General features: G+C 35.6%; 1 protein-coding gene and 1 pseudogene across 2 annotated transcripts; one reads left to right on the top strand and one right to left on the bottom strand.

The window, feature by feature from the left end:
* The first annotated feature begins 50618 nt into the window (after positions 1–50618).
* On the top strand, positions 50619–53455 carry LOC149554479 (pathogenesis-related protein PR-4-like). The gene is made up of 2 exons (XM_089828532.1): positions 50619–51027; positions 52754–53455. The coding sequence occupies exons 1-2, from the start codon at positions 50749–50751 to the stop codon at positions 52967–52969; spliced, it is 495 nt and encodes a 164-aa protein (XP_089684658.1). The 5' UTR covers positions 50619–50748; the 3' UTR covers positions 52970–53455.
* Positions 53456–53683: 228 nt separating this feature from the next.
* LOC149554478 (putative polyamine oxidase 5 pseudogene) lies at positions 53684–55845 on the bottom strand (annotated as a pseudogene). Its single transcript, XR_016364376.1, has one exon. The product of XR_016364376.1 is annotated as a putative polyamine oxidase 5 pseudogene (transcript).
* Positions 55846–72089: the final 16244 nt, after the last annotated feature.

Here is a 72089-nt window from a genome sequence, read left to right as displayed (position 1 = left end):
GGTCCTGATCCCCACCATAATTTGTCGCTCCACATTGAAGTTCTTATATAGTGACATAAGATTAAAAGAGTCCTTATAGATAATGGATCTAGTTTGAACCTATGTACATTGAAGATGATTTATTTCTTGGGACTTCCAGAAGACCTCCTAGATGTCAATAAAAGGATAACAATCAAAGCCTATGATGAGAGGGAAAGAGAATCAAAAGGAGTTATCATGTTACCACTAAAGGTTGGGCCAGCCATCATAAATACTAAATGCCATCTCCTAGACTTGGATTTTCCCTATAACATCTTTCTTGGTCAACCTTGGATACATACACTAAAGGTTGTCCCATCTACCTATCATCAATGCTTGAAATTCCCCCACCAAGGAAGAGAGGTCACAATTCCAGGAGATCCCACAACTTTTTCCTTTTGCAAAATATTGGAAGGTGCACCAATTTTTTTTTGTCCAATTAGTGAGTTTTCCAAAGTTATACCTAAGCCTCTCTCCATAATAGAATCACCTTCCACAACAGTGCTAGAGTTAGCCAATGATGACTCCAATTCTTGCAAAGGAAAAAAAAAGGTGGAAGATACTAAGGTCAATACTATAGGGAAGAAGGTTACTTTTACTGATTTAGGAATTGGAGAGTATAAGTTTGAAAATGACTTGTGTGTTGGACAACTACCACTCTTCCCTTGTTCCTTTGAGAAACCTTCATAATTGTCACCTCCTGCCAACAAAGAGACTATGCATATTAACAAGACAACATTTGAACATTGGGGTTCACTTAGTGATGAGCATATGGAATCTAATATTCTAGATTGGTTATACTATGATGGAAAAGATGAACCTATGGAGTTCCCCAAGGATAAGTATGTTAAGGCCCCTCCCAGCATCAAAAACATGGGATATCATGGTACAGCCCTGGACCTAAAGAAGATGGAATGAGACAACCCCTAGAAGCTAATAGCTATCCTAAAGGATGTGATTTGGGCTCCATTAAACCTAAGGTATCCTTTTCTGAAAACTATTGTACAGTTGAATCTGATTCTGAGACTGATGAGGAGGAATTCTTTGAAATACCCTTCCAATAAATTGAGGATGACCTAGACACCTATGTTTATGCCATTACCATAACTGACCTTTCATCCACTAACCTACCTCTCACCAATCTTGACATGATAGAATGGGACCTTCAAGACACACCTCTAGCTCTCAATATCTTTAAATCTAATGAGGTAGTGATGGCACTCTTTGGCCTTAAGAATCTCCAAGATTATGAACATGAGATCCAATAAAATGAGGAAGCCTACTTTGGTAGCCAAGTCAACTCTCTTAGTCGCAAAACTAAAAAAGAAAATAAAATTGGAAAAATAAAAGAAACATCCTCTAGCGAAAACTCTTGTAGGGAACTTTTGGATGAAGATAAAGATAAAATAAAGAATGCATCTTCTAGTGAAAACCTCTTATAGGCACCAAAAGAGGGAGAGATTGACTTGCCATTCATATCTTTACCACTAGAAAAGTCATCTATTTTGAATGAGGACACAATTCCAGTCAACTTGGGTACATAGGATAATCCATAAATCACCTACATTGTAGCTACCATAAGTCATGAAGAGAAAAAGGCAATGACTGAATTCTTGAGAAAGGATAAGATCAATTTTGCATGAACCTATAGCGATATGCCTAGTTTAAACATAGATTTGATTGTGCATCACTTGACAATAGATCCCAAGATTAAACCAGTGAAGCAAAAGTTGCACAATATGCATCCTAAGGTAGCACTTATAGTCAAAGAAAAATTGCAAAAAATGTTAGAAGCAAAGTTCATCCACCCTATTGACTATCCTGAGTGGGTCTCCAACATTTTTCCTATAGGGAAAGCATCTAGGGGCATTCGTGTTTGTTCAGATTTTTGAGATTTAAATCTTGCATGTCCTAAGGATGATTTTCCACTTCCTAACATAGACATCATAGTGGATTTGGTTGCTAGACATGAGATTTTGTCTTTGATGGATGGTTTCTCCGGTTATAATTAAATCTGAATTGTAGAAGAAGATTAACATAAAATGGCATTTACCACCCCATGGGGAACCTTTTGTTATCAATTCATGCCTTTTGGCTTGAAAAATGCTAGTGCCACTTATCAATGCACAATGACTACCATATTCCATGATCTTCTACATGTCATAATGGAGGACTATTTTGATGACATCCTAGGAAAATCAAATACATGTGAGTCCCACATTGATGTACTCACCACCATTTTTGAGAGATTGAAGAAATATAAAGTACACCTAAATCCTAAGAAATGTGTTTTTGGCATCAAATTTGGCAAGTTGTTAGGCTACATTGTGTCAAGAAGAGGTATTGAGGTAGATCCTACTAAAGTAAAAGCCATCATGCACATGCCTCCACTTACCACATTGAAACAACTTCGCAGTCTTCAAGGCAAGTTATAGTCCATTAGATGATTGGTGGCCCAACTAGAAAATAAGGTTCATCCACTTCAACATTTTCTTTGCAAGGACACTAAGTTTCAGTGGGATTGTCTATGTCAGAAAGCATTTGAAAAAAATAAGGCATACTTGGCTAATCCTCTAGTTCTATTTCCTCCAATTGTAGGATGACCATTCATCCTATACATTTCAGCCACTTCAGTTGCCTTAGGTGCTCTTTTGGCACAACTAGATGACAATGGGAATGAGCAAGCTATATACTACCTCAGTCAAACATTAGTTGGTTATGAGTTGAACTACACTGCTATTGAGAGAGCTTGTTTGGCAGTAGTCTTTTGCACACAGAAACTATGCCATTATATGCTTAATCATACTACACATCTCATTGCCAAGATAGACCCCCTCAAATATTTTCTATCAAAAGCCTCCCTCATTGGTCAAGCTGCAAAATGGGTCTTGATTTTGAGTGAGTTCGACATTGTTTATAAAGAACACAAGGCCATTAAGGGACAAGTAATTGTAGATCAACTTGTTGAAGCTCCTCTTCCAGGAGACCATCCCATAGTAGTAGATTTTCTAGATGACACCATTATGACTGTTACCCCCACTACACCATGGAAACTATTTTTTGATGGATCATTCACACAAGAGGGATCGGGGGTAGGAGTTTTGTTTGTGACACCGCAAGGAGATCTCATTCCTAATTCTTATAAGATATCATTCCCTTGCACAAACAATATAGCTGAGTATGAAGGATTAGTCACAAGGTTGCATCAAGCTATCAAATGGAATATCAAAAGCCTTCTTGTCTTTGGAGACTCACAATTGGTCATTAAACAAGTTACAGATGAATACCACACTAAGGATGATAAGTTGTTACCATACCACAGGATATTTGAGGATCTTAAACAACATTTCACAGAACTTGTTTTTTAGTAGATCCCAAGGGCTAATAACAAAGCAACAGATGCCATGGTTACTATTGCCTCCATGATTGCCATGCTAGAATATTGTCCTAAATGTGAGTTTCTTGTTGAGAATCTTTTCCATCTTGCTTATGAGCAAACTGATTCAGAGTTTGTGTGTGAGATTGTCGATCCTGAGTCTGCATGGTATGCTGAAATCTTTTCCTATTTACATCACAAAACCATTCCCATAACCCTCACCCCAAATTAGAGAAAAACCTTCATCCATCACACAGCCCAATATACCATCCTAGGTGACACACTTTTTCGAAAACATTTTGATGGAACCCTCCTCTGATGTCTCAATTCAGATGAAGCCAGAATAGCATTAGAAGAGGTCCACCAAGGGATTTGTGGTTCCCACTCTAGTGGCCTTAAATTAGCAAAAATGCTTCTTAGGACAGGATATTATTGGCCCACTATGGAAGCAGATGTATATCATTTTGTGAAGAGATGTGTTCCTTGTCAGTAGCATGGTGATTTGATACATGCTCCCACCCAAGACCTCCAACCCACCATCACTCCATGGCCCTTTTCCAGCTGTGGATTCGATCTTGTTGGTCAAGTATACCCAAATTCCTCAAATGGCCACAAGTATATTATTGCCACCACTAAATACTTCACAAAGTGGGTCGAGGCTATTCCATTAACCTACACCACCAGAAACAACTTTTGAAGTTCATCTTGAACTACATTATTTGTCATTTTGGTATACCTCAAGATATTATGACTGATAATGGAACCCCTTTCAAAAATTAGGAAGTTGCCATATTGTGTAAGAAATTCAGAGTTACCCAGCATTTTTCCACCAAATACTACCCCCAAGGCAATGGCCAAGCTGAAGCTACTAATAAAACCATTTTGAAAATCTTAAAGAAAACCATTGATGTAGGTGGTCATGATTGGCACCTCCATCTTGCTCTTGCCCTTTGGGCGTACCATACTTCCATTTGTACCCCTACAGGAGCTACTCCATTTTCCCTTTTTTATGGTTCTGAGGTTGTCTTACCCATCAAAATTGAGCTCCCTTCCCTCAGAATCTCTCTCAAGAATTTGATGTTTGAAGAAGAATATAGAGTTGCTCGCTTGCAAGAGTTGCAACTCCTTGATAAGAGAAACCTCAATGCCTTAAATCACCTCTGTGTGTATCAAAATTGCCTATATCTTTAGTATCATAAGAAATTCAAGCCACGAGAGTTTGAGTTGGCTAACTTAGTTTTGCAGCATAACATGAGGAATCTCTAGAACCATCAAAAGAAAGAAAAGTTTGAGGCTAATTAGCTAGGTCTATTTATCACTACAGCCAAATATGGTACTGGGGCATATCAAATTGCTACTCCAGAGGCAGATCTACTCCTTAAGCCTATAAATATCCAACATCTCAAGCAGTTCTATGCTTGAGCTTGTAGTTCCTATACAGTGTTTATATAGTCTCACAAAAATCCAAAAATATCAAAAAAAACATAAAAATTCATAAAATGTTCTTGAAAAAAGCCTAAAAAGAAGAAAAAGTTCCTGAAAAAAAAGCATTTTCATCAATTATCTATAAGGCTTGTTTCCCTTCACTCCATTCCACTATTCCATTTCCATTGTGCAAAGTCTTATCTAGCTTTTTGCTTTTCATGCATCCAATAAAAGACCTCTTGTATGTGAGGCTTCATTTCACCTCCATCTTTTGAAAGATCTATGGTCTATGAAGCAATTTTCCATCAAGTGTTTGTTCCAATCCCATCACACTGAGTGTTTTCACAACAATGACCACACAAGATTTGAACAAAATCACCATTTGTGACTTAACGATTCAAGGAACTTGTTCTTTTCACAGCATTTTCCAAAACAAACAAACAATTTATGATACTTGACGTCACACAAAACAAACTATCATAGGATGAATCCTTCCTATAGATGACATTACGAAATTCACTTCTAGACTTAAGGTTCTTGGTAGGAACTATGGACTGAATGACTACTTGGTCATGAGGTCTATTTTTGGTTGATTTCATTTTGTGTATTAGTGGAAGCCTTTATGGTGCGCTTTGATCTTCCATAATTTGGTTGTACCTAAATGGCTTTCATTGACTACATGTGTTGTTTGTGGTATGATCTATGTGTCAGTTTCATGTTATGTTAATGCATTTCACACTGGGGGCAACGAGTTAGTACACATTCCACCAAAGATCCCTAGAAATACTTTGGGTGTACCTAGACCTCTCCAATGCGTATATGACATTTGGTCCATCATGACTATGTAAACTACACCTATTGTTCTAAAGTCTCTAATCTATTCAAAAGATTCATGTCATTTATGCTTCTATAACATATAATGCATAAAATCATTTGAAAAATCAAATTAAGGTGTGCTCTCTCATATAAGCACAACTAAATCTCTTGATATCACGTAGTTAGGTTTCATGTAGTATAGGATGTCATTTAGTCATGCTTGAGACAGGGGTTCTATTTATTTCCCCTCTGTCCTATGCTACACTACCTGGTTTCTATGAGTGACAAGTTTTGATAGATCATTATTCATTAGGTTCATTCATTTTAAATTTTCATTTTAGGTTGCATTCATTAGTGTTCATTAGGAATTTTGTTCATTTAGATAGTTTGCATCATTAATTCATTTACATACATCCATGTTAACACACGCATCTAGAGGCATATATATCATAAAACATCTCATAAAATGCATCCATACATATAAAATCAAATAATGCATACATCTCATAATCACCAGCAAACTTGCATCATCCACATGTTAGGCATCATATACATATACATATACATCATAGGAAACATCACATCACATACATCCTGCATCACAAGCATTAGTATCTGCATCATAGATATCATATGTATCACATAATATATATACACATAGGTCCATCGAATCATCTCATGTATATATCAAAAAATAATGTCTGTATAGTCTGTATACAAAATCATGTAGTATCATGTCGTACAAATGCATCATCAATAACTTGCTACATCTGCACATATCTGTCAAAAATTGATCGCTATAAAAAATCAAGTAGCTAGTTGTGAGGGCCCAAACCTCCCTATATCCCCCCCTTGAGGAGGTCTCTATTTTTCTATAGACTACTCTGATTTGGCTCTACCCCCAAGATCCATGAGCTAGCACCCCTTTCAAAATCAAGTTGTCACTGATCGGTAGGCACGACCTCATGATATAGTGATCTATAATAGGTTGCCTCTCATATGGCCCATGTCTCTGCTCAGCTAGCTGAGATGGCCTCTTGCATGACTATGATAGCTGCCCCAAGCTATAGCATCTATCTCACTATGTCCCTCTACCTACGGTATCCATCCAGCTACACCTGATGGGTAGCTCGCTCAACTCATAATGCGGCTACCTCCCTTGAGAGCCTCTCTAGCTTTGCCAGCTCCTCAGCATCTACGTGGACCTCCATACCTACAAACTCCTCAGCATCTAACCATGCCTGTAGGTCCACTAAGGCCTCTTGTGCATTGTCCCCTCTAGCCCTCTGAACCTACAGCTCTACTTGTATGGCCTCCATGGCCTGCTCTAAAATATCCACTTGTGCCTGCTACACCTGTGCCACCCCTATAATCGAGCTACCTCTGTACAGAGGCTATCCTGCTCAGCCCTCACCATGTCTGGGTCCTTTGCTGGCCCTTGTCTCTGTCCACCTATCGGTAACTATACCTGTACTTGTGACCCCTATCTTGGTGCTTGTACTAGTGCCTCTACTAGTACCTGTGTTGTTACTGGCCTTAAACCTCTCCTCGCTCAAGTTTTGCACCCTTGTAGTCTCTTCTATGCCCCCTATGTTGGTAGTGGCATCATGACTACCTGCCCACCATCCCCTACTCCATCCCCCTCCCCTCGTGCTTGCTCTATTGGTAGAGGTTCCCCAGGCACTATAAGCCTCACCCACTAGTGTGCTACCCACCACTATGTGTATGTCGATGTCATTCCTGCATCCTCATGATCCTAGCCATGTACCTAGGACACTAGATGCATTGACAACCATGAGCTCCATGCTAATTGCAATATAGTCCCATGACCCTAGAGTCTTTCATACTCCCGTGATACCACAGGGTACAAAAACCTATCTGGAATAGCATCCTACACTCTCCCAAACTATTGTCATACCCTTGAATGCATATAACACATCACCACATGAACAAAGTGTCTAATGATCCAATATTTGATCTGTGTAAAATGGAGATACATTTGATCCTCCGAGTTATCCTATCTGCCTACTGCCAAGGCTATCCCCTGTTGCTCTACCCCATCATATGGAGTCCAATCGAACATAATAATCTCATCCAAACACAGGTGCCAAAATCCCATAGACTCTGTGGAGGTGTACTAGATGGGAGACCGGTATCTACAAGTGAATGGCTTGTTGGGATGTATGGTCTCCTACCTAGTAATTGACTGTGTGACTCTAATGTGCTCCCATCACCAAACTATCAGTAGCATCAGTCCAAGTCCAATGGTTTTCTATATATATCTCTACTAGGATAGTCTAATCCTAGTAGTAGACCTCCCTGTCATCCTGTAGAAGGGTGCTCAACACCCACGCCCAACCGATAGGCCAACCATGCCCCACATGGTTTGGTAGCATCCTCCATATTAGTGAGGCTAGATATACCACTAGCTTCATTAGTATTTTCTCCAAAGTTCCTCTCCATGATAGCCATGATCATTGGATGGGTAGCCTCTACCACCATCTGCCAAAGCACTCCCTTAGGAATAGATCCGATCCCTCTAGTATGTACTCTGGATATGTACCCCAAATTGAAACATATAAGATATGCCACACATCTAGTAGTGTGACTATAGCCTCTCCTATAGGTAGGTGGAAACTCCCTATGGGTGTGTGCCATCACTCAATGAGCACTGATAGCTGTGTTGAGTGTGCCCTCAGGTTGGGCCACTCGTGCACATGCTCCAGTCCACATAGTCAGACATGCCCCCAGTCTGCATCTGTTGGTCTCTCCTATATTGCCATGGTTGGTGGGTAGTGCTTCCTTGACCTAAATACCACTATGTCCTCCTATATCATAGACATGTAGAGAATCAGTCCTTTTCACCCATGTCATCCCTAGAATGGGGCATCTTCCCTTGTCCTCTGCTAATTTTTCCCAATTAGTAGAGCCGCTAATTAGTGCAGACACCGATATGCAAAGATGCTAATCAGCATAGATGCCGATCCATAGAGATGCTTATCAATGGAAACATTGATCAACATAGATGACATGTCTTTTATCATTTGTGGAGATGACAACTTGTAGATCATCGTCTCTTCTACCCTTATCCCACCTTCACTGTCCGCGTAGACAACAGGTTGAACCCTGTCATCTTCGTGGAACCCCTTTCCCTTTTTTGGCATCTATGCAAAAAATAGGATCGATCCTATTGTCTTCGCATTCACTATGGTCATTTCTTTGTCGTCTACTGATCACTGGTACTCCCAAACGTGCTCACCAAGCTGCAAACAATCAATGGGGTCCATGTTTTCTCTAGATGTTCTACTCTCGAGGTGTGAAAATGACCTTCTTTGAGCCCCTTGGAGGCTTATAGAGGCCCCTTGAGGACCTCGTTTGAACTCGTGTCTTCCTTGAGCCGTGTTCGTCCCTTGTTTGCCCACAAGTTATGCAATGTCTTCATTTATTCCCTTTTTCTTTTGTTTTTCCTACTTCCAAAGACCCTTTTTGCGAAAATTGTCCAAAAAAAAATTTTTGCGCTATTTTCGTAAGGGGTCACCCTCCTCCTTTTTCGTCGCCATAGGACTCCTACCTTGTCTGGAGCAACCTATATTTTTCTTTTCTTTAATATTATGTTGTTCTGACATCACATCAAAGAGGGGAAAAATGTAGATGCTTAAAATCATCTCAAAAGACTATATTAATTTATTTAATATTGCCTGTGGCATTATAATTAATTATTTATTAATTAATTTTAATTGACATATTCTTCTACCTCTTTAATTAAATTTATTTAATTAAGTAGGTTCATTTTTCTAAAGTATTTAAATTTAATGTAAATACTTCTAGCCTTAATGTGTTAAATTTATTTAACACATGATTCTCCATAATCCCCTTTTTAAATAAATATTATTTATTTAAGCCCACACATCTCATTAATTCCTCTAAACCTATGATTAAATTAAATCCTATTTAATTTAATCTTAAGCCTAGCCTTAAACCTAGCCTACACCCATCATTTTCATCTTTTTAAGCCTATTCCTCATTTTAATCTCACTTAAATGTCCTAATCATCTTGCTAAACCCTTCTTAAGCCTAAGTGTGTGCTCACACATGTATTTCCCTCTTGCAAGCTTTGTCCCCCACTCTTCCCTCCAAGTTTGCTCACACATGTGTGAGAAAAATTTGAATGTTGACCAGTTGCATGGCTTGATTATGTGTATCCTTGTGGCACTATGTGGATGCCACATAGATGCCACCTCACCTAGGGTCTCCCTCAAACCTATAAATAGAGCCCTTGTCTCAAGCATTTTCATCTCCCATAATTGCATTGTTATCATGTCATTTTGAGTTTTGAGTTTTCATGCTAGAGCTTTCATAGTGATTTCTAGATTTCATACGAACTCTTGGTAGCTGGTTTTTAGATTGTAGTTGCATTATTAGTCTAGTTTTCTTATGCATTTGCATCCCCATTTCATTTGCATGTTAGTGTAGCTTGCATATTAGTTTAGTTTCTTTTGTTGCATTTCACATCTTCACCTTGAATGCCTTTGAACATGGCTTTCTCCATAGCCATTGTTTGAGGTATTCTCCATTTCATATAGCTTAGGTTTTATAGTTTCATTATCACTCACATTTTCTCTTCCACATTAAAAAGAATCAAACTTTAGTTGTGTTTGGGAGAGCACACCAAACATACCTCCAATCTTAACACACCAAGAAGGCCTCTCATGGGTGCCTTTATTGAGTTGTTTGAGATTGCTTGAGGATTTGATTTGTTGGCTACTATGAGTTGCAAAACTCAAGCAAGCATTAGTTAAGTTTCTTTCATTTTGATGAGTATTTGATACATGTTTGATTTAAAACTAATGTTTTCTTGTTGATTCGTGCTCCCTATAGGTCAATTCTTTTAGCATACACTTATGCTAGATCTAGGAATTATCAGACACTAATTTTTTAATTATAGCAACTAGATTCTTATTACTATGTTCTGCCTATCCGTTCCCTTGTGGAAAACAATCTGAGGAATGGGCTATTGATGTGCCATGTTCATAGCAGAAAAGAGAAATTTCTTTAGATGAAAAATAAGTTGCATTGTCTAAGACTATCTTTTGGAGAACTCCAAACCTGACAAAAATATATTCCATTAAGAAGTCACACACTACCTGAGAATTGGCCTTTTTGGTTGGGATAGCTTCCACCCACTTGGTGAAGTAATCAGTAGCCATTAATATATATATATATGTATGTCCAGCACTTGATGGAGGATTTAATGGTTTAATAAAATCAATACCCCACTGGTGGAAAGGATCATCAATGATTATTGGCCTAAGAGGTTACGCTGCTAATTGAGGGCGACCAGTGAAAAGTTGGAATTTCTCACAATTCTTAACAAATTTATAGGCATCTTTGAACATACTTTGCCAGTAGAAGTAGTTATTGAGAATTTTGAAAGTAGTTACTATAGATGAGAAGTGTCCCCCATAGACATCTGAATGATATACCTTTAACAACTTTTCCTATTGTTTTGCATCTACACACCTTAAAAAGGTTCCATCAATTCCTCTTTTATATAGAATACCATTTGAAATCACATATTTAGCAGCCTTCAATCTAAGTTTTCATCTTTCTTTGTAACTCATATTTGGGGGACATTCGCCATATGTTAAAAGGTGTGCAATATTGGAGAACCAAGGGTCTATAAGGGTAACTAACAAAATAGTAGGTATTTCTCCAGTGTTGTCAATAGGTGCTTCTTTTTTCTCAGCTATCAATTTGCATAAACTATGCCCTCTCACCAAGGAAGTGGGCTTAATGGTTAAGTCAAATTCTTGAATTACCCATACAACTCTTTTATTCATCCCAACTTCTTGCTGAGTTAATATACTTTTAACTGCTATCTTTGGCACATATACAACTGAATAGGAGTGTAGAATGTAATACATGAATTTCTTCAATGCCTTCACCACATCAAATGAATGTTTTTCCATTTTGTTATAGTTTAACTCATGCTTCTTTAATGGGACACTCATGAGGGCAATTGGGACTTCATTATCCTGATCATCCTTTTGGGTCAAAATGTCGGCTAAGGAATGCTCTGAAGCATAGCAATAAATGATAAAATCATTTTCAAAATTTGGGCTCACTAGCATGGGAGCATTTGAAATAGCTATTTTAATGTCTTCAAAAGCCTTCTTTCCTTCTTCTTGCCATCTAAAGGGATGTTTCTCACTCATCATATCTAACATATGTCTCACCTTTTCAGAGAATTCAGGAACAAAACTTCTTAAAAAGTTGATTTGACCAAAAAAAGGATTCAAATTGCTCATGTTGGTGGGTAAAGCCAATTTTTGTATTGCCTTCACTCTTTCTAGATCAATTTTTATGCCATCCCTTGAGACAATATGGCCAATCAGTTTACCTTCTTCCACAAAGAATGTAGATTTTTTATGATTTAGAGATATACAATGTTGTCTGCATCTGTCAAGCACATTTTCTAGGTCCCTTAGATGGTGTTTTCTTCTCTTAGAGTAAATGGTCAAATCATCAAGATATATCATGATTATCATGTCCCTCGAATCTTTAAAGGATGAATTCATTACTCTTTGAAAGGTCGCTCCTACATTAATGGTGCACCATTGATTTGGTTGTATCCTAAATAGCCATCAAGCATTGACATGACCTCAGATCTAGCAACTGTCTACAAATATGATCCATAGTGGGAAGCACATAGTTTTCTTTAAGACTCGCTTGGTTCAGGTTCCTGAAATCTACACAAATCCTTATTTCACCATTTTTATTTCTCACAGGAACAATGTTCACTACCCACATTGAATGATGAATTGGGTATATTATGTGAGCCTTTAACATTTTCTCAACCTCTCTAAAAATAGCTTCGGATACTTTAGGATTATAATTTATGAGCTTTTTCCTGAAAGTGGTTGCCTCTAGTTTCAAAGGTATATGATGGACAAACTCCCCATTTCTGAAGTTCTTTAAGTCTTCATACCCCCAAGAAAAAACATGCTAATACTGAGTAAGAAGCTTAGTCAGCCTATCTTTCTCCCTCTTGAAACAAGTCTTACCAATAGAAATTCATCTGGGATTCTCCTCATTTCCAATATTAATTTTATCATGTTCTTCTGCATTTTTATCATAATCAACATTCCTTTTTAAGGCACTATCATCCTTTCTTCCAAACAAGTGTTCCAGAGAAACCAATCCCTTGGGAATCTGATTACCCTTGAGTTGAATAATTTCCCCAAATTCAGCTGATTCCTCTCCAATCGATTTACCATCATTATCAAATCCTTCAAAGAAGGTTTCAGCAAAATCACCAGCACATTCAATGAACTCTTTCAATTGTGTACCATCATTAAAAACCTACCAATGATTAACATTTTCTAGAACTCTAGGCCTATAAATCATCTCAATCTAGTAGGTATCATTTTTAAATTCTGGATGTGGTAATAATAATGATGCTGAAACAACTAATGAATTGGCTTTAGTGTTTTGGGAGTGAGGTATGAATTCAATAGAAAATGCTTCAAAGGACTCAATTTCATCCCAAACCAAATTTCTATAATGCTTCATCCTATCATTTTTAATGGAAAATTTCTTTCTTACCTATTTCACAATAAGTTCAGCATCATCCCTCACCTTTAACTATTTTACTCCTTTTTCTTTGGATTCTTGTAGTCCTAGAAGAAATGCCTCATATTCCACAGTGTTATTGGTATTATGAAAGTCCAATTTAAAAGAGAAAGGAGAAATGTCCCCTGAAGGTGAAATAAGGAGAATGTGTGTGCCTAAACCTAAATTTGAATAGTTTCCATTGAATTATAGATTCCATAGGGCTTCTTCACAACTTACTATCTCTTCTCCTTTGCATTGTTCTTCAAGCAAGATAATATAGTTTCCAAACTAACATTCCTTATACAATATTTGTGCTTTGGGATTGACTGAAGGCACTACTGTATATTTATTCTTTGGCTTAGGCTCTAGCTTTATTTTCTTCTTCCCTACTATAATATAGGCTTCAAACCAATCCATTTTAATTTCCCCACCCATATCCTTACAGAAAGTTCTGCTGAGCAGCATTCCATAGTTGGTTGCTATATCAGCTACAAGAATGGTAAGCTTCAATCTTTTTTTTAGACAAGCATAAAGGATAGCTTGTACATCTTTCACTTAACCAACCAATGGTACTTGTTTCATGTCCATAGAATAGCAACATCCAAAGGTTTTTGTGAGCTCCAGACCAAGAGCCTTTGCGATAGACTGGGGCATAATATTATCTAATGCTCCAAAATTAATGATGCAATTACTGAGTTTCTGGCCATTTAATAGTAATGATATATAAAATAGATTGGGCTTTTTCTCTTTCATTTCCCTTTGAATGTAGTTAGTAGCCACCTCATGGTAAGAGGCATCTTTTGTGCACCTTTTAGACACAAAAACAAGTTCATTTACAGCCTTTGGGTTCTCAAAGATATCATCAACAAAATGTGCATTAGTGGTAGAGCCTCCCTTTACATATTGAACTAACTTGTCTAACTCCTTAGGATTGAATCTTATATACTCAGCTGGAGAAATAGATATAGAAGAGGATTTTCAAAATTCCATAATATCAAATGTTGATGTACTAGCTGCTGATTCCATTCTAGATAGAATTTTTGGTTCTATAGTTTTTTTTGGATCAGCATGTATATGTTCTTTTCCTTTAGAAGTTGACATATTTGGGCTAGCTACTGGATAAGAATTTTGATTTCTTTGACCTCTAGTCATCACTATGCAAGCGGGATCTTGAAGCATCATAAAAACATTACCCCCTCTTTCTGAATTGGATTTGTATCAAGAAAATAAGTACTTGAATCTCCACCTTCTACATTCTCATTTTCGAGCATTTATTTTGCTGCAAGGGCATTTTTCACTAATTGAACACAATTGAGCCAATTAGGACAATTTTTTTCATCATGGTCTGAAGCCATATGAAAAGAACACATTGCTTCTTTAGGAGCTTGTTCAATTCATAATCTTGTTTGAGGAGTAGTCAATAGGGGAGCTTTACTAAAATTTTGAGGTTGTTTCTACCTATGAATGTCCTGGTAAGGAGTCTAGTAAGGGCCATGTATTTTATTTTGCTGCCTCTTCATCATTGCTACATCATTCATCAATTTCTATGGAATAGAGTCTGTAGGGGTAGAAGATAAAGCAGTTCTAGGTGTTTGTACTTCTCTTTTCCATTTAGTAGCATTGATAAATGCATCTTCTAATTGAATAGCTAACCTCTAAGCAGCAACCAAATCAGCACAGGCATCTTTAATGAGATAAAAACTTATATCTAGGGGAACAACATTAATAAAGAATGATTTCTGGTTTTCTATGCTCAGTCTAGACATTGTGGGAATTCTTTGAATCAACCTATTAAATTTAGCAACAAACTCTCTCATAGGTTCATGCATCTCCTTTTTCATCTGATTAAGTTGAGAAAACAAAGAACATTTGTTTTTGGGAGCCTTGAATCTACCTTCAAATGTATTTTTCATATCATCCCAGCTAGTGATGGAATGATGGGGTAGGTGATTGAACTAATCAGCAGCGTCATCAATTAATGTCCAGACAAACAATCTTACAGCAACTTCTTGGGTAGGAATGCTTATGATAGCACAAGCTAAATGAAAGGCACTCAAATGATCATCTATTGAAACTTTACCATCTCCATTAAACTTAGGTAAAAATTTAGTAGCCCCTTTGGGTAATGTTGCAGGGTTAACACCTAGATTCAAAGGTCCTATGTTTTGCCCCCAAGGTTGATTGGAAGCCATGTTAGGTTGTACAACTTGTAAAGGTTGGATGGTTATATAAGCTAAGACAAGAGTATTTAATGGAAGCAAGGATTGTACTAATGGTGAAAGAGGAGATTTTTTAGGTGGTGAACAAGGTCTACTTCGAGATTTGATCTTCTTCTTTTTAGGGTCATTGAAATCTAGCAAGAACTTTAGATTCTTCAGTGGCTCAAAGTTTTCATCAAGGATTCCCTTTTCTCTTTAACCCTTGTATATCTATGAGTAGCCAGCTCTATTTCTTGGTTCAAAGTTCAAGGCCTTGTAGGTGCTTGAGCAAATCTATTAACAACTGCTTCTTCTTGAACCTGTGGTGCCCCTCTTAGTTACTCAGTTGTTTCTTCTTCTCTTTCTAAAACAATCAATACTTTTTGATATTATTGATTACTTTAGTGTAATGTCCAAGCAGTTGAATTGAAGTATGAGATTATATCTTCTTGGGTGTCCTCAAATATGAGATTATCTTGTAATATAGGGAAAACCTCATGATGAGGGAAAACCATTGTTATTTATAGTTTTTCAAAGATCAGGTTCTCTTCAAAAGGGACTATCCCTAGTAGAGTCGCCAAAAATTTGTTGGTGAATAGATTGTCCTTTCAACTATTTAACTGATTCACACTATGCCCAAGGTACAAAAAATAAAAAATATTCACAACAGTTGACAAAATCTCCTATTATTTGATTTTCTCTTTGTATTTCAAAGGTACAACTTTGTTGAGAAATTTGTAATGAATTAGAAATTATCTTTTCACTTTTACCTGAAAGTGCATAAGGATCTCTCACGTACTCCAAGGTAACAAGGTAAAAATCAATTCAAACAACAAAATAAACATTCATCAAACCATGATTCTATAGTACAGAACATCTATTTCAAAGGAATGAACAACACCATAAATTGAGATCAATCATTCAAGAACCTTAATTGAAATGAACTTATAGTAAGAACAGCAATCAAATATCTTGAACCAATAAACTAGAGTTCACAAAGTAACAGTGATCTAAACACTTCAAACACCAAGTTTCCAAGATGAATTCAAGATGATATATATATATATATATATATATATATATATATATATATATATATATATATATATATATATATATATATATATATATATATATATATATATATATATATATATATATATATATATATATATGTGTGTGTGTGTGTGTGTGTTAAACCTTTTTCATGCACACAATCATTCACAAAAAAACATCCATATACTATCTTTCAATTACTATTTTAAAGTATCTACTTATCAAAGATTCTAACTATCCATTTCTAACTCCTAATAGGTTCAATGCCCCAGCATTTATAGTTCCATTACATAATCTAAAAGGCCTCCATCAAAACCTAGTCATTTCGGTTAAAACAAGAAACAGTTATGAACAAGAAAATGGTTATAAAATAGATTCTCAAAATTTAACTAAAAATGACTATCTTGTTCAAGCCTCACTGCTAGTCTTCTATTCCTCGCCTAGTCTAACGCATCAACTTCTAGCTTCTGAAAGTTTTCATGAACTCCTGGATTGTGTGGGAATGTGCATTTTTTAGACTCAGCAACTTGGCCCTGCACACATCCTTTTGCCATTTGAACTCCTTTATCTTCAAGCTCTGACATGGCATGAGGTTCTTTTTGAGACATAACATCGACTCGATGTTCACCAATGCAGTGAAGTCATCAGTGCTTGGAAATTCATTATTCCTAATCTAATAAATAGCTTCATTGAAGCTCTTAGTTAGTGTCTTAGAATCCATATTCTCGTCATCAAACTGCAGAATTCCTGTAGGATTTACTAGTTTCATATCTTTCAGGAGTTCTTCGTGCATTCTAGTGACTTTGTTCTCAATGCCCTGCACTTCTTTAATTGCCTCCTTATAAATAGAGTCCTTCCAACTCATGTTTTTTTTCATGATGAACAACATGCATGGATCTACATTTTTCATTGGATTCTCATTTAGAAACTTAAGCACCTGAAACCTCTCAAATTCAATTACTTGGAAAACAACTGCCTGACACCAGCTTTGCTCTACTTTCCAACTGGGAATCAAAGTTTGAATCTCTCCCAGTAGTGATTCCCCTTCAGCATATACATTTATGAATTCCAAAATAAACTTATTACCTTCTTTAATGATGATTTCCACCCAATCTTTCATAGCATCTGCTAGCAACTTTCCTCTTTGCATTTGCTTCACCAACTATTGACTTCCTACAAAATTTGGGTCAAAAGCTTGAGGGGCTTGAATAACTAGCAATGCACCTAGATTCATCAAGGAATTCATATACATAGCCATAGTCATTTCCATGCCCTTAATTTCCTTTTTCTCTCTACTATCCTTCTTAGATTGAGTTAGCATGTGGTCGACAGAGAATTTGAAAAAGGGATTACCATTTCTTCTAGTAATGGTCCCTAATTCAACTGAGGTAACTTTGAAAGCTTCATCATCAATATCCCTAGACTCTATTTTCTTCTTGTATGTGGCTATTTCAGTAGTTATCTTCCTAGTCACTGGGTCCTTTGTTAGGTGGGTATCCATTTTCAACTTCTTGACCTTTGAACCCTATGTAGCATATTTAGTCGCAATGTCCTTCACAAGTGATGTAACTGGTTGCAGGTTTCTTTTTTTGTTCATTGTGTTGGATAACCAACCAAGGATAGCAAGACTTACAAAAATTGCCTAAGTATCCCTAATGGGAGTCATAAACCTTGGTTGATCCATCTTAGGAGGCTCGATGAACTATACATCACCATTAGTGCCATTTGAGAAATTGAGACCATTAGTTGAATCATGCCCCTAAGTTGACATCCTCTATGTTTGAACTTTGTGTAGCTTAAGGGTCTTGAATTTAGATTGAGATCTAGTTCTAGGAGCCGTATTTTTTGTATGGATGGGTGTCTTCTTTTGTTTACCTTGAACCAACTCACTACTTTTTCTATTTCTTTAGCCAATCATTTGTGTAAGTAAATATAAATCTAGTTCTTAGATTTATATCTTCTTCCTCATCATGATTCTAGTCTACTACGAGTGACTCTGATTCATTGGACTCTTCCCAGCTTGGTTCAACCATATTTGAGCCATCTTCAGTGACCCCCTTTTTTTTGAACTTCAACTTCAGAGAACTAATTTTCTATAATGTCAACCTTGAATGGTCTCTTCTCAACACCTCCTTCTCATCTTTACAACCTTGCCATACATTTTCTAACTGTAGAGTTTCTGACGGTAACCTTCAAGACCAAGAATCTGAACTGCATATCCCTTACTATCAAAGTTTCTTCTGCTATAATAAGAACCAAAATTAAATCCAAGCAAGTTACTTCCAATAACAGAAGCATTAATTATACTATTACAAAATAGAGAACCCAACTTAATCGGGAAGGTTGTCTCGCAATCCTCCTATGGTAAATTATCCTTAATGATAGAGAATAGTTGCTTGCAAATCTCAACCAAAATAAAGCAATCCAAAGCATATCCCAGAAGTTTTATAGGTTCCTCTTCAAATCTACCTATTCTCAAGCAAGTGAACTTGGGAAACTATATGAAACAACTTCCATACTATTGAATCAACCTTCGAGCTTTGGAAGACAAACCTAGGAATTGGTGCTTTCTTCAAGGATGTATGCACATTTTCAATTAACACATCATGAACCTTCCTAAAGCTCTCCAGTGCTTTATCTTTTTGCAGCAGAGGGAAATATTGGTACACCATTATTTCTTCATTCCAGACTCCATGAGGAAGAGGGGTAAGGTCACAAACATAGTCAATGCCATAAGTTAAGTAGGAAGCCATATAGAAATTTTTCCTAGACTCTTTGGCATGCTCAAGTTGCATCCTTAGTGAACTAGCAATAATCTCTACCTAGTTCATCCATTGTTCTCCCTTCAAAATGATTTCTAAATATTTGTACATCCATTCTTCAAAGAGGAAAACATCAGCAGAACCTTTGACTCTATGCAATAGCACCGCAAGGTCGTGAATGTGAGGTTTAAGGTGATCTTTAGCGATAACTTTGGGTAACCTAGAACCTCCACCATACATGGTCTTGGTCCATTTTCTAGCTAGGGTATTGCTAAATTGGTTTGGAGTTTCTCCATATTCAGCTAGGGCTTGAACGAGGGAGAATCCAGCAAAAGTGCTCTCTAGTAGACGCAATATGGAAATGATAGTTTCTCTTGAAATTGAAAGTATTGTTTCACCATCTTTGCTTTGCTTACAATACTTTTTCTCCTAACATCATAATGGTCAATACACATTTGGAGCAATTTAGGACTCAGAAGGGATGGAGAAAAAGTTGTGGTTTCAATTAGTCCACTAGTTAGAACTTCCATGCACCCATTTGTTTCCTCAGCATACTCAAGGCAATTTGCTTGCAAATTCTCCAATTTAACACCCTCTAAGTTTGTATCACTTATGACATATCTTTTACATTCTAGACTTGAAACATTGCCAAAGAAATGTAAAACAGACTTCATCCTTAATCAAAATAGCAAGGCTTCAAACTGATTGTCTTGGAAAACACAGAGATTGTAGAACAAAAACAAGAATTTCTACGTTTCTCACCTGCAATTTGCCGAAAAACAACAATTTTCCCTTTCTTCCTTAATTGTTTCTTCTCCAAACTTTCAACTCTTAACACAATAAACAAAAAAAGAAAGCCGAGCCCATTTTAAGAAGGAAAATCACTTACATGTAGAAGTACAGGCTCATTATAAGGCATTAATGACAAATCATTCCTTGCTAAAGTTCGCACGTTCAAAAGCCTTGTGTTATAACCATTTCATTTAATAATTCCCCTTTTCGACTATATCAATAATGATTAGCTTTATTGCAACATCCAATCCCTTTTTTGGCCAAAGATTTTCCACTTTTCCTCATAATGATGATTTTTGCATTAGGAATAAAAATGTCCTTTAAAGCATCACTCTCTAACATAGCCATCAATGCCTTGCAAAATGATGGCACATCGTACACCATAATCTAATTTCACCAAGACAACTCTATCGTTGAATGACTTTGAACTACTTCGAACTAAGGTTCAAAGTGGTTCAAAGTGATTCAGAAGAACACCCTACTGGATTAGCGCACATTTCTTACAAGAAAAATCATTAGTGTAAAACCTTTGGTTGAACAACTTTGAACTACTTTGAATCGAAGTTCAAAATGGTTCAAAGTGGTTGAAAAGAAGGGACTGCAATAGGGAGTATTTAGGTTATGTACAACACTTTGAATGATGATGAATACATGGAGTGATGAAGGAAAGACTTCAAGAATCTAAGGAAAAAGTTTTAAAATATGGTGACTCATGGGGTAACTAACATATCTAAAATAATTAAATTTTAAATTTTATTGAAAAATCAAAAGATTAATTGAGAGAAACGCATATTGTAGATAAAGTTATGCATGCATGTGAAAACAAATATATTAAATATAGAAAACTAAGTATATCATGGTTGCATGATTTGAGAGATCAAAGGCATGTGAATATACTAATTGAATGTTTATTTATTTTTATAAAATTATAATTTAATTTTTGGATTTATTTATTATTATAAAAATTATTAATTATTAATTTCAAAAATTTTAAACAAATTAATTAAAAATATATATTATTTTTATTATTTTAAAAATAAAATAAATAAATACTATTTATTTTCTTATAAGTGGATTTTTTTATATTAATTCTTTTTAAAAACTCTTATTGGGTTATACCTCGTTATATATTTATTAATGAAAGAGGAGTTTGATGCGACTCAAAATTGCATTCCCATTTTGAGTATCATTCTAAGCCTTTGAGTCATTTTGAGCCCCTATAAGTGCATTTAATGCATATGTACCCGACTATCATTTTGAGGCCTAAGAGGTGTTTTATGTTTCTAACACCTTGCATTCAATATATTCATGTGTCCCATAATGATAAATTTGCATTCCAAGTCATTTTGTGAAGTTTCATTTTGAGCAATGTTCAAATTTTCATTTTTGCTCAAGTTTCAAATAGCGACAGGAAGCCTAGTTTACATTTGAATATCTTGCACCTAGTTATGTCTCTTGACTCACCACTTTGGGAGTGTTTAGTATGCATATCAGATAACCTATGTTTATGGTTTTTAGTCGTTTTGATATGTTTTGACTAGGTCTTGAATCCCTCAAATCTAGTTGTTTATTGTTGTCATGTTGATGTAAATTGTTCAAAATTTTGGGAGGCCTTGTTTGACCAATTATAACTTTGACTTGGTTGACTAAAATGAGAAAATTCCTTTTGCATTGCTTTGTAGGGGTCATACAGATGATATGGTTTAGATTTGAGCCTATATTGAATCCATTTGATCAGTTTTCAAATGCAAATTGTAAAATTTTATTGGTGTCTTAAAGTACAGATTGATTGGTAGCCCTACTTGGGATGTCATAACTCTAAATCTATAATAGATGAGACCAAATGGATTGTACCACTATGTTCCACTCTAAAAGTTTTTTAGTTTTCTAGTTTGCAAGTCTTGATGAATCCATTTGCACATTTTCCCTAGTCCTTTGTATTTAAAAAAATCAATTCCCTGCCAGTGTTCCTAGTTCTACGAATCCAAGTACCCCACTTTGACTAGTTTCCAAATTCACCCTATTATTTGTTGTGAGCCCAAATCACAAATTCACATTCTCCTTGTGATAGTGAACTAGTGCCCTAGTTTTCATGTGCTCAAATGTCGATTTGACCTATTTTCAAAGCCAAAACCAAATATTTTTTATTGTTTTTTGACATTTTTGCTTTTAGGTAGTTTTACAAAGGCAACTTTGATCGTCAATATCTTTTGACCCAAGTGTCATCATGACATAAGATCTAATAGGGTAAGAGAACATGGAACAAAGGATCAGCGTGTCTGATTTCAGAGCTCACTTTGGTGTTTTGGTCAGTTTTTAAAGCCAGTCAAAGGACCCCTTGGCACAGAATTGGCATTTTGTAGGAAATATTTGTAGTGAGTTTTAAAGTTTTAATTAGTGGTCCAATTTGATTCTAATCAGTGCCAGATGTTCTATAGGCCAGTTTGATATGTTAGGTGTTTCAGTTTGAATTCTTCTTTAGCTAGACCCACTTTGGAGCCTGACTAAATTCCATCAGATTGATAAGGCATTATGGGTTTTCAAAGGTGATTAATAGAAACCAATGTATAATATCATTTGGGTATGATGAGAATAAGGTGATGTTATAATTTTGAGTATTATATGTATCTTTTCTTAAGGACAAGTTGTGTATTGAACTATACATACAATGGAAAACAAAATGAAATTAAGATGTTAGCCTGATTTTAACATGTATTAGAAAAGTATTACCCATTGAAAAGAAACATGAAATAAGGTAATTTTTGGGGTGTTTTAGATCAACCAAGTGTGAAAGGAGAGCGTCAGAGAATGATCAAATACTTTTTAGGTGTAATTTTGTCTCCTTTGTGCTAAAAAACTAGAATGAGAGCATTTTTATTGCTTGAAGTATGCATGTTCAACATGGGTAAGGAGAGCTTGAAGCCGCATGATTTGTTTACATTACTTCTCAATTGAGTAAAACCGAAGTTCAGCTCTAACCGAGTTTAATGATTGCTTACGAATGAAGGGATGCTTAAACCGAATGAGCAAGACTCCTTTGTGGAACACTCTTTGTTCACTTGATTCTTAGAGTCCAATAGATCACAAGGAGGGATTTATTGTCCCATTCTTTCCTAATCCACTCTGCGAACCACACATAGATGGGAGATTTTTAAAAGTAAGTTTCTAAATAGTTGCATACTCTAGTGTTTTTGCTACTTTGAATCGAATATGAAGTTGTAAAAGTAACCTCTTTGTCTAAATGAGGTTTGTGTGCTAAGGAATGGAATGTAGAGGCCTTTATGGAACTTACCTACTAAGGGAAAACACCACCACTGAATGGGGTTGCCTCAAGTCAGGCCAAGCAATGATTAGTTGTAGCTTGCTGGCAAAAGATTGGGCATTTTGAAGTCCCGTAGGGAGCACAAGCCATTCTTTTAATGATTAAGTAATGATGAGCTCCATGGCAGAAAGAAAGGGAAGAGAGTAGTCTACAAAAGAATCACAAGAGTTTTTTTGAGCAGTTGGCATGGTGGAGGGATAATCACAGAAAAAACATGCCATTTTCACAAAAATATATCAGCAATCTTCATTAGGAAATGGGTGAGAGGAAGGGTCAAAGGGTGTGTGTATGCAATTGGATTGTAGGGGCCTTACCTTGCCTTTGTTCCCACTTTTTCCCTTGCCTAACGAAATCACAAAATGAACTGAACAAGCTATTCCCAATCTAAAGAAAAGAATAGAAATTTAAATCTAGGGGAGATTTTATTCAGTGCACATGGCAAAGCAAATTGAGGAAGTCAGTTTTCTAGAAATATTGTGAGGTGTTCAACAAGAAATCCATAATTTTTACTATATAAGAGAAAACACTTTGTTGTTTGAAGATCAAATAGTATTGGAGAAGGCATGTCATGGATTTGAAGTTGTTTAAGGAATTTACAATAGAGTTGGAAAAATCATCGTTGAAGCTATCAACGGTTGTGGAACTCACGTGGAGAGCAAGATCTTGTTCCTCACAAAATAAATTGAAAAGGAGTGCAAAGGATATCATCATGACTTCACAAGAGCACCCTTGGAGAGGAGAAACCCATAAGAAAAGGGAGAACAGTGGAAACCTTTAATCCCACATTCACAATGAGGAGGGTTCTTTTGGCATTTTTATATGGGAAACCTCAAAGCATAAGTGTCATAAAAGAGATTTATCTTTTGAAGGAAAAGCTCATGATCGTGGGACCCAGATTGGTAGCTAGCTATTGACGTTAGCCAAATTTTGACTGGAGTAGCATTAATGAGTTGGTGAGGAAGTGGACCCCAAGGTGACACATGGTATTAAATCTCACAGTCATAGCATTAACCATGTAGTTAGTGGAGACGGTTTCAAAGATGTGAAAAGGCCAAATTTAATCATGTTGCAGTTTTTCAACAAAAGATGCTAGGTCAGTTGAGAATGCCCCGACCATGCAAAATGGAGATTTTGCAACTTAATAGGAGTTAACTATAGTTAGCAAAGAAGAGTTTTGATGGTACAAAAAGGTATGGTTCACTAGGTAGCAAGGGTTAGTGTGAGGTTAGGGGTTAAGCCTCTGATGGTGTGAATTTGTGACATGTGGTGGTGCTTGCTGACAAGGTAGTGGTGATTGTGTAGAGTTTAGCCAATGAGGAGCTAACATGTGGCACCTACGTGGTGGTCAACTAGGAGGGTTGACCTAGATAGAAAGGGGGGCAAAAAGATAAAATAATAATAAATACTTTTTTATTTTTTCTTTCAAAATTTGAGTGTGCTCCTCCAAACTTGAAAAATTTAAATGATTTCAAGATATTCTATAGTTTTGGCTATATCATTTTTTTTTAAAAAAAATTTTAATGTCTGAAACAATGAGTTGGGGCCTGGAATTCCAAACTCATACCAAAGGGACATTTTTATTAGAAATGCATAGTGTAGTATATCATTGGAACTAGGAGAATATTTTGTAATCAAAAAATGCATAGGTATTTAGTGGTCAAAGCTATAAGCATATTTGTAAAATGAGGATGTTCTCAATAGAATGAGCAATTTTCATGATTGAAGCACCAAATTTGGTTAGAGAGTAGACATGAAGTTTTTTGACTCCAAATTTAGAGGAAAATGTATCTGAGAATTGCATTTTGCCTCTAGAGGTCTTTTGGTGAGTATTTTTCCCTTGCTTTGATATCAGATCGGGCATTTTAATTAGTTACATGTTTCTATCAGTTTCGAGATATTTTACATCAGCAAATGATATCTTTTCAAGTGGACAAATGGAAACATCTAATCTAATCTGGGATTGCTTCATGTCTTTATATTCTCTTCTCTTCTCTTTCTTGAGGGTTGGTTCCCAAGTTCTATGAGCAATCTCTCAACTGGGTTTCCACAATTCTTCAACATTTCTCTCATGTAATGAACAACATTTAATGATAATATAGATAGTTATAGTCTATTCAATAGTTTTATGATTCAATTTCATGCATCCTTTATGTATTGGTTTCAAGGAAAAAAATTAAATGCAGTAACAAGTTTATCTTCAGTCTAATTTCTTGTCTCCTATTCATGTTGTTAGTAATCTTTTGTGATTTGTGCACAAAAAATACAAACTCGATTGCATCCTATTTTGGGTTGTATATGTTGATATGTTTTTCTAGTGATTCAAGGAGTCATGTAAATGCTTAGTTTATCATCATAGGGTTGCAGATTTCATGAAGGGATAAGTTGAGTATGAGATTCAAAAGTGATGTAGATGTCTGATTCATAAGGTGAATGGATAGATCTGGAAAACCTGATACATGAAATGTCTCGATGATTTCCAAGGATGTATGTCGATGATTTGTGGAATTGTCCAATAGATAAGGCATTGATCATCTACAAGATTGATGTGTTGTGTTATTCATGTCTTGGTTATGATGAAATCAAATTAAAATCAAAATCCTTTTCCCTTTCTATTTAGGAGCTAAAAAGAGTTACGTTCACTTAACTTATTAGGTTCATAGGTCATGATTCTAGCTATGTCATGTCTATGTTGTTTGCATAAGCATAGAAGACTCAGGGTTATTAAGTTTTGACACCAGTATCATATGAAGAATCTGCGATTCACCCACCTAGGTTTTACAGAGCTTGGAGAAGGATTATAGCCTTATAGTTGGCCCTCACGTTCGAATAGGGTATGTTGTAGATGGGAATTAGCTGCCCCTAGATATTTTATGTTCTCATCATTTGACTTTTGAAACATGACATTTTGAAACACCAATAGAGTTATAAGTTAATAAATAAATTTGTGTTGCATAGCTATATTTTAAGAAGAGTTATAGTTGAGTTAACTCCATAATCATCTAGTTATGAATATTTAAATATTATGAGAGAAATTGTAAATAGTTTAAAATTATAATTATAATTTCAAGTTTGAGTTACCTCTATTAGAGTAAATTAGATATTTCCTAATTAACTCTAGCTACTTAAGCTAAATTTTAGCCATATAATAATTAATTCTTTTATTAATTATTACTATGCAACATAGGTTAGACCTTTTTAGGGGTTTGGTCTCCTTATAAGAATGATCTCTCATTGTAAAAATTAATTGAGATTAATTCATTTTGATTATAGCAATTTCTCTTTTTCCTCATCAAGAATGTCTCATCTATGGATTTGGCAATTTCATCCTCCATATTTTTTGCTTCTCTCTTTTGCACCTAGACTATTTTGACTTGGGCACATAAATCGAGGCAAAAATTAGACTAAGAAATTGTACCTTCCATGCACTAGTGATTGTGGCAATTCTTGACCCACCCCTACTACACTTTTTGGCAATCACAGTTTGTATTTTGGCCCTCAAATTTGGCACTCAAATTGTTGTTCCACTTCTAGCCCACCAGGATTTCTTCAAGGTTATCATTTTTTGTGGTTGCACTTTATTTTAAAACCTCTGGAGGTCTGACAAAGGCTCACCTTTGTGGAAATTTTTTGGTAACCAGTGATTATCAAATGGCCATGTCTCCTTTGCATTTAATTGGGCCCTATCTCTTTTGTGCTTGATTGGGCCCTACCTTGGATTGAGAATCAGTGATGAGGTAGGATGGGCCTCTCTTTACAACCCCTATTGCTCCATATGAGTCGCCACCTATGTACAAAATCAAACAGTAGGAGGAGTAAGAAGAACAAAGAGGGAAAGGGAGCAGGGCATGATTTCAAATCTTTGACTAATCGATAATTTCATGGCATGATTCATGGATAGTTTTATCTTCCTACCCACATAGGCCTTCAGCTAACATTTTTGAGAGCACTACTCCTCTAGACTTGAGCCCCTCCTACCACCTTTTTTGGAGAGCATGTGGAGTTTCTTTGGCCACATGCTTTGGAGGTCAACATCCCTGCTCATGCAATCTGCTACCTTTAATCTAGCTATTAGCAAAAAAAATTAATGGGTTAGAGGTACCTTTGGAGGCACGTTTCTTAATCTTTGATGGAATATGTTTGTAAATGTGGTGAACCTTCCCCTACCCACTTGCACTCCTCTACTAGACTTGCTTATATTTTGTGCATTATTCTTAGCATTGGGTTGGAGTTCATCTTGCTAGTTTCATGCTTGGGTAGCACACCATTCTTTAGCCACATGTCCACATGTTCTTTATGAGAATTTGGGCCCATGCCAAGCACCATGTTAGAAGACTTTGACATGTAATCCTTGATTGGAGGCATCTTTTGGAGGTGACACGCCAGCAATTTTTTTCTTTTTGGCCACACCTCATGCCTAATTTGACTCCCATGGGTGTTTGCTTATTTGACTAAGATTGCTCTTTTTTGTGGAGTATAGGTGGAGTGGAGTAAAGGTGGTATGTATTTTTGTATTTCACAACTTCCACCTTGGATGGGAGCTAAGAGGAGCAAGTGCATGGGCCCAATCACTATGGTGGTTTCTTGCCAATAATTGTGCTTTTCTCATTGGTGCATGTGCTATGAAATGAAATAGAGGTCTTTGTTTTATGGTTTATGTTGTTGATGACGTCCAGTTTCCTCATCACCAACTCAACTTTGATCTTTTGATTGATTGGGAGCCCGATATGCTTATGGTATTTGTTGTCACAAAAGCTTGCACCCTTGCCCAAAGTCTTACCTAAGGACAGCCTCGTGAAACATGGAAATAACCTCCAAGTTGTGGGACTTGAACTATGAGGTTGAATCTTCGGAGAAGGTCGGCTTTGTCTACTATTAGGATGCACCTAAACTATTCTTGAAGAGAAAGAGGAGAAGGAATACATAAAAGAAACTACATGATCTATTCTAAAGGGGTGTTGCAGTAAAATAGGATGTCCAGATCAGTCTCTTCCCATATATGCACAATTCTATTATTATAATACTCTAAAGATATATGGATTCAAACCTTGCTTTAATCTATAAACTACCCACAGATCAGACAACCATATGAGCCACACAAGGAAGATACTTCACTTTTATCATTCATGGGTGTAGATTACAAATATTTTTAGTACGTTGAAGAGAGGCAAACAAATTTACATAGTACAATAATGGTTGAAAGAGATAAGATAGGAAGTCATATAACTCAAAGGCAAAAGGGAATTTACAGTAGCATGTCAAGGTGGTACTAAAGAAAGAAAGAAAATCCAACCTTGAGAAAGAGTCCAATATTTTCCTTTATAGTGCTAGTATAACTTGGATGACTTGCCTCATAAGACAAAACCCAACCACTACAATCAAATCTCCAGAGAGAAAATCACTGCAAAAAAGGGGAAAGATTTGACTTTTGCGTAAATCTATATACATGAAAGGATCACTTCTTCACCAAACAAATCTCTAAGAGGTTAGGAATGATGGTTATTTAATCTTTGAATGAATGAATGGATCAAAAAACAACAATGGAGTATTTCTTTGCACTTATTGAGCCTAGGGATCAATGAAAGTGGTTGCACGGAATCAGAAAGATAGTTTAAGGAACTGTCCCCACTACCACTAACATCCAACTTGATCACGATCTTTAGTCAACTAAGATTTAACCATTAAGTTCTGCTACATGGACCAAACATTTCTCATCATCATGCCAACTTATCAGCATCTGATCCTTATGCCTTACATTCAATTATCCATGATCGTATCCTTGCCACTACCTTCCCTAAATAACTATTCTTGCTTGTGAAATTGTGATTTGCTAGTCATCGCCGCCTTGCCACCTTAAGTTAGTATTACTATTTGACCTTTGTGACTAAGAAAAACAAAAGGGAATCACTCGATCGCAACTTGAAGCTTAGCCACCTCTCAATCTGTGGAGATCATGCGTTGGTTGTAGATCTGAAGGATCTAATGGTGTAGGATATAATTTAGACATCGAAAATATTTCTTTGTCATGTTGTCGCAACTCAAAGATTAGCATGTCAACATGACCATGCAATTGGGAAAAATCAAAGCAAAATGTGCTTTCGTAGCCTTATCCTTAGTCAGTGCTCAACCGCCCATGATCATGAAAATCATACGGTAGTGACTATAAAATATTAAGGCACAATATGAAATAGAGAAAATGACTTAATGTTACATCATTTGATGAGCATCCTAGGTGATCATTAAAATTTATCTTTATTTGAATTTGATTTTAGCGGGAGGTAATTTTGGATCAATGATACTTTGTTCAGCCCATCCTCAAACTTTGTTCACCAATCATGATCCTTGGATTGCTCCTTTAGTGGGTTACTCAGTTAGGTTTTTTCTCCTATGCTCACGCATCTTCAAGTGGGCACTATCACATGCATTGGTGAAATTGTCTATATTGATGCATGTTTCTATGGAGATATGTATTTTTGGGCCCTTAATTTTTTGGTGGTTTGAATGGGCATCACATACTTTCTCATGCACGTCCTTTGCCAACTCGAGTCACGCACATGTACTTGTAGAGAGCAGTTTGGCAAAGTTGATTGTTGCTCTAGGTGGTTCCAAGCTCTTTGGTGTTTTGTGGAAAGAATAAGTAGTTTTTTTTCCCAACCTTTTCCTTCACCCAACATTTTTACGATGTTTTGAATGGTTATCTTTGATGGCAACATGTTTGTGGGAAGTTGATTGATTTTGGGAAGCCAACACAATTCCCATACACAATCCACACCCAAGTTACCACATTTTGGTTTTCCATTTGATGGACCACACTTTTCTACCCACCCCACTTGCTTGGTACATGTGGTTGGAGGATGTCATCTTATGGGCACAATTTCACTGGTGTTTTTCTATGGCTATTTTTTCCATGCACCATTCCTTACAGAGGTAGATTATTCCTCAACATGGTGTGACTTTTTGGCCACTATTTTTTAATCCAGCACCGGCCCTTTGATTTGGCTCTTGTTTTCGATGGCTAGATTTTTTTTCTAGAAAGGGTCTTTTTCTAGTATTCTTTTGCCTCAATGATCATTTTTCCCATAAAATTTGGTCTCATCACTTGCTAACATCAGTGCCACATCTACATTCTTGTCACCTCTTCAAGATCTGTTTGGACCTAACTTAGGGTTTTTGTTCATATCTTGGGCATATAGACTTGGTTTTCCAAAAATAAGATATTGCTAAAAAACTAGTTCTGAGCTCATCATAGTGGTAGAAGTGTTTTTAGTTTTGATTCTTTTTTTATGGCTTTTTCTATTATCAAAGTCAAGGGTATAGTTTTTCACTTTGAGAGACATATCTTGAGCATCTGATCTCTGATTTAGAAATTTGTTATATTATTGGAAAGCTCTTTCCAAGCTCTTTACAGTGATGCTAGTTGTTTTTCCAAATTTTGATCATGCACATTCTATTTAGTCTTCTGCATTTTTTCACTCTAGTAGATATCTTGGTTGTTTCAGGTTTGAGGATTGATTTCATTGCTTTAGATGATTTGTCATTACTTATACTATCTATTGTATTGGTCTTATGTCTCTTCTAGTCTATTTAGACATCATTTGTATGCATTCTTGCAAACGCATTTAGATAAAGTGTCATATTGCATCTTTATTTTTATTTTAGTTGTTTTCCTTTTTTTTCCTTTTAATTCAAGTAGTGTCATCTGATGATACTCATGCAAATTATTACATTCTTGAGACTCACCATATCTTGTGCCTTATTGTTTATGCACTACTCATGATCAAAGTGTTATTAGGGGTTGATGTTTTTCTTTTTTTTTTCCATCTTCCTTTGTCCAGTGAGTGTCCCTTCTTTGACATTAGCCTCATGTCATGTCTAACATTGATAACCTTAGTACACAAATATGTAATCTTTTGTGCATCTTGATCGTGGTTCCTTGACATGTAGTTCTTTTGGCCCTCTTTTCCAACTGTCTATCACCTCACCCTTGTCTGCATTAGGGGAGGGAGGAGGATTCTTTTATTGTTTCTCGTGCTTCCTTGGTTCTATTGATCAGCTCTTCAAGCTTTGGTGTTTCATGTCAGGTGTATCTTTGAGTTCAATTGTTTTCCTTTGTATGCCTCCTAGTTCGATGCAGATTACAGTCTTCTCTACTTAGTCAAGTTCTATTTTAGTGGAGGTTCTTTAGATCAACATTTACTTTTTATAGAGCTTTGCAACTTCTACATGCTTCAGTGGTGTTCTTCATTATCATCTTTTGTTCTTATCTTTTGGAGCATTCCTTAGTTTGAAGGCTTATTCAGTCCTTCACTAGTTTTTTTTATAGCATTATTTCCATCTCTTTTTGGAGTAGGGTTTTTCACATGTGGTTTTCTTTATTTCCCTTCTTTTTGGAGATTTAGTTGTGCTTGGGTATCTCATCAGGCCTTGTTTGTTGGGACCCAAATCTACTTTCAGCAGTAGTTTCTAAGTTTTTAGCTACTCCCTAAGTTTATTTTAAGGAGGGGTGTTAGAGTAAATTAGATATTTCTTAATTAACTCTAGTTGATTAAGCTAAACTTTAGACATATAATAATTAATTATTTTATTAATTATTACTATACAACCTAGGTTAGACCTTTTTAGGGTTTCAATCTCCTTATAAGAATGATCTCTCATTGTAAAAATTAATTGAGATTAATTTATTTGGTTATAACAATTTTTCTTTTTGCTCATCAACAATGTCTCATCTATGGATCTAGCAATTTCAACCTCCATAGTTTTTGGCTTCTCTCTTTTGTGACAGGTGTTTGCATGTAGGTGATTCTTGAGATTTATGGGTTTGATCTTTCTTCAACTTCAACAACCTCGAGTGTCATTATGAATTAAAGGAAAAGTAAATATTAATATTAGACTTAAATAAAAGTCAAATTAATATTTTAGAAATGAAATTGATATTAGGATTTTATCTAATAATATACATTTATGTTATTAATTAAATTATTTATGATTATTTAAATTAATAACATGAGAAATAAATCTTAATAATATACATTTATGTTATTAATTAAATTATTCATGATTTAAGATTATTTAAATTAATAACATGAGAATATTGCATGATTGATAACCTTTTATCCAACTGTGATATGATTCTAAAATGAAAACTTAAATTTGATGCAAATCAATTTTTATAGAATTTTTTTTTTTTAGAGTGAATAACTACAAATGTTTTAAATACATGTCGAGATGTCATGTTTAATTTTGTGGTAGGTTTGGGGGAACCTAGTAGTTTGACCAGATAGGCACATTTACCAGAGGCTTGGGAAGTGGTTGTTTTTGTTGTGCTTTTATGTGATGTTGTTTAGTCTCGATTATTTCATTCCCTAGCAATGTGCTATATCTAGAGAGACTATCAGGGTAACCTTAGAGTTAACTCATTTTATTACATTTTCCCGCATGCATATTAGGCTTCCTATGTGTCTTTGTTGCCTCTAGGATTGGATGTTACTTTTGTACTTGGTACCTTTGAGATAGATTACTATTAGGATTCATTGACCTAGATTCTTATTTCAACTTTTGGATTGCTATCCATTTGGGACTTGAGATAATCTCCTCAACATAGTGGGAGTGGGCTATTTAGGTTACACGAGGTCGAGTGGTAGTTTTTCTTATACCATTGAGATCAAACAACTATATGTCGTTGTTGGATTTACTTGTGCAGTTGTTCTATTCTTGTGATTATGTTTTATGGTTATATTTTGATTTGTTGTTTGATTATTTGAGATCTTGTGAGATGTTGTATCTTATCATGATTTATATTCTTTTACCATTTCATACCATGTGACTTGTACAGAGGATGATTATGCATTCTGATTATGTCATGTGACATCTTATGTACTTGTATATTATTTCAATTGATTTGTACTTATGGTTATCCTATGATGTGGACTTTCTTATGTTTAATCTTAATAAAACTTATGTATGTGATTCAATGTCATGGAACCCTTAGGAGATGCAACTATTAATGTATTGCTTATGTGTGTATGTGATTTATTGCTTCCGCAATGTTATCTCTTGTTGTTATAATCTTTCAAAAAAATATGTTTAGCAAACTTAGTGACATAATAGGTTAATTTATTTTGGGCTCCCTAGTGGGGTGTTACATATTAACAACAAGATTTAGATATTATTTATTAGATCCTGCCAATCTATCACATTTTTTTTAATGTGATAGGACCAATTAGTTAAAGCAATCATTGTTTAATTATTTTTCCACCATTCAAGCTTGATCTAAAGTTACGAATATATATATATATATATATATATATATATATATATATATATATATATATATATATATATATATATATATATATATATATATATATATATATATAATACAGTAATATTGACTCTTTAAAAAAATTGTAAGGAAAAAATAATTTTTGTTTTAAACAAAGACCAAAAATTACAATATGCTTCCTGAAAGCTCTGGGGCAGAACTTTCTAGAAAACTCTCCCCTCAAAACTTTGCATTCATGTACAAATGTGTGGAATGCCCTGTTGATTAATGTAAAAGGCCATGAGCTAAAGAAGATGGTAGAAGAAACATTCTACTTTTTATTGCATATTTGCAATCGGTGATTGTCTATCATTTCTCAAGTGGCTCGGTCTTCAAGCTATCATGTTTATCATGAAAAGAATGTAGAAGAAAAGGGATGCCTTTATGCAAACATTAGTCAAAAAGAACCATCAAAAATAGGGGATGCATTTGCACACTGAGGACATAATTGATCTTCTCATCTATTTGGTTGACAACCATGAGATTAAATCTGACTTTAACGATGATGTGGTGAAGGCCATCACTCTTGTATGATTTTCTTCCCTCTTTCTCTTTATGATTAAGATAACTGTCTAATCAATATAAAACCATTTTAGTTGCAGGATTGGACATCCCTTACCACCAAAGTACTATGTTAATTTTCATTAAATGTCAATCCGGGAGCGTGAACTTGAGATGGTGTCTACAAAGTATATGCTCTAGTTTTTACTAAAAGTCACTACTACTTTGAATGCAATAACTATTAAGGAAATCTAGTTTATCCAAAGGAAAGATGACTATCAAATACTTAGAAGGAAATTCTAATTATTTAGCCATATATATATGCACCTACTACTGCAAGAACAATGATTGGTTCTGTTTCCAGTGGCTGTAGGAACAACAATTTTTACTCTAACTTAGAAAATTAAGTCTAACTTCTACTTACTAAAGTAAAACTCCACCTTCCGCGTGGGCTCCCACGAAAGAATGAAGGAAAGACAAACTTAGATAAAAGTGAAGAAACTCAGCAAAGGCATGTATTCATCAAATATGCAGTATTACAATAACTTAGGAAAAATAGTAAGATGTCTATCAACTCTGTCTGTCTATTCACTACTTAACCTCATAGATATAGACGAGGTCTTATTTATAGAGAAGAACAACAAACTCCTAAAACTACGACTTCCTCATGAAGGAAAGTCAGTTACAATTTTAAGACTGCAAACATGCAATTGGAAAGACATTAATTCTCCCTTAAATTCCCCACAAATATAGAGATCATAGCAAATGCTAGATTTGCTCATTTATCTGTCTTCAAACAGCTTTCCAGGAATCCAAGTATCATGCTTTACATGTTTAACTGATTGCTTTTATGCTTACTTCCTTGCTCGGTCGCTTTATCAGGTCCCGCTTGGTTATTCATTAAAACGGGTCCCTTCTGACTTTGACGCCAAATCTTCTAGTTGCAATGGTGTCATAACGATTATCCTTAATGTCATCAATGCTTTAGTGCTATTCTTTCGTAGTTTGTTTAACTCTGCTCTACTTGTATCCTGCGATCAACATTTAATACACACAAGACTTCCCACAAACATTTATTTTCATTTATTAGTTTATAAAGAAAAGGCATTAATTATTCAACTAACAGTTTTTGCAATCTCTTCAGTTGCAGGAAGATCTACCCACATCAAACATTCATGAAGAAATATTTTTACCAAAAATGAACCCCTTTTTAAATATAATTCCAATTATCATTTTATGCCCTATGTCCATACTTTATACATCAAAAGTTCAAAATATTTTTACTAAAGGATGATAAAGTTCAGCATGCTATAGAAAAATGTTCACAAAAAGGGCTAATAAAACTTCTATTTCTTCATGTCATCATTTTTCCCCCCAACCGTCCTGAGGCTGGTCCCTTCAACATCTATAAGTTTCTGATCCTCATCCGCAGTCTGAGGTCATTGGCGATTTTCTCTCTTGATTCATGAGCTCTGTAATTGAAATATCCATGATTTTGTTTCAATCTTTCCCATTTCTATTCTTTAGCAGTCATGTTATATTCAGCAAACAAATTATATTTTCCAAGCATAGGATGCAGGAGTATTGGCGGTTGGAAACGAAGAGGTACCCAATAATTTTTCTGATTTCTTGCCAATGTCAGATACCTAGGCATCCTACTGACGGCTAATTCCATATTTTGGGGAGAGTGCAACTCCTTGGTTTTCAGGTCTTCTAGCAATCAAATCCATCTTTGAAGAGAATCTTGTATAGCATCAGGGGCATTTTCAGAACAATGCTGCTCCCAATCCAGAAATGTCTGTTCACGAACGGGGTGGATTTTGGCAGCAGCACTTCGATTATTGCTAACGAAAAGCCAATCAAAGAATACTATGTAAGTGTTCTGTATTTTTGGCTGAGTGTACATTGGTTCAAACATTTCTTTTTCCCTGTAAGGAGCAGCCTGGTTCTCTCGATTGATCTCATTCTACATACATGACATAATGGCCCTAAACTGTACATCTCCCACATATAACAACGAATTCCAATCTTTGTCATCTGGTACATCAAGATTATGAACATATAATTCACAAAGGAGATTCTTTAGAGTCATTGGAACTGAATTGAATGTTGCATAAAATTCCTAAGGAGTATGTAAAGAAGGGTTTATTCCGGGAGTAATTCGAGACAACTGAAAATTAATCATTTGCTCCTTCAGGAATAGTGTATAAACTGGAGATGGGGACCTGCAATTTACAAGCTCTAGAATGAGCTCTATGATATTTGTGACACGTTGTTGCAGGATCTTAATTTCATTATCCTTTTCTTTAATTTGCTATGCTTGTTCCCTGATAGTTCTGAGCATTTGTTTCTTCTCTAAATCCCAATTTTCTTTCTCCCATTGAAATTGTTGGTACGGATTAAAGATGGCTATTAATAGAGTGGAAATGTCTGGTGGTGTATGATGATGGACAATAGGTCTATAATCTTCAAGGCAGTGCTCAAGATGATGGTGGTCAATAGTGTTGTCATCCTGAGAATGTTGTTGTTCAACAAAATCATTATGTTGACAAGTAACAGCGTTATCAACTTTTTCTGAAGGGGCAATGGCTACAGGATAGGGTACAATAGTCATTTGTTCTTGAAATTTTTCAACAATTTCCTGAACCATTTTTTGTGCAACAGATGGATATTCCTCTTGTGGTAGATTATCAGTTTCCTCCACTGGGTGTCCAACCTCAGGCACTATTTCTTCTAAGGACTTTGTGAAACTATCAACATTAATAGGACTATTTGGTTTTGCAAAAATTTCCTCAGGATTATTTTTATGTTCAAGAGTAGGTGCTATATGCTCTAGTGACTGTGCAGGTGTAGGTACTAGAGTTTCAATATCAATAGGTGGTATAGGAGGCTCAGCAGGTGGCACAGGAGGTTCAATTCTTATATTCACCCCAGACATTCTGGTGACTCGCCATGGGGTAGAAATTGGTTTCTTGCCCTTATCAACAAATTTCCCTTTATTAGGGTTAAGTGCAGGTTCTTGTGATACTGGAGGCACTTCTTCTGATCCTTCCTTTGAGGCAACTGTGTGTGATTTTCTCTTCCTAGGAGTTGAGGCTTCTACAGTCAAAATTTTCCTCTTTGTAGTTTTAGGCATAGAAGCAAAAGCCGAAGCTTCTTGAGCCATTTTATATACTACTTTTTTGACTCCTACAACATTTTTCTCTCTTGACCCTACTCCTTGCCCTTTGGGTCCACCCCTTCTAGGTCTCTCTAGTCTTAACTTACAAAATCATCCCATGTTCCCAAATGCTGCCTAGTCAACTCTTTTTCAATTATAGCCCTAATCAAGCAATGGTGGGATACCGACTCGATTTTGCCTTGCTGTACATAGGTAGCTTTCCTTTTGATGATATTATAAAGGAAAATTGGAAGATTTACAAGACAATCCCCATGCTGCAAACCACTTAGAATTTTGAAATGAACAACATGCAAATAGGAATATCTTCCTTCACAGGTAAAATATCTTATGATAAATTCAGTAGGGTGGATAAATTGCAAAGGGAGAGATAACCGTACTGTACCTTTCTTTTTGTTTTCTCTAGCCGAGGATCTCTCGGTACTGAAAATTTCTCTTTTGCTTGTCGTGCATCCATGTCCTTTGTCCAACGTTCTCCAATTGTGGGTAACCCAGAAACTTCTGCCACCACTTCTTCAGTGAATTCTACCCGAATGCCCTTAACAGTTGCATATCCATCCCTCAATGTATTATGAAATTGGAGCACAATTTCTTGATCAAACTACTTCAAACTGAGACAATAAGCCAACCAACCTCGTTGTTGAAACAAACTACATGTTGTTGGGTCTACCAGTAAGACTCTGTGATCTGTTGGTTCATGCCGCTAAGGTTCTCCACCCATATTTTTGAAAAAAAAATGCTAATACAGATGATTTCACTGCAAGTGATTTTGAAAGTATGGGCGGTGATAGCTACAGGGGTTTCAACAAAAGGAAATTGCAATACTTCAATACTTTCCAAACATCACACCCTTCAGTACTTCATTATGGCATTTTAATCATCAAACCATAATGGGAATAAAGGTCGTGCTCAAAAACATATGCCATATTAATGAGGAGGTATGCGAAATTATGATTTAATATTGTTTCACACATTTTGAAAGTACAAAGGGTTGCCAGCTCATTACTAAAATGAGCCTTCCCCATACATATTATATGCTAACTTAAGATTTCCTTGATTTTGCATTCATGATCGATTTCCCCTCCTCCCAACTTAGCAGAGACTAGGTCCCACCAGACCGTAAAGATCGCAAATTCTAAAAATTGAAATAGCATGCTTTCCTAAATAAATAATAAATGAAATAAATAAAGGCAAAGGGGTCGAGTGTGACTAACCTGAGGTGCGATAGGAAGGATGAACTGAAAAGTGCCTTTTTAGAGAAAGAAAGTGAGATGGAATGATGATGGAAAGACAAGAAGATGGGATGGAATGAGGTGGAAAAGGAATGAATTTTTGCATGAGTGTGAAATTTTTTTATTATGAAGGCCTTGAAAATAAATTTAAGGGGCTGTAGGCATCTGAGTGGAAGCCTCAGAAAAAGTGGCTGCAGGAAGAGATGTTTCTATTGTTGTGAATTGTTGAAGAAATTCTTCTCTGGTTGCTGGTTTATGATATAATTTCAAGTGATGCCCATTAACCAGGAGTTTGAATTTAATTGGATCAATTGTTGACAGTTGAACTGTTCCATTGTCAAAAATTGTAATGATTTCATAGGGACCAAGCCATCGAGTTTGAAATTTGCCTTATTGATGCTGATATCGTGAAGCATACAAGAGTGCCCAATCACCAATAGAGAATTCTCTATCTTTAATGAATTTATCATGCCATTGCTTTCTTTGACTTTGAATTAATTATGTGTTATGAAGAGCTGATTTTCGCCATTCATCCAACTCATTGAGATGCAGAATGTGATCCTGTTGTGCTACAGGAAGGGTAATATCAAGTTCTAAAGCTGTCTGCAGAGTTTTATGTTCAAATTCAATAGGCATAACAGCTGTCTTTCCATATAGGAGTTGGAAAGGCGTAAACCCAGTAGTGGATTTCCATTTTGTTCTGTATGCCCATAAGGCTTCAGGAAGTTTTGCTGCCCAATCTTTATGATGCAAAGATTCTATTTTTGTGAGAATATGTTCCAGCTCTCTATTTGTTACTTCTACCTGTCCATTGGCTTGTGGATGATACGGAGATGATTTGCCATGCCGAATTTTATATTCCTCCATGAGTGCTGCTATTAGGTTAGATGTGAACTGAGGTCCTTGATCTGATTGTAATTCTCTTGGAACACCAAATCTGGTAAAGATACATTCGTACAGAAACTTTGTAACATTATTGTCACAGGGATGCTTCATGGGTTTTGCTTTAGCTCACTTAGTAACATAATCAGTACAAACCAATATGTAACTTTTCCCTTCTGATGGTGGTTCAATAGGGCCAACAAAATCAATTCCCCATTTATCAAATGGTTCTACTACTATTTGTGTTTGCAGGGGCATTTCACCTATTTTGGTCAGTCTACCCATTCTTTGACATTTATCACATTTTTTTGCATACTAAGCCGCATCTTTGTGAAGTGTAGGCCAATAATAACTAGTATTCAGAATCTTTAATGTAGTTCGTTTGTTAGCAAAGTGTCCACCACAGGGCTCGTCATGACAAGCATGAAGAACACCATATGTTTCATCTTCTCTGAGACATCGTCATGTTACCTGATATCCATGAGAAATTAAAACTCTTTTCTACTAGCAATCATTTTTCTTTTGCAGAAAAATATGGAGTTTTGCCAGTAGTTAAATAGTTGGCAATGTCAGCATACCAAGGATTGTGCATTGATAAAAGGAAGAGATGTTCATTAGGAAAGCTATCTTCTATGGCTGCAGGATCATTTGGTGTTTGAAGATGAGACAAGAAATCAGCCACAACATTTTCTTTACCTGGCTTGTCAATAATGGTGATGTCAAATTCTTGCATTAGTAACAACCATCGAGCCAATCATCCAGAGATTGCTGGCTTGTTCATCAGATATTTGATAGCAGAGTGATCTGTATGTACAAAGATTTGGTATCCTGTAATGTAATGTTTGAATTTGTTCAGAGCATAAATTACAACAAGGAGTTCTTTCTCTGTCACCATGTAGTTATACTCGGCTCCTTGAAGATTTTTGCTAATATAGTAAATTGCATGTTCTACTGAATCTGTCTTTTGGCCAAGTATCGCTCCAATGCCATGATCTGAAGCGTCTATGTGTATATGAAAAGGTAACTCCCAATTTGGTCCTTGAAGCACTGGTGTTGTTGAGAGGACATCCTTAAGCTGCAGGAAAGCTTTTGTACACTCTGAATCTCATACAAACTCTACATCTTTTCAAAGAAATTTGTATAAGGGTGCCGCAATTTGACTGAAATCTTTGATAAAACGTCAATAATATCCTACATGTCCTAAGAAATTCTTGACTTATTTTAATTTGGTTGGTACAGCTAATGTATGTATGACTTCTATTTTTGCTGGATCTACTTCAATTCCTTTAGGAGAAATAAAGTGTCCCAAGACCACTCCTTCTTGCATCATAATAAAGCACTTTTCACTGTTTAAAGACAAATTGTAGTCTTTGCATCTTTGTAAAACCTTGTCCAAGTTTTCCTTGGCTTCTTCAAATGTTTGCCCGTATGTGGTGAAGTCATCCATATACACTTCCAAACAATCTGCAGATAAGTCAGAAAAAATGCTAATAACAGCTATTTGGAAGGTTGTGGGTGCATTGCATAGACCAAATGGTAGGATAGAATAAGAAAATGTTCCCCGTGGACATGTGAATGTTGTCTTGTCCTGATCTTCTGGTGTCATCTGGATTTTTGATTGTAACCACTGAACCCATCTAAGAATGAAAAATATTTCTTTCCTGCAAGATTGTCAAGCACTTGATCGACAAAAGGTAATGGAAAATGATCCTTCTTGCTAGCCGAATTAAGTTCTCTATAATATATGCAGACTCACCATTTTTCCCCCTTTTTGGGAACAATAACTAATGGTGATACCCACTGGCTATCGAAAATAGGATATATGAAGCTAGCATTGAGTAACTTTTGTAATTCATTTTTGACAATATCCCTTAATGTTGGGTTTATCCTATGCTGAGGTTGTCTCACAGGTTTATAATCCAGATTGATATAAATTCTATGGGTATAGAGTGCAGGATCCAAACCTTTCATATATGTATTCTCCCAAGCAAAAGCATCCTGATGCTTTTGTAATAGCTGTAGGGTATCATGATGTTGTGCCTGAGATAAGGACTTGCTTGTATTTAATTCTCTTCCTAGAATGATTGTTGTTTTGACTACTTTTTCAGCCATTGAAATTTGCACAATTGGTTGTGAATCTATCTCATGTGGCAGGAGTGAATGCAGTTCATCAGATAAAGGCAAAATGCTTTCTAAGACATACTTTTGTGTAGAGGATGCTTCAGATTGTGTTCCATACTCATTTAGTATAATAGAAGAAATGACATCATCTTCCTCTTTGATGTTTATAAATGAGTTTTGTGAGATCATCATCAATTGTTGAATAGAATATATGTCCATATCAGAGTCATCCATATTTGGCTAGACAACTTGATCATCCTGCAGCAAAGGCTGAGCAGGAGAATACAAGGTCAAATTTTTAGTGTTTGTTCCATAGGAAATAGTCATTTTCCCTGATTGGCGTGCAATATAAGCATTTATTGTTGCTAACCATGGTTGTCCTAAAATGATAGGATAGCCTCCAAGACTTGTTTTTGGAGAGAGTACAACAAAATCAACTAGATACTCCCATGAATGTAACATGATAGTGACATCTTCTAGCATACCATCAGGAATGATGGTAGAACTATCTACTAATTGCAAGATTGTTGGCGTCTGTCTGAGACCAATGATACTTAATTTGGACACCACTTCTTTGGTTATTACATTGATGGATGCTCCTAGGTCTATTAAGACATTCTATACTTGTACTCCTTGAATGGTGAGGGTTACTACTGGGCTACCAGGGTCTGCATACTTAGGCATTTTGCAGTTATCAAGCATAAGATCAGAAAGTTGTCCAAGGACATGGATAGTCTTTGGGTCTTTCTTTTTCCTTCCTGGCTTTTTAACACAGGCTTCTTTGATGGTTTTTGAATATATAGGTACTTCCTTGATTGCATCAAGTAAGGGAATTTTTACCGTTATTTGCTTGAGTTGCTCGAGCAAATTTAGTGCAGCTTGCTTTTCACTTGGCAGTATTTGCTCTATTAATTTGTTAGGAAATGGTGGTATTTTGGCTGCAAGAGAAACAGTGGTGGCAGGTTCTTGAACTGACTCAGCACTCGTATCATCTATTTCTGTTATAATGGGCTGCTGAGGTGAGGCAAGCGTTGTTCTAGATCTTAGATGAATATCATTTAGGGTAATGGAATAACTTTGTTGCTGGGCTAAAGGTTTTGCACTATTAGGGTTAGGTGCAGGTTGTGTAGGTAACTATGGCTGTTTTGGAGGAGCTATATTGGTTGCAGGAGGTATTAAGGCTTGCTATTGAAGAGGTTGAGTCAAAGCCGGCTGCTACTGATGCTGCTGCCAATTCTGAGTTTTCTGCCAACCCTGCTGAGGTTGGTGCCATCCTTGGTTAGGTTGTTGCCACCCTTGGTTGGTCTGCGACCAACCTTGGTAAGGTTGCTGTCAATGATTATAATTACCATGTTGTTGTTGCCATTGACTATTACTACCATAATTATGGAGTGGGTCTTGAGGAATACTTGATCTTGGAGCACATGGCCTCCGTTGAGAAACATAAAAGACTTCCTCATCTTCATCAATTGCCTTGAACTCAGTAGGCACATGTTGTGATTCCATGCTAGAAATAGGCTTACATCGATAGTTGTGTTTCTTTTCTCTACAATGGGGGCAATATTCTGCCAACATACTATCAACATCTTCCTTCTTCCTACGTGCTTGCATGGTATCCAATTGTGTAGCAACATCATTAATGATGTCTTGCTTAAAATCTGACAAGAGGTTTGACAATTCTATCTTAGATACCCCTGTCCCAGGAGTCTTTTGGAGTAAATCCTTGAAACCTCGTCCTTTTTTTGTTGTTGCTCTGGAATAGTTTAAACAAATATTCCGGATTTCAGCCCACGTCTTCTATGTAATGTCACCTCCAGCCATTAAGTCTAAAGCTTCCATACTCCTATCATGTAATCCTTTCAAAAAGAGATGCTTTTGAGACTCCTCATTCAGTTGATGTTGTGTGTTGCACTGTAGGTTAAACATGAATCGGGCAACATAGTCCTCCAAAGTCTCATCCTCCTTTTCTGTCATTTTAAAAATGTCATCTCCTTTCAAATCATGGGCTCTACAATATTCCTTATATTTATTAAGGAATAGATTACTCATAGTTGGCCAATTTGTCACAACATTGGCACCTAAACTCATAAACCATCTCAAAGTAGCTTCTTTGAGAGTTGATGGAAACAATTTCAGCTTATGGGCATTAGTTGTGTAGTCATAACTTCGACAAAGGATGTCAAATTCAAAGAGAAAAGTTTCTGGATCTTCAGTAATAAGGCCATAAAATTTAGGCAAGGCAACTGAGGGTATACTTTTCAAATTTTGATTACCCTGTAGAGGAGGAATTGGAAAGGGAAAGGTAGGTTGAGCTACTGCCATTTGTAGATGTCCTAGTGGTGGCTGATAAATGACTAGAGCTAATGGATTATCTTGATATTCTGGCTCAACAAAAAGATTATTCAAATGAAAAGATTCTTCAGATGTGGTTGGTGATTGTACTTGTTCTAGTACTTATGCAAATATGTTCTCAAATAGTTCTTCTTCTCTCTCTTTTCTTTCTTCTCTTTCTTCAGAGTCAAGATAAAGAGGATCTTCCTGATTGAAGTTGGGAAGAAATCTTCCAAGGTGATCTCTTCTTCTATGCATGCAAAAATGATGGAAATGAAACTAAATGACTCAATAGTAAATACTAGACTGACACCATCCCCAGCAATAATGCCAAAAATATGTCTAATCAATATAACATCCTTTTAGTTGTAGGATTGGAAATCCCTTACCACCAAAGTACTATGCTGATTTTCATTAAATGTCAATCCGAGAGTGTGAACTTGAGATGATGTCTGCAAAGTATATGCTCTAGTTTTTACTAAAAGTCACTACTACTTTGAATGCAATAACTATTAAGGAAACCTAGTTTATCCAAAGGAAAGACGACTATCAAATACTTAGAAGGAAATTCTAATTATTTAGCCATATATCTATGCACCTACTGCTGTAGGAATAGTGATTGGTTCTGTTTCCAGTGGTTGCAGGAACAATAGTTTTTACTCTAACTTAGAAAACTGAGTCTAACTTCTACTTACTAAAGTAAAACTCCACCTTCTGCATGGGCCCCCACGGAAGAATGAAGGAAAGACAAACTCAGATAAAAGTGTAGAAACTCAGCAAAGGCATGTATTCATCAAATATGCAGTATTACAATAACTTAGGAAAAACAGTAAGATGTCTATCAACTTTGTCTATCTATTCACTACTTAACCTCATGGATACAGACGAGGTCTTATTTATAGAGAAGAACAAAAAGCTGCTAAAACTACAACTTTCTCATGAAGGAAAGTCAGTTACAATTTCAAGACTGCAAACATGCAATTGGAAAGACATTAATTCTCCCTTAAATTCCCCACAAATATAGAGATCATAGCAAATGCTAGATTTGCTCATTTATCTGTCTTCAAACAACTTTCCAGGAATCCAGGTATTGTTCTTTGCATGTTTAACTGATTGATTTTATGCTTACTTCCTTGCTCAGCCACTTTATCAAGTCCCACTTGGTTATTCATTAAAACAGGCCCCTTTTGACTTTGCCGCCAAGTCTTCTAGTTGCAACGATGTCATAACGCTTCTCCTTAATGTCATCAATGCTTTAGCACTATTCCTTCGTAGTTTGTATAACTCTGCTCTGCTTGTATCCTGTGATCAACATTTAATACACACAAGACTTCCCGCAAAGATTTATTTTCATTTATTAGTTTATAAAGAAAAGGCATTAATTATTCAACTAACAGTTTTTGCAATCTCTTCAGCTGCAGGAAGATCTACCCACATCAAACATTCATGAAGAAAGATTTTTACCACAAAATGAACCCCTTTTTAAATATAATTATGATTATCATTTTATGCCCTATGTCCATACTTTATACATCAAAAGTTCAAAACATTTTTACTAAAGGATGATAAAGTTCAGCATGTTATAGACAAATGTTCACAAAAAGGGCTAATAAAACTTCTATTTCTTCATGTCATCAATAACATTTCCATGAAACAAGTAGAAGCCTGGTATTTATGAAGGGAGATGTGTACACAAGGGAGAATGAATCGTAAAAGAAATTAGGATATGGCTTTATTAATAGGAACATGTGAGAGGATTTATTGTTCAAAGATAACATTTCCATGAAACAAGCATGTGTCTTTTACCTTGCACATGGCTAGGCCTAGTATATTTTGTCAATTTTCTAATTAAGATTTCCAACTTATGTGGTGGTATTACAATGCTCATAATCTATATGAACTCTAATTAAAACCAAAAATGCGTTGAGTTCAGTACTTGATGCAGGAGCATCCTAGGGTAGTTGGCTATCCTACATGATTAAGCAATTTTGGTGGGGTTGAGTTGACCTATTTGGGTCTTGGGTAATTAATTTTGATGTATTTAATAATTATTGTAATCCTTTAAAGGCATTTAGTATTTATTTTCTATTGGAGGCCGACTTGTGGCTCTTCAAGTAGTTAATGTAAGGGATATTTAATTTTTAACATATTGGGCCAACTTGTGGCTTAGCTAGGTATAAGTAGGGGTTGTGGTGAAGTCTTTAGTCATTATTTATCCATCTTGGAGAAAGAGGAGGTGGTAGAGAAGACAATTTTGAGAAAGGCTAGTAGCTGAGGCTTGGGAAACAAGGACATTGTTTAGTGGGCTTGCGAGTACTCGTTGGATCTTCCTTGGAGGTTTCTACCAGAGTGTGGATCTGGACTAGCTAGGGTTTGGACTAGATCTTGAGGGATCTTGCAAAATTATTACTTTCTTTGTATTTGACCGTAACTAGGAAGGCCTTATAGCTTGACACATTGCATGTAATCAATTATATCTATGAATAAAGAATTGTGATTTGATATCAGATCTTGCATTGTTGTTTATCTTCTATTGTGTGGTTATTTGTTGGGGGCTAGGATATCTCCTTTGGGGATTCTCCTACCTTGCACTATATCAAGTGGTATCAGAGTGAAGGTTGTTCCTAAGTGTGTAGACCGAGTGCCAAAGTTGGGGCAGTTTGCACCAAGGTTTTGTGAAGTAGATTATTAGGGTTTGTGAAAATCTTGGAAGATGTCTCCAAGAAGATTGGACCCTAAGGTGATTGATGATCTTAGTGATGTTTTGAAAGAAACAATCTTAGAGAAGGTTAAAGCTGATTTTACATATAAAATATAGGAAGTTAAAGCCAGTTTTAGATCTGAGATGGCATTAATGAAGAGTGATACGATCATTGAGATCATAAGTGCTATAGGTGGTGTACCTTGGGATATGGGTACTAGAGATGGTTATAAGGAAGCTGCTAAAGACTTTGAATTTGCTGGATTAAGTGGTGAGGCTAGAACTGATCATGTGGAGAGACCTATGGGAAATAGGGTTGGTCAGTGTGCTAGACCTAGATCACAACTAAAGTTGAAGCATAAGATGGAGGTTTCTAATTCCTCAGGTACTTTGAATCTTGAAGACCTGATTGATTGGATTGGTGAATTAGAAGACTACTTTGAGCTTGAGGATATTGAGGATCCACTCAGAGTAAGGTTGGCATAAACTAAGATGAAGGGACATGCTACTCTTTGGTGGAAGGAACTACAAAGAGATAGAGAAGAAGAAGGTGAATTGAAGATCACTAGATGGAGATTGATGGTGACTAAGTTAAAGGCTAAGTTCATTCTTGTTGATTATGAACTTGGGTTGTTTAAGAGGTTGTTGAATCTGAAACAGAAAGATATGTCTATGAAAGATTATACCGAGGAGTTTTATAAGTTGACTATTCAGTCTAGGCATAGAGAATTGTCAAAGGAAAAGATAGCTCAGTACATTAATGGTTTGAGATTCAATATTCAAGATGAGGTTGGTATGTTGAATATTTCATCGATTGAGGATGCTTATCAGTATGCTTTGATAGCAGAGGAGAAACTGAAGAGGAAGAATCAAGGTAGTTCCCTAGGGAAGGAGAAGCAGGACTACTCAGCAAAAGCTAAACCGAGTTCAGAAGATGAACCAAAACCTGTTGATCAGAAGAGGATAGGTAGAGGTGAGTTTAAGGGTAATTGTTTCAAATGTCATGAAGAAGGACATAGATCTTATGATTATCCATAGAAGGCTAGTGATAGAAGGGTTGTTGTTGTGAATGAGGTTAAAGACCATAAACTTGAGCAAGGAGAAAGTTTATTGGCTTGATGAGTATTGGATGGTTAGGGCACATTGGATTCTTGTTAGAGGACTAGTTTTTTCAGGATTCGTTGTAAGTTTTGTGGTAAAGTTTGCAATGTGATTGTGGATGGTGGTAGTAATAATAACCTTGTTGCGGAGGAGATGGTTCAAAAACTTGGTTTGAAGAGAGTGAGACATCCTTATCCTTATAGGATTGGTTGGTTGCGAGGTGAGCATGCTTTAGAAGTGAGGGAGCAGTGCCTTGTTGATTTCTAGATTGGGCAGTATAAGGATCAAGTGTTGTGTGATATTGTGGACATGAACAATTGTCATGTGTTGCTTGGTAGACCTTTGCAGTATGATTGCAAGGTTGTGGATGATTCTGTCAAGAATGTGTTTACAATTGAGAAAGGTGGCAAGAAGCATTCGTCGATTCCTTTGTGGAATGAAGAGGTTGGTAGAAGGAACCTGAGTATTGGAAGCTAAGTTGAGTTGGCAGATTTTGAAAGTGTTAGCAATCAGTTTGGATAGAAAACCTATGGAACACCAAGTACGGAAAAGTGGAAGAAGAGCAAGGGAAAGAGTGTCCAAGCTAAAGACTGAGGACATGTGTGTGAAGAACCAGTTCGAGATTTATGTGTTAGATCTCGATAGATGTTCTTCTAGCTATTGAGAACATCTTTTTTCACTTGGGGAGACTGATGCAAGATCATCTTGGGGTAGTTGGCTATCTTTTATGATTAAAGGATTTTGGTGGGGTTGAGTGGACCTATTTGGGTCTTGGGTAATTAATTTTGATGTATTTAATAATTATTGTAAGCTTTTAAAGGCATTTGGTATTTAATTTCTACTGGAGGCCGACTTATGGCTCTTTAAGTAGTTGACTGGGCCGACTTGTGGCTTAGTTGGGTATAAGTAGGGGTTGTGGTGAAGTCTTTAGTCATTATTCATCCATCTTGGAGAAGAGATGGTAGAGGAGCAAATTTTGAGAAAGGCTAGTAGTTGAGGCTTGGGAAACAAGAAGATTGCTTGGTGAGCTTACGAGTACCTGTTGGATCTTCCTTGGAGGTTTCTACCAGTGTGGATCTAGACTAGCTAGGGTTTGGGTTGGATCTTGAGGGATCTTGCAGAACTATTACTTGCTCTGTATTTGGTTATAAGTGGGAAGATCTTACAGCCCAACACATAATCAGTTATATCTATGAATAAAGAGTTGTGATTTGATATCAGATCTTGCATTGTTGTTTATCTTTTGTTATGTGGTTATTTGATGGGGAGTAGGACATCCCCTTTGGGGATTCTCCTTCCTTGCACTACATCAGTACTAAACAAGACAACCCTTCATACTCACACATCATACCAATTTGTATTGGACTAACCTTTCCTCTTCAATTGGATCAAACTGGAAATAAAAATTATTTGATTATCATTTTGTTGGAATCAACAACACCAAATTAAGTTTTTCGAGTCTGGTCTCGTCATATTCCAACTATCTATTGCAACAAAAAGAGACACACCATTTGGTTTTCTCATGTTCTTATAACATCCTAAGTTATATCTATATCACATTTTTGCAACTAATTATAATTTGGATGTGGAGTTGTCCTTAATTACGGCCACACATAAGGATTAACATTAAGTGTTCTTCCACTAATAATTTCAATTAAAGTTTTACAAAAAATTTTATACTATAAATTATTAAATATAAATATTGTATAATTATTATTAAAAGCCATATAATAGAATTTAGCAATTTTAAAAATAATGTGTAGAAGAAAAATTTCACTTGCCTTTCATACTTGTATAATCATATTAATTATAGATCGTGATTAAATATTACTATATTATAAGTGTGATTTTACTATTTAAAATTTCATTTTAATTAAAAAAATGATTAATTATCTTTAATTTAAATTTTAAATTTTTTTTATTATTCTTCATATTTAAATATACTACTTATTTTCTCCAAGTGCATATTTCTTAATATATAAATTTTAATAAACTAAAAGATTAATTTTAGCCTTTATTTAAATTTTAATTAACTACATATTTTTGCATGCAATCTTCATGCAACAAGACTTATAAAGCCATATCTAAAATCAAATTTATTATAGAAATTTTAATGAACTTAAACATTAATTTTATTCTTTATTTAAATTTTATTTAACTACATACTTTTCTATGTACTCTTCATGCAACAAGTCTTATAAAGCCAAATCTAAACTTAAATTTATTATAAATATTTTCATTTAAAAAAATTAATGATAATTTGTAACAAGTAATAGCTAATCAATCATTTTAAAATATATAATTAATAAATATACATATTTTTATATTTAAAATCAATTATGTCATGACATATGATTATATTTCTTATACCCCTCTCTTCATATCTCCTCTCTTTCTTTATTTCATTTTTCATCTACATACATATACTTTCCTTCGCCACTGAAATGTCGCTCTTGTCTTATATCTAATTATGAAATACATTAATTAAATACAAAACATATTTAGATAAAATAAAGGAAAAGAAAAGTTTGATTTTGTAAATGTTTAATGTTGGGTATTTCATTTTTCTCATGAGAAATGAGTTCTCTTAATCACTATTCATAAAATACTGATCAATGAATTTGATTAAGGTAATATCTATGAATTGCACTTACATATATATAATGCCACCATGATATTCTGGTAATATCAATGAATTGCACTTAAAATAGACAACTAATCTTAATGGCAATATCGCAAGTTAAAAATATCTCCTACTTACCTAAACAAATGTTTAGTGATATGTCCGTAGTGGCACATGTGAAGACCCCACAGCATAATCGGGTCCTCTTTACCTTTTGACCGTTTTAAGTCAATAGAAATGGAGACTCCAGCTCTATTGACTGATCGAGTTGTTTGAACAAGTACTCTGTCTAGGCTCCCCATTGCAACATATATCCTGGACAGATTATCATTGTTCAGAAGTGGGAAAAACAGTGTTTTCCGGAATCTTGTGGCAAAACAGATGTATTATGTGATGGAGAATAGAGTGATGTTGGCGGTGATATTGGGCTGCCTGAGTTTGTTTGCATTGCAGGCTAATGCTCAAACAGCCACAAATGTGAGGGCAACTTATAATAATTATAATCCTCAAAATATCGGGTGGGATTTGAACACGGCATCTGTTTACTGTGCAACGTGGGATGCAGACAAGCCCCTCGAATGGCGTAAGAAATATGGCTGGACTGCCTTCTGCGGACCAGTTGGCCCAACCGGAGAAGCCTCTTGCGGGAAATGTTTAAGGGCAAGTGATCACTCTATAGATCTGAATTAGCAGTTTCTTCATATGATCCTCTATTTATTTTTTGTTGGTTTGGCAAATTTTTCTTGTTGGACAATCTTAGATTTCAATATATGTGACTTTGGAGCATATTTCTTCTCTTCAATTTATTTAAGATTGTGTGTTTTGTATGACACATGTTTTATTAATCCGTTCAAAATTTTGTAAAACTCTTGGATTATATTCTGTGAATTTAGATTTTAGATTATATCTCTGCACTTGCTCTTTGAGGTAGAGCCTCTCTGGGATCACAAGGATTCTTGGTCACCCCATGAGTAAGGGAGTGCTCATCAATCTTGATGTTTATGCTCAAGGAGCTTGTTTATTTGACAAGTCAGCATACTTCGACCTACAAGTAGGTATAATATATCCCTGTCGTTGGGTTTTTAGATTTCTTGAAACTCTTCACGCCCATCTGATGAATTTTTTATCCAAACAATGCTGCCATTGTCAAGATTATGTGAATTGTCTTGATTTTTACTATGGGGACACAAGAATCATCATAACTCTTAACCAGAAGTTAGGTCTTCTACTTTTACATGCTACCGTCTAACTACTGGATTTGGAAAACAGTATTGTTCTTTGCAAAAGGGAAACTAGAATGTGACTCTGAGAAGAAGTACAGTAATAGAATCTACGTTTGCGCTATGCTTCAAGGCCTACCAATGCAGCATTCAAAGGGAAAAACACTACACAGAATTTAATGTGGTAACAAAATATTAAAAGGTTTAACTTATGTCAGATTTGTGTGAATACTACAGTGAGTAAGGATCTTCCCCGTATCACCTCGCCCACAAATTTTGGTAATTGACGGCTACAAACTGTAATCTAAGAACTCTTCATATGTTGCTACCAAATGCCTCAAACCAAGTCACTCCAATAGAAATTGCTTAGTTTATAGAAGGAAATAAACGGTTTAGAAATAAAAGGAAACAAGAATCAAAAGATTGACCTGAAAAGATTTGGAAACTGGAAGGAGTGGAGCGTCATATTCATAAGGGGGTTAGCATGCAAGAACTGAGGAAAGCTCAAGTAAATATTTATCTTTGTCATACTGCAGAGCCGCAAGGGAGGGTAACTCATGATTGCAGGGTTTCAGGATTGAATGGAAAGGTCGGGATGAAAGCCTCTGAAAAATGTGGGCTTTAGCTCTTTATCAAGTCAGAGTTGTGAACAGAGAAACCTATCACTAAATTGCAACACCAACCAGGATTATTAAACATTCAACATAGTAACATAATATAAAACATAGTATATATTCAATTGAACTTTCAAAAATCAAATTTTAAATAGAAATTCAAATACCCTTTCCGATGGCAGCATAGTTGCGGAATTGCCAAAATAGGGGTACTTGGGAAGTGTGGGATAAGAAGCTTGTCAGAGATCTTTTCTGCAAGAGATTTTGTAAATTCAAGGATCTGGTGTTTCAGGTTCGGAAGTGAAAAAGCGAAAAACAAATACAGAGGGATTGTCTAGTCAAAGTTGGTGTTACTTTGGAGCATTTTGGCTTCAACCAGTCTCTCGAGTCAATCTACATAAATAGTTTAATTGACATTAGCTCCATTGAATCAATTTACCTGCAGTGTTAGAATTTTGGGATGTTATAAATTATTCAATATTCTAAATTTTTATGATCGAAATCTACATTTTATATAATTTGATGGAGTGCTCTTATGGTGTTGCTATGCAGGTGACAAACCGAGACACAAAAGCACAGACAACTGTAAGAATAGTTGATCAATGTTCCAATGGAGGCCTTGATTTGGACGTCAATGAATTCAACAAGATTGACACAAATGGCAATGGATATAATGCTGGTCACCTGCAGGTGGATTATCAATTTGTTGACTGTGATGATAGCATAAAGAAGGTCATATCAGTCAACTTAATACTAAATATAATATAAAAAGACAGAGATGGGAATGATGAACGATGAATCAAAGGATCAATGGCTTGGAATATAAGGACATTTTTTTTTAATAAAGGTCAGGGCTACATATATACATAGATGAGAGTGGATTTTTTTTAATTAAAGGTCAAAGCTACATATATACATAAATGAGAATGGAACTTAAATACCTATATGAAGACAATGTTGGCCTTATGTGAGCCATGTTTCTACTTTCAAGAAAGTCAACTGCTCAAAGATATGATATCTTGTCACTTTCTATTATAACCCAATGCTAGGTCATGTGTAATTTTAACTTAATAATTATGCATAATGCATAGAAGAGTGAACGTGTACCGAACATAGGAAGAAATGATTGATAAATATTTAATACCTGCATGACAATAGATCTGGAGATGGCAGAGAATGTCATCAGCCTCTACAGCAAAAGATGTTTCCTGAAACTTATCATATTAATATATGTATTCTTCACTTTCAGTGGCTTCTAAGTCTAACGTATGGTGGCAGTTGTATACTGAAATGAATTTTGTACTGTCAATTTATATCATAAAAAAAACATTAGTTCAACTAAAGCAATCAGATGCAAAATTCAGCATATAGTAGTGTACAACTATTACTAGTCTGTTTACCGACGGAATTGTTTTATTTTAACTAATTCTATTTATTTATATAGGAGGCTTGAAAGAAATCAAAGGGAAGCAAACAACAATCTTAAATTCAAACATGATATTAATAAAGTTTGATATTATATCTTATTTCAAAAGGAATAACAGCAAATAAAACCAAATGCAGCTATAGGAAGTTATAGTGTTTGAGCAACCTGTTCGCTTCTCTGACTCCACTTAAAAAGGCAGCATGGGTCGTTGAATAATAATTCTTATCAGTAGCCTCCCCTGCAAAAAGTATTTGGAGAGGTTTTTTGTTAAAATCCTCAGGATACGGCAATGGCTCTGCTAATTGTTCAATATCTTCACCTGAAGAACCCAGGGGGACATAGCTATAAGACCCCCAAAACAGAGGATTTGTACCCCATTTGCTTCTAAGGACGGCATCAATCACAGGCATTTTGTCCTCATCGTTGTTACTGATCTTCCTAGGATTGATGCCAAACGCAGAGAGGGTAGTCAGCATCCCATGGGTGATGTCATCATCTGACAAGGACTCCATTTGTATTGCTTCCTTTCCCGCAAGCCATGAAGCAACAATTCTAGAATTATTGTGAATGGGCGTCATGGAATAGGTCCTCCTCATCCAGCATGGAATACCTCCATTTTCACACTCACTATCACCGCCACTATCTTGTACTTTACGAAATACAAATACAAGGCCTGGTACATCTGAAATACCAGAACTGAAGTGCATGTGCAACTTATCTACCACCCCAAACCCAAGCCTACTAATTGCATCAACCTTTTTTGATGGCAATGGAGGTTGAAATCCCCCAAAATGAAGGCCATCTACCTCATCCTTTCCACTATCAACATCATTCTTCTTGCAACCTTCTATACAAGATTTCAGTACACCCAATGAAACAGTCAAAATCACATGATCGGCCTCAATATCAGGCCCTTTCAGCAACACGGGCCTATTCCCATCACAACACCACTCAATCCTCTCAACCCTAGCATTAAACATTATGCTTCCTTCTGGAAGCTTACTTACAAGTTCGTTCACCACACTAGAAAAGCCCCTAGGTATAGGCAATTGCTCCCCTGGATACTCCCTATACTCCCCGCAAGCTTCTAAATCCAAATTATCCAAATCATCTGCAGCAGTTATACTTCTCTGCAAATTACCCTGAGTATAAAACACAGCCTCCTGCAATGACCTCAAATTCCAATTGGATGCCCTGGGAGAAGAAATTTGACATTGATCCTTCTTATCAGCTTCCTCAAAATATTTATCTAACCCTTTTCTTAAATAGTCTCCCAAGCTTCTACAATCCCTAATCAACTCCTCCAGCCTGTGCTGTTCCACTACATTTGCCAAATTTATCTCAGTTTTGGTCTGTTGCAGCACCATAGATAGCAAACGCCTATAGTAACTCACCATCGGAGCAACCACGGGATGGGGAACAATGAATCCACCTTCAGCAATAGCAGGGGTAGCCAAAGGAAAACCGTTCATGAACTCCCATGGCTTGCTATTATCGCTCATAGCACCAATCTGCTTAGCAATGGCATAGATGGGGCTTCCTTCAATGCCATGAATCCATGTAGCACCTGATTCCACATTCTCACCGTGGAATTCAGCACTGCAGATCCTTCCTCCTGCTCGATTGCTTGCTTCTACGACGAGAAGATCAAAGGGGATAGAGCCATCGCTGCTTCTACAGGCTTCGATTAGCCTATTCGCGGCAGAGAGGCCCGCCATTCCTGCCCCAACAATAGCAATTCGAGGCTTCCTAGCTAAGCTCATGATGAACTCACCGATACACTCACGTGTTGAAAGATATTCAAAAGTCCAATATTAGTACACCCAACTGGTGAAATTGAATCTTTCAAACTCTATATCAATATACGCAACTGGACAGATGATTGAGAAACCCTATAATGTTTTTGGTTGGTGCAAACCCTATAATGTCATTTTAGATGCAAACCCTAAATTGATTCAGAAGCTCTTTATCCGCATTACATAACTGGTGATAAAGATTCTGAAGCCCAATTTCAGTCTGCACATATAGTAAAGTCAATTCATGATTCCTACTGTAATATACCCAACTTGGTGATATGAATTCCAAGCCCTGGCACTATTCCCGACTGTAGCAAATGATTCAGGAACCCTTAAAACAATTCGTGAAAATGATTGAGACCAGCCAGTTTTTTGTTTGTGAGTGTTTGACTTAAGGCGGGGAGAATATATTGTATGGTCTCCAAAACAAAATCATGTCCGGCAACGTCTATACAGCCACGGAAACGCACTTTCTTACGAAGGAGAGGACTTTATAATTTTTTTTGAAAAGTTACAAAAAGCAATGTAAAGGAATTGCATTTTTGTGGCTGTATAGCCACAGGCGGAAAAATGGACAATACAATAGATTTCGCTGAAATTTTCAATATTTGTTCTTCATGATTTCTAAAATTTTCAACATTTGTTCTTAATGATCTATATGTTTTGTAATCGAAAACAACACAAATTTTGAGAAACAATCACTGTACTTTTGGAGATCTGAAGATTTTTTTTTTTTTTGACATTTGGTACATTTTTTCCGGAGCATAGTCGACGTCATGTGAGGACATGGTCCCCGCCGTGTGAGAGGGTCTGAAATCTGATGACCACGTTACTGAGTTTTTTTTTTCATATATCATTTCAATGTAGAAAAATATTAATTTGACACCTTGTATCCCATCTTTCATTAGAGTGAAGTAGTGGATCTTTTCTAGGGCATTGGCTAAGACTTAAATCTTATCAAGGGGACAATACTAAGTTTAGAAGAAGAAGAAAATATTCCCCGTAACAAGATTTTGTTAGAAATAGATAATATTGAGAATGGGGGGGAGTGAATCAGTATTCTACAAAATTTTTCTCACAAGTGAATATTGTTAATTACTTTATAACTTGCATATGAAAGTAAACCAACAATGTTGAACAGTAAATATAACCATACACAAAGAGAATTCATAACACCATTATTTGTTAACTAGGGAAACCCTGCCTAAAGGAAAACCTTGATGGGGTTGATACCCACTAGATGATCCACTAAACAAAAGAATCATGTTAAGGGTATTGACCCTGTTAGGAGTCAATGAAGTACATATAGTGGCTTGATTCCTTGTTAGAGGATTAGGCCTTGTTAGAAGCCTCAACCCTATTAGGAGTTGCTTCAACCCTATTAGGAGTTGGTAGATCAAATACAATGTATGCAAGAAGAGCCCACTACCCTAACATGCAATAATCAATAAAGTTTTTCACAAGTATAAGTATACATAGAATACTTTCTCACTGCTAAAACTTGCACTTTCTCTGATCATACATCAAATCTTGCATCACATAAGACTCGCATATCTTTCAAGTTGTCTTCACAATAGTTTGCATGTCACACGTCTTTCACATAAACTTCACATTATTTGTGCAAGATAATATCTCTACTTATATCTCGCAAATTAAAAATTCTCTGCTCAGTCAACCTTCATGTCTTCACATGCTTGACAAAATATAAAATCACTTATGAGTTGATATCCACAAAGTCATCTTATCATGACTTAGTAATTATTTTGTCACCAAAATAATTCCTTTTAAGTCGTACAACTCATATTTCTGATATGCTCTATTATGTTTTGTCAAATACCTGAACTGATATTTTAATTGTAACTTGCATCATATTGTTTGTACATATCTGCGCACTAAGTTATGTCATCATGACATTGCCATAATGTTATGTTCAACTGCACATGAGCTAACTCGAAGTGTGTCATCCGTACACATCACATTTGTCTCTATACTGTTGCAAATTGTCTAACACTTAGACAATTTTCTATATGTAAATGCATAAATGAAATGTTGAATACATGCCATAAATGAAAACTCTCTAGATATCTGACTGACCATATTGCCAACAGATTTATGTTTTAGTTTATGTTTTATAAGTTATCTCTTTTTTACAAGGTCACCCATATTAGTATGATAAACTATCTTATAGCATTTCTCACTCTAGTGTTCAACATTGGGTGATTTACAAAAGGTCATCCATACTAGTATAACAAACTATTTATGGAACATAGACCAATGAATTTGACTAAGAAATTATACAATTAAGTTCTTGATAGTAGTGTTGGAAATATTCAAGATATAATAGGTTACTGAGAGGGGAGGGGTGAATCAGTAACAATAAAACTTTCAAGTCAATTCAGAATAACCATATACAACATTCACTCATCTAGCCTGCTGCATAAAAGAACTATTAAACATTTAAACCATATATGCACAGAGATTTGGTGACCCAGAAACGTTCCAAAATAGAAAGTAAAACTGGGGTGGGGATGATACCCACAAAGCTTCGTTACTGCAGTATGAAGTTGGCCGCTTAAGGCTTACAATGATCACTTCTGGTGATCTGCCCTGTTAGGAGCACATAGGATTGCTAGATCCACCTTGTTAGAGGATTTACAAACATACTTTACAAGTATGCACTCTATTAGGAGATTTGAATAAAGACAGTTAAGTCTACCCTATTAAAGGATTTACAAGAATGATTCACCTGTTAGGATGAACCAACAAATCAACTTACAACTTTGACTGGATTCTTTATTGTAGATCACCTTCTGTGATTGTTGAAATCATTTCTGCTCCTTGTAGACCTTGCTGAGTATTCTTTACTGCTGATGAATTCGCATTATCATAATTCCATATATTCCACTTCTCATATCATATCTTATGTCCCTTTTTTTTTGTGCAATATTCTATATCTTATATATCTATTGAATGATATAATACATTAAATATATATACCATTCCAATAATTATTCATACAAAGTCGGCCAAACACATGTAAACAAAATATAACTGAGTCGGCCAAATAGTAAAATAAACTCGGGTTCTTCAGACAGACTTGATGACCTTCTGATACGCGACATCCACTATGTTACTCGGCATCGTCATGCACTCGGTAGAGGTAGGGGCTTGGTTCATACTAGTCATACAACATTGCCTGGAACTCGGTAACCATTGGTGACTCGGTAGATATAGTGTCACTCGGTAGAAACTAACTTCTTCGTTAACCTCCTGAGCTCGGTTATCACTGAGTCCTTCTTCACTCGGTCATCACTGAGTGCTTCCTCACTCGGTTAATACTGAGTGCATCTTTAATCGGTTTAACACTAAGTGCATCTTCACTCGGTTAACACTAAGTGCTTCTTCACTCAGTTAATACTAAGTTCATCTTCACTTGGTTCACACTAAGTGCTTCTTCACACGGTTAGAACTGTGTCTTCGATGCTCGGTTTGGACTGTATCTTTGACACTCGGTTTGAATTGTGTCTTCAGTGCTCAGTTTGAACTGTGTCTTCAGTGCTCGGTTTGAACTGAGTTGCCATCACTTAGTCTGAACTGTATTACTCGGTGCTCAGTTAGAAATGTGAGATGAGCGTTGTCACTAATGGCAAATAACTTTATGCCAACAATCTCCCCCTTTGGCATTAGTGACAAAAACAATTATGATTCAAAGTTTATGTGCAAAAATTGGCATACAGTTCTGAATTTTCAAAATTGATCTTTGCAAGTCTTATTACACATATCTTTCTTACATGTATCTCCCCCATACAATATGCACAGTTTACACATATCTCTTGCACAATTATCTCTTGGAGTGTGCTATCTCCCCCTTTTTGACAATAATGCCAAATTAAACAATATATATTTACACAGAGATTTCAAAATGAGAGATAAACTCAGAATGTACCTTGAGAATAAGAGCCAATATCTTATCCCAATTTTCTTGCAAAAGTTTGCTGGTGGAGAGTGCTATTTGAACTTCTGCAGAGAGTTCAATCATATGATCTACAATTGAGAAGTTTTTGTCATGAATCAATGATTTGGAATGGGAAATATGCTTCTGCATTGTGTCCATGACAGGAAGGATCATATTTTGGATGTCAATCAGAGTACACCTAATCCTTGCTTTCTCTCTCAACAATTCTGCCTGTTTTTCTAACAAAAATCTTATTCTGAGATGATGGGATGAACTTGAACTGTGGTCAAGCTGCAACATTTGGGCACTGACCTTCATATCCTCATCAATTTTATTCAACTTTTCTTTGATTTCCTTAGTATACTCGGTAACATCACCAAGTTTTCCAAAAAGTGAAGTTACATTATTAAAAGAATGTTCAAAATTACTCAAAATTGTAGACAATTCTACCTGTTTTAATGCAATATGCTGAGCAATGTGCTCAAGCACCTTATTGTCAAATTTCTTCTCTGCCTTTTCAATCAATTTTTCTTGGCCGGAGGTATCCTCATTGAATTTATATACAACCTCTTCTAACTGAATCAAAATGTGTTGAGTAGAATCTACTTCAACACCTATAGCCTCTATTAGAATATTCTTAGCACTTTCAATAATACTATATTCCTAGTCTCTCTCATGCCTCAGTTGTTTTTGCCTTGCCTTCTGCTCTAATAGCTGACTGGTCATTCTCATTTCATCGACTAATGCAGTATCCAAATCTATCTTAGGAATGACAATGTCCTTATCCAAGTCTATTTCCTCATCCACTGCCTTGCTGGAAAACAGGTATCTCTTTGCTTTTCCTGCAGTGACTTCACCTTTTCCCTTTGAAACTGAAACAATAGTTGATGAGGCTGGACTGGCTGACAAAACTGGAATAGGACTAACTAGAGGAAGACTGAGAGAAGTGCTAATAGTATCAAAAATTGATGTTCCTCCCAAGATTGATGTGCAGGTTGGAATGGGAGAACTAACAGATGCAAAAATTGGAGCAGATGAAATTGTCAAAATTGAAGTACCAGTGGGTACATTTACTATACACTCTGCAGTAGAAGTTGATATGCTTAATGAACTTACTGTTGTAGCTGATGATGACTCGGTCAATGAAGATAGCTACAGCTTGGTTGATGAAGTGGTAGACACTTGCATAGATGGTACCCGGAGCTGAGAGGAGACAGGTGAAGATTGAGCAATTGATAAAGCTATTGTGCACACAATCTCACCAGTAGAAGCTATCTCCATAGTTGATGAAGTTGCTTTAGGTGGAGAGTGAGGAAGAGATGTAATGACTTTGGCTGCAATTTTTACAAGATCATCTTCCTCCTTAGCTTGTTCAGCTTCTTCTTCCTCCATTTCATCTTCCTTGTCTTCTTCCTCAACATTTATCATCATTGAATGTAGATCCCCTAGAATATCTTCAATATCATCATCATCACTGCTATCATTGTCCTTGATTTCAACAATATCCTCACTGAATTTATGTAGATGATAGATATTTTTTCACATGTTTGTTGCATCATTTACAACATGCTCAATGTCTTTTATTAGTATCAAACAAGTGTGGAATCTAATCATCATATTACCTTCATGATCTTTCAGTGATTTCTTCACTTCTGCATCAGTGAGACTCGGCAGGAGATTCTTTAGGGTTTGCTCAAAGATATCCTTGAAAATCTTGATTGTAGTTTCCCATCTTGGTTGCAACCTCTCCAATATCTCTTTAGGGATTTGAGAGGCAATCTCGTCTAGAGAGTATTTCCATCTTCCCATTTTACTCAATACCAGTTCCTCAATCTGCATTTTCTCCTGTTCCGTTCTTGTTTCAAACTTCAATGCTTTGAAGTTTGTGAAGCTAGCACCTACTTCTAATTCCTTCAACCTTGCCTCAAATGTGAGTGGAGGCTTGACAAGTACAGGTTCCTTCTTCCCTTGTCTTGTTCTCCTGGAGAAGACTGTAGTAGCTTTCTTTTTAGGTTTGGTGATAATCACCTTACCTTTCTTCCGTTGACGCTCCTCTTCTTTTTCTGACTTGGTTTCCTCTTCTTCTTCATCATCTTCTCCTTTCCCTTTAGTAATCATTAGAGGACCAACTTCTGTTTTTAGCTTTGCAATCCTCCTCTTTCTTTGCTAATGACCTGAGGGATTTTGATTTGAAGCTCAATTCTAGCCTTAGCTTCATCATAAGTTCCAAAGACTAGTTGCTTTGGGTCTACTGGTTCATTCACCAGTGCTTCTATGATATCTCTGGTTTCATCAATATTGACCTCATAAGGAAGAGGTTTCACCCATGCAACTCGGGGCCTAACTGCCTGTATGTATACTTTGTCACAATCTACCATAAAGCATACATCTTCTTTGTATTCCTCAACCAGTATAGGTGGAATCTGGAACCTATTGTTCATTCTTTCCTTAAAATCTTTAAAGTAATTATCCAAAACACTGTCAAAATTTTCACCTAACTCTGCAATGAACTCATTTATTTGATAAAGAACGGGAATATCTTTTCCCCATACTACTGATCCTTTTGATGGAAAAGACTTTTGAACATAGAAAAATAAACAGATCAAAAGTGAACCGAATTTGCAGGAGTTGTTCTTTGAAGTCCTTATGCTTTCCATATTTTTATTAAATTGAGACAAAAACAATTTAGACAGATCAAACTCAACATTCTTCTTTACTATCTTATATACTAAATCTACTGCTTCACAAGGTACATTGTTTGGATGGCTCGAACTGTAAATTTTATGAGCAATGACGTGAATACCAAATCTTAATTCAGCGTCAACTACTGTACTGAGCTTAAGTCCTCTACCATCCCATTCTGCTTGGGTTAGCCTTTGCAATTCTTCTCGACCTAGGGTTTTGGTAGACTTAGCTTTGCTCAACATGGGAAGGCCAGTAATCTTGTTAATCATTTTCTTTGTGATAAGCACTAGTTGCTCTAACCAGAATTTCCCATTGTGAACCCGACGGAGTACATACCTAACCCATTTAACTTGAAAATTCCTTGGCAAATGTGAAATGTGGGTTAACCCTTTTTTTTCAAGATGCTTATGCTCGGGTTTCAAATTTCCATCTACGCTCATTTCTCCTAAGGCATTATCAATTTCTAGGTTTCCAAGTTCTTGAATAGAACATTTGAAATGAGAGTGAATGTCACTTATAAGGAGTACCTTTGGAGGAATTTGAGACTGAGCATCGTTAGGGTCAAGTGATTCTGCAATTGCTGGTGCCAATTTGAAGTTCGGTGCCTTCCATTCCACACCTTTAACCAGCATTTTTGAGCCTCTCTTTGCCTTGGAGCTGCTACTTCCAGATGCCATTGTTGCTTGGTAAGTGAAGAGAAATTCTGAACAGATTCTTCACCCTTTAAAATTTGCTCGAAATTGCTTTAATCTTGCTTTGGAATCACAGAAGATAACTTAGCTCTAAGTTCGTAGTGAAGAATGAGATCAAATTTTGCCCTTTTTGAAGAAAAATTCATCATAAATGCTTGGTACGATGGTAGATGAAATGACAAGTTTTCATCCACTTTCTCGGTAGATACTATCAACTCGGTGATCAAAAGAAAACATTGATGTACCGACCTAACTTGGTAAGGTCACGATCCGACCTTGCTCGGTTGATATAACTCGGTAAGTGAAACTTTATTGCACCCAACCGAACTCGGTTAAGTCTAGGATCAAAGTGTATTTGAATATTGTTCTGATCATCTTTCTTCTTGTGGAACTGTTTAGGATAATTCTTGGAGGATGCAATTCCATACTTTCTATTATGAATATTAATCGAAAATGGTGGAGTCACTCATTTCTTGAGTGATATTGCCATTGCTTGACTTATCTTGTTCGGTAGATTTTGGAATCCATTGTTGCTTCATTTGCTTCCGAATGTTGTCTGCTTTGATTTTCTTCTCATCTTCAATCCTTTCTATATTCATGCAATTTCTAGCTATATGACCAAGTTCTGTACATGAATAGCACCTTATAGTAGTGTCCTTCTTCCTTAGGTGATGTCTTGCACAATTTATGCTAGTATGTCTGTATTCTCCACAATAGTGACATCTGCACCAAGTGTTGTAGTCCCATCCAAATATGGCTTTGACAAGTTGTTCAGCTGGATCGAATAATTTGGATCTGCATTGGAATGCTTTGTGACCATATTTTTTGCATTTGTGACAGTTGCCTTCAAATTTTGGTTTTTCTTTGCACTCATTTGCTTTGTGACCATGCTGATTGCAATTGAAGCATTTACCATTGAATTTTGCTTTTCCATTGCTCCAGCATTTGTTTGATGTATGACCTAACTTGCCACAATGATTACAAGTGGGTTTTTGATTCCTTTGTTCACCTTGTTTGGAGGATTCACCTTCTTCCTTGTAACCAAGACCAGCTTTACCTTTATGTCTATAAAGATTTTCCTCATTTTGTTGATTTAATTGATTCATATCCGCTTGGGATTTCATCATTCTTTCATTGACTTGCCTTTCAGAGATTAGATCATTTTCCAAGCTTTCATTGATTTGTCTCTCAGTTCTTAAATCATTCTGTAGACTTTCATTGATTTTCTTTTCAGTGTTTAAATCATTCTTTATTCTTTCATTTTGTACTCTGAGAATCCTAATTTCTTCATTTGTATTAGAGAGTTGGTCTATAAGGTCTTCATGCTGATGGGATTGATTATGAATTTTATGGATTTTATCTTCCAATTCTTCTTGTGCTTTGTTTCTTTGTTCCAAAACTTCACATAGCCTAATTGACTATATTTCTTGCTCTCTTTTAAGCTTTCTTACCTCTTCTTGCAGAGATCCATTCTTTTCTAGAAGTTCTTTGATTGCCTTGTCAGCTTCTTCTGAACTACTTGATGGTAACAAATCTTCAATCTTTTCTTCAACATAGTGATGGTCATTCATTTGTCTTGCAAGTTCCTTTCTTCTTTTTAGGGATTGAGAAAGATGCTCCTTTGCTTCTTTGAGTTGAACCATGGCCATTTCTAGATCTAACTTTTCATTTTCAATAACTTTCTCCAGTCTGAATATCTCCATAACTTAGATCTTTGCTCAAGCTATCAAACTTTGTCCTGAGAACCAAAAAGCTCTGATACCAATTGTTGGAAATATTCAAGATATAATAGGTTACTGAGAGGGGAGGGGTAAATCAGTAACAATAAAACTTTTAAGTCAATTCAAAATAACCATATACAACATTCACTCATCTAGCCTACTGCATAAAAGAACTAGTAAACATTTAAACCATATATGCATAGAGATTTGGTGACCTAGAAACCTTCCAAAATAGAAAGTAAAACTGGGGTGGGGATGATACCCACAAAGCTTCGTTACTGCAGTACGAAGTTGGCTGGTTAAGGCTTACAATGATCACTTCCATTGATATGCCCTGTTAGGAGCATATAGGATTGCTAGATCCACCTTGTTAGAGGATTTACAAACATACTTTACAAGTATGCACTCTGTTAGGAGATTTTAATAAAGACGGTTAAGTCTACCCTGTTAAAGGATTTACAAGAATGATTCACCTGTTAGGATGAACCAACAGATCAACTGGATTCTTTATTGTAGATCACCTTCTGTGATTGATGAAATCATTTCTGCTCCTTGTAGACCTTGCTGAGTATTCTTTACTACTGATGAATTTGCATTATCATAATTCCATATATTCCACTTCTCATATCATATCTTATGTCCCTTTTTTTTTGTGCAATATTCTATATCTTATATATCTATTGAATGATATAATACATTACATATATATACAATTCCAATAATTATTCATGCAAGGTCGGCCAAACACAAGTAAACAAAATATAACTGAGTCGGCCAAATAGTAAAATAAACTCGGTTTCTTCAGACAGACTTGATGACCTTTTGATACGCAGCATCCACTACGTTACTCGGCATCATCATGCACTCGATAGAGGTAGGGGCTTGGTTCATACTAGTCATACAACGTTGCCTGGAACTCGGTAACCATTGGTGACTCAGTAGATATAGTGTCACTCGGTAGAAACTAACTTCTTCGTTAACCTCCTGAGCTCGGTTATCACTGAGTCCTTCTTCACTCAGTCATCACTGAGTGCTTCCTCACTCGGTTAATAATGAGTGCATCTTTACTTGGTTAACACTAAGTGCATCTTCACTCGGTTAACACTAAGTGCTTCTTCACTTGGTTAACACTAAGTGCATCTTCACTTGATTAACACTAAGTGCTTCTTCACATGGTTAGAACTGTGTCTTCGATGCTCGGTTTAGACTGTATCTGCGATGCTTGGTTTGAACTATGTCTTCAATGCTTGGTTTGAACTGTGTCTTCAATGCTCGGTTTGAACTGAGTTGCCATCACTTGATCTGAACTATATTACTCAGTGCTCGGTTAGAACTATGAGATGAGTGTTGTCACTAATGGCAAATAACTTTATGCCAACAAGTAGTATCACAATTTGAGTTGCTTTGAAAATAGCTCCTACTAATCACAAATATTAATCTTCAAGCTAATACTTTAGAAGATCCTTTCCAAATCAATTAAATTTTTATTTCAAGATTAATTCCAAAACCAATATTTGACCTAAGAAAATCTCTATCAACCCAACAATTTCTCTCTTTTGTATGTGCATATCATTTAAGAATCTAAAGAACTAAATCTAGAATCATAAATAACTAACTTAACTAGATTGAGATTTTCCACAAGTGGAAAAGCAAGAGTAGACACATTTTTTAGTCTCTCCCTTATAAATAAGGCAAGGAACTAATGTTTCTCATGATGATCCGTAGTTAATTTTTATAACTTAAGTCAATATAATGCTAAAGTTGCAAAAATATTTATTTTTTAATTAATATTCAATAAGCTACAATTTCTATTTTTCTATTGGCTAGTAGCATTTTTGCCAAAGGTAAAATTAATTTTTTAATATCAATATTTAGTTATAATTTAAATCTTATTTTTTAAATGTCAAGTTAGGGTATTTAATGAGACTTAATATTTATGGCATTTTGCAAGTCAAGCAATCTTACCAATAAACTAAGAGTCTTTAACTGCAACTTTGAAACATGCATTTTTTCAATATATAAAAAAAGACACGTACAAAAAATAATCTTATTATTGCATTAATATTTATGAAATACTAAAACCTTTAGAATTAAAAAATGTAATGCCTAAAACTTACGTACAAGACATTTATAATTGGAAACAAATTAATTAAAAGTTTCACCTCTATAAAGAGGGATTATTGGAAGAACCCCTTGAACTACTAATGAGTTTTGAGTTCCTTCAAAGTTCATGATCATTCAGAAATCCATGAAAGTTCCTATTGGGCTGAAAGCCTTAATAAAAGATTAAGATTTAGAGGTGGTATCGGTTTTACAAGTATTATGAGCACTTAATCATGTCTTGATATTCTATAATTGATCAAATTAATTGATATTATTTACAAGTTGAGACTAATAATTGAATTAAAATAATTTGAATATTAACTTGGAATGATTCTTGGTATCTCTCAAAAAAATAAAGTAAAAATGTGTTTCATAATTAAAGTGTGTTCTAATTTTCCTTACTCACAAAAGTAAAAGCACATTGAAGAATCAAAATTTATTGCTTACAATTGTATTATTGTCCTTTATGTTTTTTTCTTATTTAGTAACTATGGTCTAACCAACGTACAAATCTACCTTGTATTTATGATAAAAGGAAGGGACTCAAGCTCCATTAGAGCTCTTGTTCTCTCTAGTGTTCAACACTTTTATTGTGAAACTTTCAAGGAAGGTTCTAAGTAGCATCTTGATATGAAAAACACAATTCTATCAACATTTGATATTTCTAGATCAAGGATGCCCAAGACCACCTTTGACCTCTACTATTAGGCTCAAATTTTAGACAATTTCATCTCTTCCTCTTTTTTTATTTGTAATATATGTCTTCTTATTTTATCTAAGACTTCATGTGCATGTTAACTCTTAGTTTTTTATAGCTTATTCTAAAATCAATCAAGAATTGCTAGATCCACCTTGTGCCTAGTCCCTTTTAATTATATTTAAGCTTGAACCAAGTTGATTCACTCTCCTAAATGTAATCAAGTGGGAATGCGTATCACCAATATATCTGGACACAAGAATCACTTTCTTTAAATGTCCACTTCTCCTCTAGGTGTGTCTAATGCCTCCTTGAGTGCTTGGCATATCACTAACCAAATCATATTCTGAGCTCAAATGACCAACTTACTAAAAATAGTAAGCTTCTAGAAATAGAAACTCTACACTAACATAGCCCTTATTGAAAAAGTCAAAACAAATTTTTTTGGGTGATATAAGATTTCTCTTACACTCAGGATGCTCCTAGATCACTATGACATTTGGTTGTGTAGTTTTTGTGTAGTTAGTTTTCTATGTTAAAAACCTTCATTTTTCATAGTTATCATTTGATCTAGCATCCAAATTACACTTTTTTCATATGAACCCAATTTCCACCATTAGCATACCATGGGTAGAAGACTTGGGCTTGATAAAATATTAGAAAGCCCAAAAAGTGGAACTTGGCCAAAATTCAGCAAAATACTTGGGCAACTTACAAAATTGCTTAAATTTCATCATAAATAATTTTATTCTAAAACTCAATAACAAGATGTGTCCTATTTGGTCGTGAGCACAAAACTAATTTCTATCAAATTTGATTGATTTGAATGCAAGTTGAGTGTGAAATCACATCATCATGTGGAATCCTAATTTACTAATTAGCTAACAATTATTGTAGATTTATGACCATTTCCTTTGAACATCATCTTAATTCAACATAAGTTATAAATTTTATACTACAACATTTTGCTTCTTTCTCTTTCATGTTGTAGTTAAATTTTTGGGAAACTACAATTGAAATAATTATTATGTTGTCATTGATGTCAAAACTACTAATGAGACATTTTTCCATCTGATCTAAATGTCATTTCTATTTGATTGATGAAAAGGATTTGATAAGTTTCTCATAACAAAAGCACATAGAGGATAGGTTGAATTATGAAAAGGAAGCTACAATGGATATTTGATTAGTTAGACTTTGACAAGATAATTTGATTGTTTACATTATGTTACAAATGGAAAAGATGGTGATGTTCAAGACTTGAAGACATGAGATGTGATTAACAAAATGTATAGGCTTGACTAAGGAATAAGACAATAGATTAAGGAACTTGAAGTTCATGTTGAGAGATGCTAATGTTGACCAAGTGCCAGAACAAAGCAAGCCAAGCAATAGTACAAGCGGAGCGAAACTTAGTGTTGACCAAGCATCAACATTGACTTAGTAACAATGTAAGTGCTAAGAAAGAATTTTATTGATGACCAAGTTATCTAGTAATGATTGAGTGTCAAAATTGAGTGTTGATTGACTATCAAAATTGAGTGTTGATCAAGTGATAACATTTTGAATGATTATGAGAAATCTTTATTTCTAGCTGACTTGGTTGATTTCTTGGGATATGGAAAGCGTGTTGAAGATAAAGATTAATGTGTTGGATCATTTAATTTCATAAGAGGATTAGGTGAATGACCTAATGGACGATTTCCATAAGAAGTTTTTAGAAAAGAGAAGGAGGTGAATAGATACAATGAATTTGATAGATTTGATCAAAAACCCTATGATCTATAGTGATTGTGAAAAATGACAAATGACCAGAATTACCCATTTAAGGAGGTAAATGTGCAAACTATTAGAGAGTGTGAGTGTGGAAGTGGATACGTGCATGAGAGACATAGTCAAATCAGTCAAGTTATGTGCAGAGGATGATCAAAGAGTGATCGAGGGTATTCAAGTGCAATGGTTGCATGCACATGAGAAAAAAATCCAGTGAGATGGAACAAAGTTGCTAAGGTTGATAAGAGAATCCAAGAAGAAGGGTTAAGTTTGTTGTGAAGGAGAAGAGTGATTGCTTGAAGGGATGATAAGTGAATCAAGGATAGAGATGTATATGAGGGCTTATCAGAGAATCAACACATGAATAGAACAAATATCTAAAACTACAAAGTGAGTTGTATTCATACATATCAAACCTTGTTGTTTCTTTTTTATCATTATAAATAGTATATCTTTAAATCCTTTAATCAAGGTTGACCTAAAGTCATAAGGACCTAATAGTCTATGTAAATACTTTAACTAGGTGACATTCTAATGGAATGTTCTAAATTCCTCTTACAAATCCACTCCTAATAGGATGATTAAATCCTTTAACCAAGTCACATTTAACAGTATGTATTGTAACCTTTAACAGGGTTGGCTCCTAACAGAGCTCACTTCAAAAGAGTAAAAAATTGGTGACACATTGCTGGTGGATTTTCCCAAATTGGGTTTCTAGATTAAATCCTACTGTCAAACTTGTGTTGAATTTTATTACGGAATTTTAAATTTTAATGATCACATTATGCAAATCTATTATATTAGGATAGTGGACTACTAGTCAATACTGCTATTGAGATTACAGTAGAGATCGAGCAATAGGATAAGTAACACAAAAAATTGTGTAAGTGTTTGCTTGTTCAAATGGTACATATGGACCTTGAGTAACTTATTCACACCCCCCCCCCCCCCGCCCCCTCTCTCGAGCATTCTAAACATTCTAACAATTGGTATCAAAGCAGTGTTTCTTGTAAAGAGAAGTTTGAAAGTACTCAAAGCTAAAGATCGTGACTCACAAAAGGGAGGTACAAAAGATGATCAAAGAGAACTTTCCTACATGGAAAATGTTGATGAGACTACATATATCGAGTATTGGTGATGGTACAATAAACTTTTTGGACAAGGAATATGTGAAGATAATAATTGTTCCTTTGACTATGCAACAACTAAAAGAAAAGTAAGAACATAACTAGATAATGTTGGAGATTGGTTTTATCCCTAAGATATGTTGAGTTTGATGACGTAAAAGAATGTGAAAATGTAAAATAGATGTGGGACAAACTAAAGCCCATATATAGAGATGAAAATGTCTTAAGAGCCAAATCAAAGAGCCTAGGGGGAAAGTTTGATTAAATGAGAATGATAGAAGGTGAGAACATAGTACAATACTACAAAAGAATCAAAGAAGTTATTAATTCTATTCAAGGTGCAAATGGAAATATTGAAGATGAAACCATAATAAGCAATGTATTTAAAGCTCTACTTCCTATATATGCCATTAGGGTTTCTTCAATACAAGAGTTGAGATGTACTCTAGGTAAAAATTTGACTTTGGAAGGTGTAATTAGTAGACCTATTGCTTTTGAGGTGTCCAATTTTGATAATTACATACCTGATACTATTGGATCTGCTTTAAAGTCACAATTGTTTCTTAGTAAAATAAAAAGTCAAACATATGAAGAGTGATAGTGACACTTCTAATGATGAACTTGATGAACTTGAAGCACTTATTACAAAGAGATTTGGAAGAGGCAAACATAAATACAAAAGTAAACTATCTATAATTTATTTTTCATGCAACAAGGTTGTTTCTATTGCTGCAAGGTGTCTTGACAGAGAAGACAAGGATGAGAAAAAGGAAAGAAAGTAAAAAGGAAGGAGAGATGACCAAGACTACAAGAAGAACAAGGATGATAAAGGTAAGAAATCTTGTTATATTGCTAAGGAAGAAAATAACACTAAATTTGAAAGTAATGATGATAAAGTTGTCTATGTTTCTATGAAAGAAGATTCTGATGAAGATGAGAAAACTGGTTTAATTTCTTATTTGAACAAAAGTGACAAATGGATAATCGATAGTGGTTACTCTAATCATATGACTGGTGATAAAGTAAATTTGAGGACATTGGACCATACAAGGTTAAATTTGGAAATGATATTCCATGTCTTGTGAAAGGTAAAGGGACAATTCAATTGATTGATAAAATCAAGTGTAACAATGTTTACTAATGCAGAGCCACACCCTGGAAAACTCAGGAGGAATACTCACTCAACTGAGTTACTTCAAGGGGCACGACATCAATCAGCCGGGATCGAACTTGAACCAAACTCAAGATTGGATTAATCAGAATATATAAATCTCCATAGTTTATCTTCACCCGCACACCAAGATCTTTAACCCTGAATGTCCTCAAAGAAAATATATTTGCACTTTTACAAGAGAGACCAAGATCGAATTGCTGCCAACTCCATAGTTGATTATCTATATCCTTTCTAAGGAAAAAACTGAAACTTTCTCTATTACCCAAATTCGAATGCCTCTCTTACATAGCCAACCGACTTATTTAAAACTGACTCTCCTTTTCTAATAAAAGGATGAGAAACATTTTTTCGTCTTCTATCCAAGAAAAGGATAAGAATCCGAAACTGCCTACTACCTATTATTGGAATCTGACAATCATGTAGTAGGCCACATTTTAAATATCCACATTTTTTTTTGTCTTCTATCCAAGAAAAGGATAAGAATCTGAAACTGCCTACTACCTATTATTGGAATCTGACAATCATTATCTACGAATTAAAACTATTCTAATTTAAAAAACCTATACCTAGTCCTAGGTGGCTATATCTGGAGAGCTCATCGAACTGCTACTCTAGGTATGCCACCACATGTAGGACGTTATTACAAACTTCAAAAACTAAAAGCATTTATAACATAACATTAAATTCCCTATTAAATTTTCAACAATGTTGCCTCCTGTAGCGTTTCTCTTCTCTGCCA

Source organism: Cupressus sempervirens, chromosome 5 (genome assembly GCF_028749045.1).
Source record: "Cupressus sempervirens isolate cs-2001-9-10 chromosome 5, ASM2874904v1, whole genome shotgun sequence".
Lineage (NCBI taxonomy): Eukaryota > Viridiplantae > Streptophyta > Pinopsida > Cupressales > Cupressaceae > Cupressus > Cupressus sempervirens.
This window is presented reverse-complemented; position numbering and strand designations above follow the sequence as displayed.

Bases quoted from the DNA above. Each gene is read 5' to 3' on its own strand.
- LOC149554479 (XM_089828532.1), top strand. From the start codon at position 50,749: ATGTATTATGTGATGGAGAATAGAGTGATGTTGGCGGTGATATTGGGC. The intron at 51,028-52,753 runs GCAAGTGATCAC...GTTGCTATGCAG, and splicing joins CTTGCGGGAAATGTTTAAGG to GTGACAAACCGAGACACAAA.